Below are 72,089 nucleotides of genomic sequence, written 5' to 3'. Positions count from 1 at the left end.
AGATAACCTGTGTAACTTTGCTGGAATATAGTAAACATTCAACAGTTTAATAAATGTTATTCCCTCTTACTTAAACAAATGAACTATATTTGGCAAGCATGTAAGTCTGTACATTATCAGACTTTGAACAATCAAAAATAAATAAAACATCCACTTAAAAAGCCAAGTATTTTCCCTCCTATTTTTTTCCATTTTAATCTCTAAATTTCCACTAGCATTTTTCTGACACACATGCTAATATTTCCTCATTAACAACAAAACACAAAAACTACATAAAATAACTTTTCTTTTGTTTGTTATCTTCTGTAACTCCCAACCTCACTGAATTCCCTTCTCTTTGACAGTAAAACATCTAAAATAATTTGTATTCTATTCCAGCTGCTATCCTCTTCCATCAATTAGCTCAAGCCTTGAGTCATGACATTTCCCAGAGAGTCTACAAGAATTTCTCTCTGAAGTCATGGAAGAAACTTTAAAAGCAGTGGGTTTTTCGTTTCATTTTTCTTAATGCAAGTGTAGGATAGTTGAAGTCTCCAAATAGCGACCCTGCTTTCCTTCACTGCATGGGCTTCTATGACGCTACTCACTTTCCACCTTGTCTTGCTTCTCTGGCCGCACCTTTCCTTGGTCTTATTACTGCTTTCTCAGTGAAGCTATTCTCAAGGATTATCTTCACATTTTCTCTCTTTTCCTCCTACACTCTATCTTTCTCAGAGTTGTAACCATAATCTCTGTAATTTCTAAAACACTGTCTTCATTTGTATCTCTCATGAGACTTTTTTCTGTTTTTAAATAAATGTTTCCCCACTCCTTTGGTTGACTGTATTTATTTATTTATCTATTTATTTATTTTGAGATAGATTCTTGTTCTGTCACCAGGTTAGAGTGCAGTGGCGCAATCTCGGTTCACTGCAGCCTCTGCCTCCTGGGTTCAAGCAATCCTCCTGCCTCAGCCTCCTGAGTAGCTGGGATTACAGGCACCTGACACCACACCCAGCTAATTTTTGTAGTTTTAGTAGAGACGGAGTTTCACCATGTTGGCCAGGATGGACTTGATCTCCTGACCTCGTGATCTGGCCACCTCGGTCTCCCAGCATGCTGGGATTACAGGCATGAGCCACCTCGCCCGGCCTGGTTGACCCCTAAGAACCACTGCTTTCTGATTCTGACTAGATTATTCATCAGTCTCCAAAATCTCTGAACCTTTGGTTGCTTGTAATTTCTTTCTCCCATCTCTGGCCATGCAAGTAAGCCCACCTTTGGGGCACATAATTTGTGGTTCACTCGGTATACATTCCCATCATTTTACCAGTCTCATCAGATTCACTGTCATGAACCTTAAAAGGTAAAACTTCTTTCCGGAGTCTCTTATAGGAAGGGATGATCATATGACACATTTCTGAAAAATGACAGAAAACTGGAAATGTGCCGGGCATAGGAGGGCAAATTTGCTCTACTAATACATGTGTCAAACTTCCCATTTCCTTTTTCTCCCCTGCTGTCTAAATAATGTTGTAATGGCTGGAGCTTCAACATCCATCTGACAGTATGAAGAATAGAGAAAGGAAATTTAGCCCCAGCATCCTCAAGCTGGTGAACCAAAGCCAGGCACTATCTGGCTGTGAGCACTTTTTATAAGAGGAAAAATTTCAGCGAATCCCCCTATGTTTGGCTGAAATGTGTCACATGCAGATCAATGCGATCTCTAACGAGCATAGTACCCTTTAGTATCCAGCTTAAATTCTGATCATTTCCCTCCAGCCCAAAGTCATTGCTCCCTCTTAAGTTTCCTTCTTTTCGTGCAGGAAAAGATACACTGGCTTTGTCAACAGGGACCAGAATTAGGATTCTGCCACTTAGGTGCTAACCAGATTATGCAATTTATTCTCTGTTCTTCTGTACATGCTTTTAGAATGGAAAAGAAACATCTGGAAGGTTTAATGTTAAGGGATGAAGGAGAAAACAGAAAACTGCATGACATTTAAAGGAATCTTCCTAAGAAAGCCATGGAGTGAGCCATATAGACATGCTTTTCTTAGGTAACTCTGCCAGATACAAGCTGCTTCAGGGTAGGCAGCATTTCACATGTCAAGTGGGAGTAACAATAAAATTTTCTAATAATTTATATTAAGTTACTATTATTAATTGACAGTTGATTGTATGTCTAGCACTGTCCAAGTTAAACATATAGGGCCGGGAGTAGTGGTTCACGCCTGTAATCGGCACTTTGAGAGGCTGAGGTGGGTGGATCTCTTGAGGTCTGGAGTTCGAGACCAGACTGGCCAACAAGGTGAAATCCCATCTCTGCTAAAAATACAAAATTAGCCGGGCATGGTGGTGGGCACCTGTAATCCCAGCTACTCAGAAGGCTGAGGAAGGAGAATCACTTGAACCTGGGAGGTGAAGGTTACAGTGACCCATGATCATGCCAATGCACTCCAGCCTGGGTAACAAGAGTGAAAATCCATCTAAAAAATTAATTTAAAAAATTTTTAAAAAAGATATAGCTTAATTCTGACAGCAATTTCATGCATTAGGAACTACTATCTTATTGTGAAGAAAAAATAAATGAGGACTCAAGATATATAATTTGTCCAAGGGCACAAAGTCAGAGTGCACAGTCATAAAATTATGATCCCCACCACTCATTTCATATGATAAAACTTATTAGGTAAATGCAAAGTATTGGGAAAGCATCATGTTTCTTGTGGCATTTTCTGCCTCCTAACTCTGAATCGCCATCCTTGTCAATCAGGCACCATGTACCTTATCTTCTTTGTTTAACAATTTATCTCTTTGAAGGCCAATGACTTCAAATTACCCTATTTTGCATCCCCCAGGGCCTTGCACAAAAACATTCAGTAAATTTTCCTGACTAAATAAAATGCTACATTAAAAATCCAGAAAATTGTGGTATCCTAAAAATTATAAATTTTGAAATGTTGACCATGATTTATTTCTCATATTTTTTCATTAGCATATATATGTGTGTGTATATATATATATATAATTCATTAATAGATTTAAAATTTTCTTAGAAATTTAAAATTTCTTAAAAATTTCTTAGAAATTTAAAATTTTCTTAGAGACTCTGGTCACCAGTATATCCATATTTAAAAGATATTTGTTCATGTCAAATCAATTGAACTATTTTCTATATTTTCTCAATGTTTCCTCTTGCTATAAAATATTTTTCTGGTGGTGCTATACTATATAACTGTATCATTTGACCCTTCAGAGTACAATAGCAACATTCTAATAAAAAATAAATGTAATAGAATTAAATGAATTTATTATACAGATAAGTCACAGTGATGTGGGGATGACATAAATTGATTTTTTAAGAATTTTTTTGGTTAATATTTAAAATTCTTACGTGTTTTGTTAAAGCTACTAAGTTTAATATATGCAACACAATATGGAGTAAAATGATTTTAGCCTTAAAGAGTGTGTTTTTGGCTGGGTGCGTTGGCTCATGCCTGTAATCCCAGCACTTTGGGAGGCCAAGGTGGGTGAATCACCTGAGATCGGGAGTTCAAGACCAGCCTGACCAACATGGAGAAACCCCATCTCTACTAAAAATACAAAATAAGCCAGGTGTGGTGGTGCATGCCTGTAATCCCAGCTACTTTGGAGGCTGAGGCAGGAGAATCCCTTGAACCCAGGAGGTGGAGGTTGTGGTGAGCCGAGATTGTGCCATTGCACTCCAGCCTGGGTAACAAGAGTGAAACTCCACCTTAAAAAAAAAAAAAGAAAGAAAGCTTTTTTATGTATGACTATATGCTTTTGTTTAAAGATTATGTAAAATCTTTTGTATGATGGCAACATCTTCAAATTTGAAGAGTGGCTTTCTTGGAATTTAGCCTCAATCTATAAATATTTGGTATATATAAAATAATTTAAGTAAACATGTGTTTACCCAAACAGACCTAACCTTATTTCTACACTTAGAATTTGATAATCTGCTTAATTTTAATATACTTGTAATATTTCTTAATTTTGGTCACACTTTTGAACTTTGACTTCAGGTCCCTTGGCTCTCCAGTTTCTCTCTGTTTAGAGTCCTACAGAAATTCAGAATTTAAAAACATCCTTCATAATTGAGAACTAGTTGAAAGCTATCAGCTTGCACTGTGGACATTTTTCAAATCTCAATTATATAAACAAAAAAAGAGGGAGTTCTTCTACTACATCTTAGAGAAGCCTTATATAAAATCTCTCTCTTTTTCCTCTTTGTAATATATTCTGCCACAGTACATTTTGTTTTTAAATTTCTTATCAACCAAGATAAATATTATTGTATCTGAATGGTTCAGTAAGTACTTCACCTGATTATCTTTCTGCTCAAAAAGGACTGAGAGATTTATAGTATAAGATAATTCAGCTCCAATAGGTGCCTAAATTTTTTCCTGAGGCACAGGAAGGGAATTCAGTTCAATGCTTAAATGCCTTCATAAAGGATTAGATGATATTAAACAAACAAACAAAAAACAAGAAAGCAAACAGAAGATTCATTTGCCATGTAGACAGCATATACATGAAATATATGTGATAGGATATTAAAAGATATGTCCCCTGTCATTTCAATTTGAACTGAGGCACAGAAATGGGAACAATTGGTGATAAATATCTTGATAATTTATTCAGGACTTGCTGAGGGATTGACCCAAAGTTGGTTCTTCAGATTTTATCCTATCATCTACCTAAAGCTTATCTACAAATACAGAAACATGTATAAAGAGTATTTATTGGAAATAATCGTCAGAATGTTAAATATTTCTCCCTTACACCTCAAACTTCTTCAAATCAATTCGATCAACCACCTAGAGATCTGCATGTAGTGAATTTGGTATGTGACTCTGACATCGACACTTTTAAAAGTAAAGCTGAGGAGAAAGATGAAAATGGCAGAGAATTAGAGACAGGAAGCAAGAAGCACTAATAAGAACGGTAAGGAACAAGTGTGTTAGCTCTTTTCAGGGTCCAAGAGGACCCTGGTAAACAAAGAGACATGAATTATCTTGAAGGTTACACTGACGGGATGAGTGTATAGACTCCATCAGGAGTCTTTTTGTGGTGTAACACCAGAAGCAGGAAGTGAGAAGAGAATACAGAAGGTACATTGACCTTTTCACAAAATATTGCAGTGAGAGCTTCCCACGTGGGGGAGTTTCAGAACAACCCACAGAATAGTCCATTGGGAGACAGACATATTTGGGCATCTATCCCAGCTAAGACACCAATGCCAGATGTCAGATACACTAGTCACTTTTGACTTGGCTTTTATTTTTAGGGAAACTCCTCTCTGAATTTGAGTACAGGAGAAATATTAAAGGACAATTATTATTAAAGAGTTGGAAAGAAAAGACAAAAGAAAGTGACCATGTGCCCCTTCTTTATGTAGGTTTCTGAAACTGAATCATGATAAAGTTAGGGTAGGGAGAGAAGCATTGAACTGAATGAAAAACTCACATTTTCCTTTAAATAACAGTGAATATTTTAATGCCCCCAAATTAGACCTCAATATCTAAAATAAGCACACTTGCCACAAGGTCTGCCACAAATATTGTCCAAGCAGAAAAGGGAGATCTACTATTTTATGTTTCAAAGACAGTGGCATGAGGAAAAACTAAGTTTCATGATTTTACTTGTAGCAACTCCACTCATTCAATAAACACATATATGAAAACATGGCACACAATAAAATTAAAATACCCTAAATAATAGTTGTTTCTTTGTCTTGTCAATTAAATGTCTGCTGGAGCCATCTGGATGGTCCAGATTTGCTAGTAATCTTGAGTTAGTTTATTTACACTCTGAGGGATAAGGCTATGTTCAGTCAGATGGTGTGAAATTTCTACAGCTGGTGCAACTTTCTATGCACAGTCATGCCTGTAAAGATGTTTCATCTGAGAACATCTCAGGCAATGGCTGTCAGCCACTGTGTAGATTCCCTACCCAAAAAACCCTGTGACTAGTACACAAGGAGATCCCTTACACTGCACTTTCAGCTGTGCCCAACAGATTCCATTCCTATTTTCTTCTGTTTTCTCTCATGAGTAATCTCTATTAAATATTCTCCAAGGAAACTATTCTAAGCCAATTAAAGATGGTCAAAGAATTAAATTGCATATTCCTCGATATCATGAATAGTCTTCTAATATTTTTGATGCAACATTGTTATGGTCTCATGTGAAATTTATCAATAACTTAATCACAACAGTTGTCTGTAATAGCCCTAAGAATTTTTGTGTCCAATAATCACAGTGCATAACAACCACTTGGCATAGTATTACATTCATGAAGTTGAATAAATGGCCTAAGAAAAATACAAATTGGGTTGAGGGAGCACTTATAAATAATATCCAGTTCATTTTTGTTTTGACCCATGATATAGTTTGGCTGTGCTCCCACCCAAATATCATCTTGAATTGTAGTTCCCATAATCCCCATGTATGGTGGGAGGGACAAAATAGGAGGTAATTCAGTCATGGGGGTGGTTTCCCCCATGCTATTCTTGTGATAGTGAGTAAGTACTCAGGAGATCTGATGGTTTTATAAGGGGCGTCCCCCTTCACTTGGCTCTCAATTTTCACCTTCCTGGCACAATGTGAAGAAGAACATGTTCATCCCCAGGTCTGCCATGATTGTAAGTTTCCTAAGGCTTTCCCAGACATGCAGAACTGTAAGTCAATTAAACCTCTTTCCTTTATAAATTACCCAGTCTTGGGGATGTCTTTATTACTAGTGTGAGAACAGACTAATACAATGCACATAAATCAATTGTTTTTTACTTCAGTGAGATTCATATTCAACATTTTCCAAAGAAAACAAAAAGGAATTTTCTCAAGGGCTTAGAAAATTTACTATTTTTAAATCACTGAAATATATCACACCTATCATCTACTTCTATGTTTTCAACTATTTGACATATTTCAGAAAAAGAAAATGGTGGTAATAAAATTCTGGTGCTATAAGCAAAATTCAAGAGTGGCAAGGAAATTAGTCTCTAAGAATAAATTCAGGACACCCTTTTTCCTGGTGTCCTTTGACTCAAAGTCTGTACCCTTGTGGAAACCTGTTGTTTTGTCTATTTCTAGGCTACATATCCCTCTTATAGATGATGTGCAGGAATATGTAAGAAGTGTGGCACTGTTTTAAGGACCACCTGGAAACAGGGGTCAAGTCTTTACCAAAAACGTGGGATGTCAACATCTTGGTTAAAAAAAATTTCTTCTATCCACAAACTGGGGAAAAAACTTGAAAAATGAAAACTATGAGACCTTGTCATTTGAGCATTTTTACTTCTATGCTAGACAATGATTTAGCTAAAGCAAAAGTGCATAAACATCTGAAATGTATTGTTTCATCTTACAGACAGAGCTTTGAATGTACTTAAAAGGAAACAGAATCACAGGGCTGTTTGTTTCTGAAGATGTCTCTAAATTGGTTTTAATTACAATATAAGAAAATAGCTAAAATTTATCAAATGCTCACTGTGGTGGTTAATACTGAGTGTCAACTTGAATAGATTGAGGGATACAAAGTATTAATCCTGGGTGTGGCTGTGTGGGTGTTGACCAAAAGAGATTAACATTTGAGTCAGTGGCCTGGGGAAGGCAGATCCACCCTTAATCTGATGGGCACAATCTAATCAGCTTCCAGTGAATATAAAGCAATCAGAAAGACATGAAAAGATGAGATGGGTCTAGCCTCCCAGCCTACATCATCCTCCTGTGCTGGATGCTTCCTAATACTATGTGCCACGGATACTTCTCAACATTTATAAAGCAGGTTTAAGTGGTCATGTAATTGCCTGACTTTAGGTTTTCCTCTGCCTTCCTTTCTGAAATATTTACTTGATATATGGTATAATTTCCAAGACAATACTGCCACAGTTCTTAATTATATTAGGAGAAAGATATCCATAAAAATACCTAGATCTTAAGGCATATTCTAGTAAACATCTATTAAGCTATAGTAAGTGTAAAGCAGAGAAGAAAAAAGTCCTGTCTAAATGCATTAAGGGAGCTACATACAGACACTTGTATCTGGGTCTGAAAAGCTGAATAGGATGTGGATTGAGACCCATGTGTACAAAATGTTTTTAGACAGAAAGATCTGATGTAAAACTGACAAGAGACAAGAAAATGCCATGCAAATATAAGCAAAGGTGAATTCCCATGTGAGATATAATTGTACACAAGGAAATCACTATGTGTTTCTGAGAAATATTGAGAGTTAAGGTGAGAAAAGTACTCTAGAGTCGGGGCTTGGTGGGCCTTAATGTCACAGTGTGCAAGTAGGACTTTAGGTTGCTTTATTTAGGGCTACTGGAGGTAACTGAGATGTTCTTAGGAAAGGTGAGTATAGCAGTGACATGCCGAATGCATTATGCTAAAGATTGTCTCATAATGGATTTTATTATACCACACATAGGACAAAAGCTACCTGGCTCTGGAAATGTTAAGAAAGGATCAAATGCTCTGTTAATTAGTGCTTACACATTTGTTAATTTTTTTAATATGCCTTGCATGATTAGGAATAAAATTATTACTTCTGTTCTAAAATCTAGATTCTCTTCATTTTTAAATAAATAAAACCAATAGTATAAAATCCCATATATACTTGGAAAATATATCATCTTAAATTCATTCTTCTCTTCCATCTCTATGCCATATACAGTTAGTATTTTCATCAAGCATGTGTTTATATTCTCATAAACCAAAAAAGCTGTGTAGTACACTTGAATGTATTAAAATATTTTAAAGGTGACATATTTTAAGACATGTGCATAACTTTCTTGAACAATTTTAGTAACAATCTGTGTAGTTGTAGTATCCTATTAAATGACCAGTCTGTTAAAGTCTTTCTTTAAATGACACCTTGTATATGACATTTTTGTCCTATGATTTCTTAAAGACTATAGAATCTGAATGAATAATGAAAGACTATTTTTATAGATCTTTAAGAGTGAAAAACTATTTTTAAGTCTACTGACTTGCACATGTATAGGAGGCAAGAAAATATAGACAGGATTTCCCATTACCAAAGCATATAATGTGGGAAGATTTCCTATTTGTCAGATGTAAGATTCCTGTTGCTTCACTTATATCTAGAGTCCATCCAATAGCATTTACAAATGTTTAATAGCAGGAAGTACATAATTAAGGAGAATTGGCACAATGGAAATATAATTTTTTCTGGGAAGATAATATATCATGCTGAGTAAAAGTGAATGTTAATTTATCAATTGGATTGCAATCTGACAAACCAGTTGAGAGATGATTATTTGCTCTTAGGAGAAAGCCCAGAAGGTATTTGAACTTATCAGAAGGACCCAGAAGTAGGATGGATTCTTTGTGTAGGAAAACTGAAGATTGGAAAAAAAAAAATCAGCTATCTCAACTTTTGACTGAAGTCATCTGTTAAAAAAAAAAGAAAATGAACAAAAAAACAAAACAGTCTACAGCCTTGCCAAAGTAGCGAAACCCCATCTCTACTAAAAATACAAAAATTAGCCAGGCATGGTGGCGGGCACCTGTTATACCAGCTACTTGGGAGGCTGAGGAAGGAGAATTGCTTGAACCTGGGGGGTGGAGGTAGCAGTAAGCCGAGACCACACTACTGCACTGTAGCCTGGGTGAGAAAAGTGAAACTCCATCTCAAAAACAAAACAAAACAAGTCTAAAATATCTAAAACCTTAAACCTTAAACAAAGATAAACTTTACAATGAACAATATGTTCCTTTTGAAAAAAAAATGCTGCTATGGGAGATATAATGTCACAAACACTATTATTTTTTCTATAAAATTGGATAGTTTTATAAATTATTAAAAATTCTTAATTTTATAAAAATATATCTACAAAAAATTAAAATTACAAGTATAAGGTTATTATACATTACCCAAGTGTAACTGAAGCTTCTCAATGTTCCTGAAAGTAAGCTTGAACTTACCTTTTTTTCACTTTAAGTCTATTCTATACAAGTGTTAAGTATAATCATCTATTACATAATCATCTCTTACAATAGTTAAATTAAATGTCAAATGCACTGATAACCAAACAGCTGAAAACTTTTCTAATATTTTGAACGTCTATTGGCCTTGTACACAACTGCCTTTTGACAATTTTGGAGTTATCCACAGTGAAGGTTTAATAAAGAGTGTTGTGTACTATGAAAAAGATGATTTTGTGCAGAAGAAGAAATATTCCCACATTATAGAATGCATTAGGTAGCCATGTAACCAAAAACCAACTATACCCCCCAAAATGATTGAAATTTTACAGAAAAGAATGCATCGGGGACAGAAGCATTTTAGTCTTGTCTAGTCATTTTTTATAGTTATTTCTCTTAATACTGTATCACGTTCAAACTGATTATTTCTTCAGAAGTTATAATCATTGTAAGTTTTTACTATGGCTCTATCATGTATATATCCCCATCACACATATGTTTTCTGCTCCTCTAGGTAACTTTAATCCTTGTATAAACTTTGGGCATATAGAACATGTCTAATTGGGATTTTGGCTCCACAATTTCCTAGAATGGTTCCTCTATGGTTACTAAAATAAAGCTCCAGTGCTGACTTCCGTGAAGTCTTTCATATTAAAGTTGAAGCGATAATACAAAGTGGGGAGTAATATTGAATCTTTCATCTTCCTAGTAGATTAGATTGAAATTGAATAGAAATCCAAAAACATTGGATTTTTAGCTCTATAGATTTTGTTTTAACATAGTTTGCTCTGCATAACATAAACCTTTTCTTGAATGCACGCTCACCTCTCTTGGATGGCTTTATTATGTTTTATCTTTCTTCCAGACTTTGTCAATATATTTAGTTTTTGACAAAGCAAAACATCTCAAAGAGTCCTTTGCTAAAATCTGGAAAGCTGCCAGAATATGTAAGGGATGAAGTAACAAAAAAGTATATTATCATTCTCACAAAGTGGCTTTAAAAACACTCGTGTCATATATAAACTGACCTGGAATCCTAGTGTTCAAATAGAATATATGTTTTCAGCTTTTCATATTAGGGTTGTGAACTTCATATTTGTTTTTCTCATAATGGTACTTATAAATTATGTTCATATGATATTGAAATGCCTATATTAAAAATAAATTATGCTATATGGATTATTTTATTTTTAGGTTTCTTACCTCTTGAATAAAGTAATGTATGTTGAACTAGCAATCTTATAATTTAACTGCACTGTAACTCAGTTAACTGCATGACCCCACCACCACAACCAAATTAAGATAAACTAAATTATACTGCTTTAGGCTTACATGATTTAGAAATCTGGGGCAACAGATGCTCTCAGGGTGTCTTTGCAAATGTCCATCCCTTTACTCTTCACTTGACTCCATATTATTAGGCCTCCACTAATACCAATAAATTTTTAGAAATTCTATTTATCCCCTTTATTTTATTTGGAGGCCAATGAAGATAGATTGGCTTAAAAATCACAAATTGAGCCATCTCTGAGACGTTCAGAACTAACATAGGCATGTGGCTTTCTCTATTCATCTAATTAGGGGAGAGTGAACTCAAATAATCATTATATGCACTTATATGTGTTATATTTGAACCAGAATGAAATAACTTGAATAGATCCTTAACTTTTTACAATATATGTATTTAACATGTACAAATGATTTTTTAAATTAAAAGACTGTTTAAGTTCTTACTGTTAGAATCACCTGTGTTCTAATATATGAAAATTCATAATTTTAAGTTACTAAAAATGTTCATGATTAGTAGTAATCCTATGCTGGAGCACAACTAGAGCATTTTACTGTTGTTGTTGGTGGTGTTGATACTGTTTATAGCCCCAGATGTAATTTGCCTAGTTTAAAACTGTATATTTAACTGCCTTTCAAATGTATGCTATAATTAGCCTACTTCTATTCAAATAGGGTTTCCTCCTCTGTGGATCCCAAACAAGTTCCAGAAAGGAGTGTAGAGGAAATCTGGAGTTATACTCACCTATAAAAATGAACCCGTAAAATTACATGTCAGGGTCTAGGGAGTGGCACTTCATCAATGCCTTCAGCGCTTCCCAGGAGTTCTGAGTAATGACAAATGTGCTGCTTCGAGCGTCTGGGAGTGTGTGATCTGACTTCTTCAGTCATTGCTTGCAGACAAATCAATCTGCTAGTCGGATTCTTAATAGTTGAGTTTAACTGATTATATTTATTGTGAATTGCAAATACTTTTATAAACTGATTTTAGGTTTTCTTTTTACACTTTTCCTCCCCCTCTTTGTTTATTCTCTCCTCCTGTTTCTTGGTTCCTACATCACTATGCAATCACTATGCAGTGTTTAGGCTCACCTCTTGACAAAGACTTAGCAAAGTTTACCCTGCTACTAAATTGAAGACCCAGATTACAATTTTATCTTGAGTTTTAGTTTCATCTTTTTATCACAAAAATTAGTTAATACTTTGTCAAAGCGTAATTATATTTACCAATACCTTTTTATTAATTATTATTATTATTTTTTTTTTTTGAGACGGAGTCTCACTCTGTCACCCAGGCTGGAGTGCAGTGGTGAGATCTCGGCTCACCGCAACCCCTGCCTCCTAGGTTCCAGCGATTCTCCTGCCTCTTCCTCCCGAGTAGCTGGGACTACAGGCGCCCGCCACCACACCCGGCTAATTTTTGTATTTTTAGTAGAGACGGGATTTCACTGTGTTGGCCAGGTTGGTCTTGATTGCCTGACCTCGTGATCCGCCCGCCTCGGCCTCCCAAAGTGCTGGGATGACAGGTATGAGCCGCCACCGTGCCTGACCTTTTTTCATCAATTTTTATAGATACCTCTGTTTCTTGGTTACCATGCCATTCATGGCTTCAATATCCTCTTCGTTAAGTCAAAATATTGAACAGGTCTTTCAGAAAAGGTCTTTATTGGTTTAGTCCCCTAAAGCTGCTCTGAAAATATCTTTATTTTTGGTATAATTCTGAAATATGTTAGTAGAGAAGACATTTTATGTGAGTATTTTCCTTCAGTTCTATGTATATACTATATACTCTGAGATCATTTTACTGCTGAGAAATCCGTTGCAATCTATTTTCATCTGTTTATGGGTAATCTTTCTTTCCTCAGAGCCTTGAAAAGCTCTTAATTTTTGATTATCTGCATTTCACACCACTGTGCCCAAGTGGACACTAAATTTCATTTAACATTCAATGTGAGGACTTAGTTATTTCCTCAAATGTTAGAAAAGAAAACAAAACAAAACTCTCAGCTACTATTCCTTCAAATATTCTTTCTCTACTATTGGTTTTATTTTTGTATTCAGATAATTTTATTATTTTACTTACTATGGAATATTTCAATATATACTTTTTCTAATTGAATTTCTTCTGTCTACCTATTCTTGTTTTCTGTCATTTGCTTATATTCTATAAATTCCTTTCATAAAAGATGTTTATTCTTCATTTATCACTTTGGGACTATAAACATTTTAAAATAGTTTTCAGGTTGTTAAGATATTTTATTTAATTTTCTGATTATGTATGCATTTGGCTTTCATCATATTAGCTGTCTTCTTGTTATGAAATGATACTTTATAGACACATTTTAAATAATCCCCCCCTTTGTCACTCTTTTTCTAATTTATGACCACTTGTGTCCATGGTCCCTTAGTGTAGTAGTTACACAATGAATTCTACCTAGCTACCCAAGTTCAGAACGCAAAACCAGGTCTCATATTAGCAGTTTGGTGTCCCTGCATTAGCTAACACTGGGAAATATTGGGTAATATTAGGGAAATATTGAAAAATCCAAATACCCATCCATTTACCATAGCACTTAACTACAAGCTTGGGCCAGTATTTTCCCATCTTCTATTAGCTGCATCCCCAATTAATAGCTTTCTTATTTATGTCTCCAGTCACATGTGAAAGATCGCTATACCAATCCCTCGGTTCAAATCATAAACCTTACTTCATTCCTCCAACTAACGAAGAACAATTTAGAACTTTATGTGAGCCAAATTCCCAGTCACATAATGTTGACTGCTTCAAAACCCTGGGACCCAGTAGGCCAAGGGCTTTGGCAAGGCTCATCTTACTTTTTCTGTTTGTCTTCTGTGACATATCTTGCTTATCACTTTTTATAACTTATCTATCAATGCCATGGTTTTGGAATTTGGATAGGGGAAGTTGCTCAAGGTACGACCAAAAGTAGTATGATCTTTAAAAACAGACCCGGAATTAACTCTTTTTCATATTTAAGAAATGTTGATTCATAAGGTATTCATATTTTTCCAATTTATATAACATTGTAAGCATCTAATAGCATATTTTAGTTTCTTATATGCTTCATTATGTTGCAATAGAACATAATCCTTGATTATGTTGTATGGAAATTTCAACTGATTACACTTCTTTGCAACCTTTTCAGTATAGGTCACACACATTTATTTTTGCAATTGCTAATTGCAAGATCACTATCTGTGGTTCCCCAAAATCCCAGGAAATATCTTAGATTCTTTATTTACATATACAAACATACACATACATATGCAAACACCCTTTAGTGTTGACATCTTTTAAAATACATAATTTTCTCATCTGAAATGTTGTCATGCTTTTAACTTATTCAGATTATCTTATATTTATTTATTTTTTACATGGAGAACATCAAAATCACATAGATGGATGAATGGATGTATAGAGAAATTTGTTTCTTGAGTTACTTCAAAGTGATTAATGTAAATTATTTAGCTTTAAGCTTTTTAAATATTATGTCATTTAAGAAAATATACATAAAATATGTAATTTTGTATATATTTTGTATCAGCACTAATAATATGTATTATTAACTTCCTTAATTTTTTGATTTTGAGTTTCTAAGTCCCTAATGATATTAGCTGCCAAAATGATGATTTAATCTCCTTTCTAATTGCTTCAAATTTTAGTGCAGTTTTCTTGCTCTATTTTATTTGCTCCTTTCAGAAAGAAATACAATAAAAGTTGTGAGAGCAAAGGTTATTTCTGTCAAGCCTCTGAGCCCAAGCGAAGCCATCGCATCCCCTGTGACGTGCACATATACGCCCAGATGGCCTGAGGTAACTGAAGAATCACAAAAGAAGTGAATATGCCTTGCCCCACTTTAACTGATGACATTCCACCACAAAAGAAGTGTAAATGGCCGGTCCTTGCCTTAAGTGATGACATTACCTTGTGAAAGTCCGTTTCCTGGCTCATCCTGGCTCAAAAACCACCCCCACTGAGCACCTTGCAGCCCCCACTCCTGCCCGCCAGAGAACAAACCCCCTTTGACTGTAATTTTCCTTTACCTACCCAAATCTTATAAAACGGCCCCACCTTTATCTCCCTTCACTGACTCTCTTTCCGGACTCAGCCCGCCTGCACCCAGGTGGAATAAACAGCCATGTTGCTCACACAAAGCCTGTTTGGTGGTCTCTTCACACGGACGCGCATGAAAGTTTCCCTTTATCTTACTTGAAGAGAATGTCTGTACTGTCAATTTACTGTGAAATGTGACAGAGTATTTTTTGTTAGTTGATTTTTTCCTCCTGGTTAATTACTTCTGTTCAATATTTGCAGCTTTAAATTAAAAATGAATCATAAAAGATTTTAAATGATAGAAGCTCTAATACATGACTGTTATCAAAATCACAAATTTATGCTTATGATGAGATATAACTCCTGTGTCTTTATGTGCCAGATAGTATTCCAAAGTCTTGAAATATTTTGACATATTAAATCTCATAAAACTTCCTTGAAGTGAGTACAGGTATTACCCATGCATAATGAAAGACAACTGAGGCACAGGCAAGTAAATTCTCCAAGGTGATACAGTCCCCAAGTAATCAGCTGGGACATGTCCTCGTGATTAATTAGGGGTCATGCTTTCTAAACATTTATATATATAAATGAAATTTTGTGAAGTATGAGTTAAATTTATTATAAATGACTTAATTTAGAATGATTATTTTAATTTGAGTTGCTTTAATTTTTTCATAAAGGTACAATTAGGAAACTGGTGACTTATTCATTTGATTATAGAAGTACTATATCCAAGTTCAAATATAGAAAATGTTCAAATTCATTAAGTTACATTTATTTCAGAAAGAAGACATTTTCAAGACATGAAATAATGCTGATTTCCTCTCTCTTTAAACTACAATCGTTGTTTAAATTGCCCAAGGGCTCACTAGCCAGATTTACCTTTGGAATTTCAGATATTTAAGTTTCTGTACAATTTCACCATGATCTGGTCCACTGTCAATTCACAATAAGTGCTTTTTGGCACTGGACAAGTAAATCCCTTTAGGGAAATAAAGAGACAGCAAAAGCTAGAAATTAAGAGAAACAGTCTGATTATTCTTGAAATATTTCCAAGTAATTCATGCCAGAACTGCCTTACCAGCATACTTGTCTCTCAAACCATATGAAGCCATCCCCTTCAGCTTGCTGACATTTCCAATACTTTAATTGGGACACCAACTCCTTATTATATTTTGCTTCAGGGATCCAATAGTACCTATGGAACGTTTTAAATTGAATAGCCCTCAGGTCAGTTCCTCCACTGTACCCAAGTGATAATTGATGAATCTGCTTGTCTTAATTCTTTATTTTAAATTGCTCCTTTTCTTTTTTGCTCCTCATGTTTAATTTTAAATTATTTCCTGCCTCATTCCATTAGATAGTTGATATCAGATTGCTAGTTCTTAGGCATTATACTACTTAACTTTAGTTAAGTGCTATGTTAAAAAAAAAAAAGACAATAAGGTTCTTAATTCTACAAAGATGTAAAGAGGAATACCTCCTACATATAAATGTCTTAACAATCATCAAATGACCTTGTTAACTTAGATGATTGTCAAATAATCCATGAAAAATGCAATGATATCTTGTTAATGATTCTGAAAATATCTAAAAAGTGATTAAACTCTAATGAACTTAGTAAGATTTCCTAATACAAAACCAAAACCAAAAAAAAGACTCGTTTGAAACATTAATAAAGCAAAGGAATAAAACAGATGATAACAAAAACTCAAGGGAAATATCTTCATATACAAAAAAATTCTAATTTAGAAAAAATATCAGCATATTTTTGAATGTTTTCTTAATAACTGTAACTATTTTTTCTAAGAAATTCATTCTGAGCAAAGCCAAAATGAAGTTGATGTATGAGAAAAATGATCAGTTTAAAACATTTTATTATTTTCCAGGATTATATAGTTGATTACATACACACTAGAAGACACAAAAATATTCAAACCAGCACTGATCATAATATCAAGAAGGAACCATAAGCCATGGACAGGAGAATAGATAGACTGTTTCATTTTCCCACAGCGAAGTGTTAAACAATAACAATTACAGCTATCTGTAATAACATGATTAAATATGAGGAACAAAATATTGGGCAAAAAAATGACTCTAAAGTTTACATGCAGAATAATATTTTCTAATAAATTTCAAAATAAGCAAATGTAAACGTTATTTTTTTAGATACATGTGTATATCCAGGAAAATTATAAAAAAGCAATGGATCGATAAACACAAAATCAAGATGATGGCTATGGGGGATGGAGCACGCATGGAACGGTAAAACAGAAAGAGCACGCCAGCAGGCCGAAGTCATCTGTCAGGTTCCAGCTGAATTAAATTTAAGAAAGCATGCATTGTCCAAAGGTGAATACATGTTAAAAACAAGATTTGAATTAAATCAATTTTATGCATCTGAAATAAAAAAAGAAAAATAATTATTGCCAAATGTGAAGAGAAAAATTGCAAACCATGCTCTGAAATTGAAGTCACTGAGTTTCTATAGATAATAATGTTAACGCCAATGCAGTTACTTAAAAACAAAATTAGACTTTTAGAATTTCAGAGATGAAAGATGCCTAAGAAATCACCTACCCAATCTCTTCATTTTCATGGTAAGAAAATAAGGATGGATGTCAGAGGGGGGATAAATTATGTTATCCCATGTTTCCCAAGTTCACACAAGATAATGATTAATGAAAGAAAAGAACATGTGGGATCTGTGTTGAGATATTAGAACTTCATGCAACACTAGCTGTAATTTTTCTAAGAAATTCCAGCTTTCATGGAGTTGGGGTTTGCGTTGCTACAAACCTCAAAGTTCATGCCACATACATAGAAGGCAGGTCCACTTTTTCTACTTAAAAAAGAAACAGGATACGAGATTTAGAAACCATAACTGCATTCAAGGAATTCAGGTAACATGCGATTAATGACAATATTTACTGAAGAATCACTAAAATTGATAACAAAAAGTGTCCTAGAATATACTATGTAATCTATACATTATTACTGTCCTCAGTTTGAAATTTCACATGGAGGAAACAGATTGAGAGCATAGAACTCTATCCCTTTTCCTTACTCTTCCCAGCAAAGATAACCAGCATACAGTTTAAATTGAGGGATTCTTAATTAGGGAAAAATACTTTGATAAGTACACAGTAAGGTACAATTATGTGTGCAACTCTCTCTTTTAGGTGATGTGTAAAACAGAATAACTGAAATGAGAATTCTACCCTCAGTAAGGAGAATATACACTCTACTCCAATGAGGAAAATATATATGTGTATATTTTTATGTGTGTGGATGAAGATAAATAGCAAAGATTCATAGGAGAAATGGAAAAAGAACCATTTGTATTAGAACAGGAAGAGATTCTGGTGAGTTGAGACAGGCAAAATTTTAGAGAAAGCACATTCATGCTCACCTTTGAAAGAAACAGCAGTTGAGGCCGGGCGCTGTGGCTCACGCCTGTAATCCCAGCACTTTGGGAGGCTGAGGCGGGTGGATCACGAGGTTAGGAGATCGAGACCTTCCTGGCTAACACGGTGGAACCCTGTCTCTACTGAAAATACAAAAAATTAGCTGAACGTGGTGGCGGGCGCCTGTAGTCCCACTTATTCGGGAGGCTGAGGCAGGAGAACGGCATGAATCAGGGAGGTGGAGCATGCAGTGAGCCGAGATCGCGCCACCGCACTCCAGCCTGGGCGGCAGAGCAAGACTCCGTCTCAAAAAAAAGAAAAAGAAAAAGCAAAAGAAAAAAAAGAAACAGCAGCTGAATACCTATCAGTGATAGAGCGCTATAAAATGGGAAAAGTACAGCAGAAAGAGGCACAAATATGGGGAGCTGGATCATGCGTACGAGCAAGAACAGTGTAGTTTATTACAAGACCAACGACCGAAAGCATTCCCTATGTGCTATTGTGGCTTGAATCTCTGGGCATCAGATACTATTTCAGGTTTTTGAGGAAGCAATTGACACAGAAAGGACTTACTCCTTGAGATTAATGCAGTATGAACTGAAGAATGAATAGACATTTCATAATAGAACAAAAACACAACAAATATAAGCCACCTAGTATATCTGAGACAAAATTTCAGAATAAGATATATTCTCATCCGCTCCCCCCAAAAAAAATGAACTAATGACCCATTTCCAGCTCCATGATTCTATTTGAGTAGTTTAATATCCAGTGATATTAGCACAATTATTTCTTTCATATCAACAAGCACTAAGTTTAAAAATAAGCACTGAAGAGGACAATTATCAAACTTACAGAAAGTGCTACAAATTTCTATGAATGAAGTCAAAGATACTATAATCTTTTTAAAACTCATGCTGTTAACTCAAATTCATGTTATTACCATTGACTGTCTGGAAAATGGCTTTAAAAATATTTCCATAATTTTGAATGTAAAATATCCCAAATAATGGGAATTATATTAGGAATACAATGTAGTTTTTTTTAAATTAGGTAACAAAATATTTAACAGTAAATCAAATTCCATTTGCACATGGCCAGCTCTTTGTTGCTTTTTTAAAATTTTATTTATTTTTAATTTTTTAATTTTAATTTTATTGTTTTAGGGACAGAATCTCGCTCTGTCACTCAGGTTGATGTGCAGTGGCACACCCCACTCCCAGCTAATTTTTATGTTTTTGAAGATTATGAGATTTCACTCTGTTGCTCAGGCTGGCCTGGAATGCCTGGCTTCAAATGATCCTCCCACCTCAGCTCCCAAAGCCTTCTTTCTTTTTTATACATGGATATCCTTTATGACAAGGACAAATCCATCTTCAGCATTCCACAGTTGTTGAATGAAGGAAAAAATGAATGGGAAATAAGTTGATTAATAAGCTAATCAGAGATAATCATAAGTAATAAGTTGATAAATTTTCATTTCTACAAATGACGTTCATTGCATATGTTTGCTGAATAAAGCACTAATATTTTCTTCCTGTGACTTGGCACATTCTGCTCCCTCAATATTTTTTGTTTCCTGTCTCATCTTTTCCAGATTCAAATGCCTTTTCCTTCTTGAAAGATAACATCAGATAAATATAATCCTTTCTATATTAGTGGGAATTAATATTTTTTTCTTTTGCACTACAACAGCACTTTATCTGTAGTATTGCCTTGAACTGTGATTAGGGTTGTAAATGTTTTTCAGACTGCAAATTATTTAAGCACAATAAATCTCACGTTCACATTTGTTCCCTCTCTGTCACCTACCATAGTGAAGTTTTCCAGTGAAGGAGTAGTGTGTATGTGTGCCTGTGTATGTGAGAGCACAAATACATACACAGGAATAGATACCTATGTAAAAGTTAGCTCTTATTCATATAAATACATATGTATTGATTTTATTATATACACTAATCAAAACCACAGCAAAATGTATCCGATTTAGATCCTGATGTGCAGATTGGACTAGATGAATCTTAGATCCCTATCAGCTCCAAATTTCTATGATTATTAAGAAAAACTGCATATATCCATGGTTTCTCAATACTGACCAAACATGACAATCAATAATAAAATACTTTCAAAATAAAGACTTCCAGGTCACTTTCCTGGAGATGACAAGGTAGTAAGTCTGGAATAATTCTTGATTTTTTTAAACTAGAACTTGAAATGTACCCAACACTTAGACAGGATAATACTGGGGTAAAGGATACCCTAACTACACTGACTTGATCATCACACATTCTATGCATGTAATAACATTTCACATATACCCCACAAATATGGACAAATATAATGTAGCAAAAAATAAAATAAAAAAATTAAAACCTTGCAGAATCTATTGTACCTTGCAGCCAGGATTCATAACCACTGCCATATATGCACTGTAGACATATTTCATGACTGTGATAATTTGTGAGCTTCTCATTAATTTTACATTGAGTAACCCATAGTTCTTGCATATTCTAAGGGTAAATATAAATTTTCCCTCTGAATAATTTCTTATTTAAAAGATCCTTAAGGCTAGATAAGAGTAGTTTAAGTGCTATAAATATGCTTTCTGCTGAAAGAAAAAAGAAAGTGTACTCAATTACATTTTATACTTCTTCAGTATAAAATCTATCAAACTTTCATAGCTGGAGTGCCCTTGTGTGCTCTGATTCTGACTTGGATAATTTATGGGAATAATTTTATTTCATTTTTTTAAATCCAGATATATCTTCAAAACAGATTGAGGAAGTTCAAGAATATAAATATGTAGACACTTATTTCAAAAACGACGTATCTGTATCTGCTTATATATCTTTGACCAATATTTAATTTATGTTATGAATGTGTATTATGAGTTATATAATAACATTACAGCCTTTAGGATTTTCTCTTCAAATTATTAAAATGTTTTATAATGAATGTTCTTGCATATTATCACAAAATATCACATATATTTGAAATATTAGCTGGGTCCTCTTAAAGCAAGACCATTGTCTTTTTGACTAGAAAATGATTATATAATGCATAGATTATATAATCTATGTATACGTAGATCTCTATAAAATATGAATGCTCTTTTCTAAAGTTCACACATTGTTCTTAATCAATAGGAATATTTTTCATCACTGTGGTCACCGGATGGTGGTTCACTGTCAGATTTACTAAACTAGAGGTTAAATACATGCATTCCGAGACAATATTCCCAAGGCAGACTCTTCTTCATCTCTTCACTTTCTAATTTCCATCCCTTTCAGGTGGAAATTGCTTTCAAAAAATGATAATTGGTTGTGCTTTTCAGCACTGAAGTGTTTCCTTCAGGTTAAGACTGTCTTTTACATTAAGACATACAAAAACAATACCCTAACTTTTCCTCTCCTTCTATCTCATCATTTGTAAATGTTATTTCATGAATTTCTTTATATTATTTTCCAAGAATCCCAAAGCTTCTCTGCCTCTGCATATTACTTTTATTTAATGTTTTCATTTTACTTCTTTCCTCCTCTCACTCTAATTCTAGTTCTTGCTAAAGAAATGCTCTGCAGCATAGTGTATAAAACTCAGCATTATAGCTAAAAGTCTCCTCATAAATGACAGGAAAACAAAACACTTTGGACAATAATTCCTTCATCTGCAATGAGATCTGCAAAAAGGATAGAATAGCAACATTCTACAAGTATTCTTCCCGCATGATTGTTGTATGGATGTGTTTGATTTTTACCATAATTGGAATTTAAAAGTTATTCTTCATAAATGTATATGTATCACCATGCCCTTCAATTAGAACTTTCTTTCTCCTTCTGTCCACCCTTTTTTCTTCTGTTTTTCTACTTAGGATTTTGTGACCTTTACAATATTATATTATGGTGTCTGTATCTTAGGAACTTCATCTTGTTCTGACACCATTCTCCATCTGCAGAACAGGATGTCTCTATTTTCATTGTACTTTTGCCCACGAATGTAAGGAACGGTGCTATTAATCAATACAATGAGGAAAGAAGGAAGAAAAATAATTGGAGAAGAGGTCTTTGATTTTGGACATCTTGACTTTGAGATCTCTAATCTATGTAGACATTGTTAGTAACCCAACAGAAGTAAAATTAAGGAACATTACCACTACCACTAATAACAGATGTACTCTTCAAGAAGGAGAGTCATCTTTCTTTATTCCTTAGAATGCCAATGCCTGTTAATTATCAGATTTCTAATAGAAATTCTGGCCAAGTAGAAAGATCCCACAGCATGAACATGGGGTAAAGGTAGATTATATGAAATCATTGATGACGCCCAAGAGATAGTTTCTGTAATAAAACAGGGGTCAGGTTTTAAGCATAAGAACAAATAAAAGATGAGAAATTATGAATTCCAGAAATAAAAATGTGCAATAATTGTTGTTTAGCCCACAAGCAGACACAAAAGTTAAAGTTAATTCTTGTTCAGCAATTTTTTTTAAATGCATGTGAGAAATCTATTAGTTTCCAGATCCTTTGGAGAAAGCAAGCAAGCCACAGATTTCTAGTAATAATCAATATTTACTGCAGTCTATCCGTATATTAAAACTAATAAAAATGAATGCAGTATGTGCTTCTGAGTGCAGATAAAAACATATTATCCTAGAGCTATCAAAAAGATAAGAAAACCAGTGAGTTTAATGAATTTTACATCTTGATCATAGCTCTACCTGCTTAATTCATATTTTTTAACTTTTAAAATTTCTTAGTCTCCTTTAAGCCTGGCTATTTGGTTAAAAAAATAAAGTAAAACGATCTTAGGTATATTAATAAAGCATATATGATAACTATTCAGGAAAGAAAATGGCCAAGATACATTATATGTAATAGTTTAACATATTACATTTAGATATTGTCCAAATTTATGAGTGTGTTGAGTTCTAAAATTTAGTTTAAGATTTTGGCCGGGCGCTGTGGCTCACGCCTATATAATCCCAGCACTTTGGGAGGCCGAAGAGGGCAGATCGCGAGGTCAGGAGAACAAGACCATCCTGGCTAACATGGTGAAACCCCATCTCTACTAAAAGTACAAAAAATTAGCTGGGCGTGATGGCCCCTGTAGTCCCAGCACTTTGGGAGGCCGAAGAGGGCAGATCGCGAGGTCAGGAGAAGAAGACCATCCTGGCTAACATGGTGAAACCCCATCTCTACTAAAACTACAAAAAATTAGCCGGGCGTGATGGCCCCTGTAGTCCCAGCTACTCGAGAGGCCGAGGCAGGAGAATGGCGTGAACCAGGGAGACAGAGCTTGCAGTGAGCCGAGATCGCGCCATTGCACTCCAGTCCGGGAGACAGAGTGAGACTCGATCTCAAAAAAAAAAAAAAAAAAAGAAAGATTTTATATGGAGTTTTTAATCTATTTTCTGATAAATTTTTATTGTGATCATGCAGTAAATGCCACTTGCTTCATTCATTTATGTAAAAAATTTATATTCACTATATTTTCCAAGTGCTATGTTAGTGCTGAAGATACAACCATGTGCAAGATTGGCATGATACCTTGTATGCCATTTGCTAAGGTATTATTGGCATATTAATAAAATAATACATAGCTATTTTTAATATCTGATCATATATAAAATACCGTTATAATAAAATATGCTCAAAGTTACATTTTGAAATGCCATAAGGACATTCATTCAAATGCAAAATCTGACCAAAGATTGCGTGTTTAGGTGATAATTAGAACACTACCGGGTAACGGAAATTGAGACTCCCAGGGTTCTATGGGATTCTAGCTCTTCCAAAGTTAATGACAAGAATGAAAAATAGATTTTAACGTCTTAGTAAAATATGAGAATATAGTATATTCTTTTTGGTCTCCCTACATAACTCAGTGATCCCTATTCTATGAAAAATGGGCTTCCCTCTTCCGTGGATGGATGATGGCCCCCATGACTCCACGGTTACCGCCTTTTGCCATCATCAATTTGATTAGGGATGAAGAAGTAAATAAACTGGAAAGCAAATTCTAAGCAACTCTAGATAATCAGGTACTCTGTCAGGAAAACGGAAGTCTTTAAGACTGATAAATAAATGTATAATTCTGGGTTTATCTGTCCATCACTTCATCTTTAGCATTTTTCAGCCCTTTGCCACATATCTGTGGCCTGTGTAAATTATAGCTCCAACTTCTGTCTCTGGCAGTATTGTTCAATACTAATATTTAGTCCTAGCAGTTCATCTCTATCAGAAGTTCTTTATTGAGTTTCATCTCTTGTGCCATGATGGGCACCCAGTCTTCAGGGCTTCTGGTATTAGTTGGTTAAGGAAAGTAAATGCCACGAGCAGATCCAATATATTAAAACACTTAGGTGTTTGTCAATGTCAGATGAAAAATAATAATTTATAGCCTGTACCATCATGAGGGAGTTTCTAAGGCTTTTTCAATTTTTTAAGTAATGAAATCCTTCCAATATTTATTCTCCATTTGTAACCCATTTATAAACCATGCATTAGTACAACAATTATGATTTGGTAATTCTTTTAGTTTCTACTATTTCTCTCCTAATGAGAGTAGTGATCCCCAAATTCATCATGATTTCTTCTGAGTAGCTCCCTACTCCCTTTCATGACAATACTCTGATAGAGGACACCGTAAAGGTGTTCTCAAGAATCATTTCTAAATAACAATTTAATCTAGATTTCATTTTAAGTCCAAAATCCAAGCAGAAACCCCAATGTGCTACCAAAGTTCAACTGAAACAGGTTCTTCCCTTATTCCGCATGTTTTCCATTCAATAGGTATTTTCTCGCTCCACACAAATAAAACATCAAAAAGGAGCTACATGATTTTTTGCTGTTTCTGAAAGAGATGTCAGAGGACGACTGCATTTTATGACACACAGTAAAATGTCCTAAAAATCCTTTAAACTAACCTGTCTCACCAGAGTCCTGAAAGCAACTGGTCAGAAATCTTGTTGCTTATCTTGCCCACACTCTTTTCCCACACATGTCAGCCTATACTATGTTCATTTGGTTTGTTAGTTCCTCATTCAACCTCTGCTCCTCAGTCTTATGACCTCATTCCAGTTTCTAGTATTTCATATGCTTATCTGAGCTGCAGATACAGTTCTTTGTTTATTTCAGGATTTTGCCTTCTATTTTATCTAATTTTTGTATTTCATTTATTGGTCTTCTTTTATCTGTCTTCTGTATTGATCATTTTTTCTCTTAATGGATGAACTATTAGATTCCCTTCATTAAACTCTGTAATTAGCTCAAGATTTTCCCTTCTCCTGTTAATTTGGTTTTTGGCTCTGGCCAGTCTTACCAGCTAACTTGGGCATCTTTGCCCATATCTTCTAGTTGCTCTGACAGAGCATATGCTGGTTGCATTGCTCCCTTTTTGTACTGACTTCACCACAGAGTTTCAGTGAGAGAGACATGTGCATTGTACATTTTCTGCAGCCTGAAAACACAGAAGTGAGGGAAAGGGAATGAGGTCTCCTGCTGAAGTAGTCCCAGCCAAGACAGCTGACTTCTGCTCTCTCTCCTACTGTCTGTCTACACTAAGGACCATTTAGCCCATGGTGACTTCCTCTATGGAATTGGCACTTTGACTGAATGGAGTATATTTGCTGGTGCTTCCTGCTTTTACCCTGGGCAACTCTCTGTTGCAGAAATATACAGGGCTAATGTTGCTCAGAGATTTTCTTCGATGCTACTACAGCCTGCCTACTCAATCTCTTATTCTTTTCTCTTTGAATTATAGTGTCCCACTAATGTTTCTCAAAATGTTGACAATTCACATTCTTTCCTCAGTCCTGCCAAATAAGGTGGGCAGTAACTATTATTTTCTAATGTCCATCGTAAGCTTCTTTAACCTTGTGTCATTCTATCAGCATAATTCATACAAATCACAGATAATGCTTGTAAGCCTTGTTAACTGACAATTATTGCAACCTTTATTGTATGTTCTATTGTATCTTTTTGAGTAACTAAAATCATAACATCCAATTTTATTTCACTTAAATGAAGTTAAGAGTTGGTTATAATGACAGTTATGGCAATAATATGTAACTAACTACACAAAAATAATGCCTAGATTGAAATAAGAGTATGTTGTTCATAAATACCTTGAGATTAAGTCATTAAAAGAGATGATTATACAATATTACATGTCTGAAAGGAGAATGAGAATAATTCTATTCTGCCTGACAACAGACCTTGTATAAGTCAGTTAGCATTGCTGCACCACTCAGTTTTCCTACAGGTAATGCGTGTAAACGGACTACAGGACCTGCAATGAGAATTCCAGATTACAGTTCTGTAATATGAATTGTCTACTGCTTTTACTGTTTCATTGATTGTTATTCTAAAACTAGTTAAACATACACATTCTTGACTTCATATGAACTTCACATAGAAGTAGATATATTTCAGGAGAAAAATATACCTATGTTTTTATGCTCTATTTCAATGTAATATAATTAATCATTGTCTAATGCTATTTTTGGCTTTAAAAAGTTTATAAACAAGTAAAAATTTAAATCTCAAACCTCTCTTTACAGATGGTTTTGATTTGACATTAATTTTTACCTTTTTTCACAAATATCTTACAGTATAAAATTTATATTTACTATTACTGCTGCTGCTGCTGTGACTACTACCAGTATTACTGCTACGCACACCTACTTAATGTTTCGTATTTTTCAAAATTATTTTCATTTGGTACTTATGCTGTAGAATAGAATATAAGAATGGCTTTTCATTTGGTACCTCATACGCAGGCATTTGCTTTCTTTTTCTCCGACTTTGTAACAAATGCCAGGGGAAAAGACAGGCTCTTTGTTACCTATATAGAATTTGTGTAGGGCAGATAAAAACCAACCACTCTTGCATCAGGGGAGGATGCAGACTTTTTTTTGAGATTCTTATTTATAAAATCTGACAGTGTTGGGGAAAATAAGAATTGTTATAATGTTAGATTGGGTTTCATTTATTTTCAAAATAGATTTATTGTATTTTCATACTCAGCTTCTGATTTCTGCCTTGATCATTCAGTGAAGATTTTAATCTTCCCACAGGTAATAAGATTCACAGGTCAATTCTGAGTATAATCTCAATATGTTACCAGGTAATATGATGTTATGACAGATGTTTGGTCATTTTATTTTCACACTGAATAAAAATGGTGCTCACACTAGGAATGGGATGGGGAACGTTTGCATCAAAATTATTCATATAAGCAAAATTTTTTCCTTCAAATAATTTTCAGAACTGAAAAGACACTGTAGAGCAGAATTTTGAGCTTATGAATGAATATTACCATCTCCTACTATAACTAATAATTTTGTTACAGTTTTTTCTAATAATTAAATGAGACTCCTATAGTAGAGTGAGTTTATGTAACCACATATATGAGTTGAAAATGACACATAAACTACTGAACAATTCTTTAGGCATATATTAAGCATTCAATGAATAACAGACACTTTTTGTGGTCTGTTTTCTTCCATATGTCTTTCTAAAATTCATAATATTACCCAAGGTGCCACTAGAGCTGCCTCTCAAAGTGAAAAGTCCTGCTACATACGGTGTAATATGCTCATCAACTATTGTCATACATGTTTCTCTTTGAACATTGATCCCCTTAGATTGCCTTTTCTAGGCACCCACCTAAATTATAATCATATTTCTACACTTAGCCCATCCATTTCAGTGCATCTTTTCTATGAAGAGATGTCTCATCCTTCTTTCTTTGCAGTTCCTCTCAAACCACAACATTTATGCCTGTTCAAAATGCTTCTGGAAGTTCGTCAGAACACATTTTCCCACTAATTTATTTAATTTGTTTGATGAAGTGGTCTCCTGTACTTTGGACTTTTCAGGATATAACTACTTTCATTCTAATTCGAGGTCTTTCTTCTCATCTCAGTGATAGTCTCAAACCATCATTCCTCAGTTATACATTTTTCTATTTTTGAATGGTGTTTCTAATCTCTACAGGCAACAGCTCTCCTAAATAATAGCAAAGGGTCTGAACCACATACACTCTCCTATACAGCACTTATGTAATTTCTGCTGTCTCCTCCCTTTTTTTCTATTTCTAAACTGCTTTTACTTCCGTGTACATCTAGGGGTTGTATCTGTCTGATTATTCTTATCTTTGCTTTCTCATCCAGTTTTACCTCTCTAGGAACCTTTCCTTTTCTCTATAAAATGGACTTTTCTCCAAAACATTAAAAACACACAACCACTAGCAACACACACATATTCATTTTCCTTTAATGTACTGTCCTTTCATTAACTGTTTACCATTTGCTTCTTTGTAAAAACCCTCAAATAATTGAAAAAGAGCTACTATATTTAGATTCTATATTTCCCCTGCAGATACTTTGAATCAACTGCTTAAAGATAATATTCTAAATCAACTCAAAGTACTATTTTAGGCCACATTAAAATTCATCTTGCTCTGAAATTATTTATTATCAATTTTCAGTCAACATAATGTCTTCAATTCTGGCATATCTTAACACTCACTCTACATTTATAATGATCAGACTTGCTGCACATTCTATCCATCTTTTAGCCTCCAAATACTCTTTTTAAAAATAACCTAATAAATTTTAAAAAGTTCTGCCATGATTAAGTGGTTAAAAAAAAAAAGTATTTTCAGTTGGCTTGCTAGCCTAACAAAACAATTAAAATATTGACATTAATTAAGAAACTGATATATTTTGGTAAATAATATTTTTACTTTATTATGTTGAAATGTAAAACATTTGAGAAATAAAACTTGAATATCAAATTTAATCATTGCTATTACCATAAGAAAAAATGGTATTTTTTATAATTAAATATGATCTTTTCAATATACCTAGGACATTGCTTTAACATTTGGTATGTGGTTTTGGTTTTCTCAAAATTATGGCAAGCCATTTTCAGATTTCACATTCTATTTGTTGGAAAGTAGCAAAAACATGCACCTTGTGTTTCTTTTTATGAAACTTCAGAATTGGCTAAAGATAGTCAAACATTTAAATATCATGAGTTACTATATACTGATTCCTTGTGTAAAAAAGGGACTCACGATCATAGATCAGATGAAGAATGGTACAATATTAAGCTATTCAAAGCTACAGAAAAAAACTTACTTGCTGGACTTCCTTTTTTTTATAATATGCATGTTTAATTAACTGATTGAGTAGCCACAAATGCAGATTAGAAAGTAGTTTCATGAAATTAAAAAAAAATCAAAATTAGTAACGATTTTATTTAAAAATACTAAATTGTACTACTCATTTTTTCTTAGTTTTGATATAGTCTTTTTCTGTAGAGAGAAAGAAATTTTCCATTCACAGCAGCTCATAAAACTTCTTGTCTTTGTAATCAAGTTAAAACTAGGGGAAATGACTTGCCTTCATCAGCAGGATACCATTTTATTAAATTCAATCAAATGTTCTATTTACACACTTCAATCCTCAATAAAATCCAATTTTATTATTTGAAACCTATAATCTTCGGTGAAATTGAATAAGTGTATTTCACCAAAGCTGAAGTGCTCTGTTATATTAATCAGCTAGACAAGATTCTATAAAAAGGTGGAGAAGGGTGGAGTGAAGGCAGCTTGGGAACGGTCTGTATTTTGCTAAACTGTGTTAGTCCTCTATTATAAGTTAATCAATGTAAACACATATCTCAAAGCTTTGATTAAGTATCACTGAAATGCAAATGCTTTCATCTAGTTTTTATGTTTTATTTTGAACGTATATTCATATACGTTCAAAACATATATTAGAGAATACTAATATTTTAATGTATTTAAAGTACAGAACCCATTTATTTAGCCTATAGAAGAACAGGCATCATCTACTTAGGAATTCTAAGGAAAAAAAAATAACATAAAATATAATTAATAAAAGAAAGCACACCCAAGTTACAGTGCTTCAGAATATAATTAAGTAAATTATGCCATGAGAAGAATAAGCAAGTCTCAATAAATTTAACCCACGAGGGCATCAATCCAGAGCGGCAACCATCCCCTGTATAGTTCTCCTTCATGCCCCTGTGGACTTTCTCTGAGAAAGCCTACTAGGAGATTGGGAGTGTTTCTCCTTTGCCAGTAGAGCAGAGCAAATAGCACTGGACTATGAGTCAGAGGCCTTGTTTATAGTTAAGGATTCAGAGCTAACTGTCTGTGTAACTTTGGGAAAGTGATTTATAGCGTTTGAGCCTCAGCAAGTATGCTACTAGTTCTCATGACTCATCTGTGGCAGATAGAACTAACTGATTATGACATGCTTCACATATTCCTTTTCTTGCACAGTGGTCCAGGAAGCAAGTTCCAATCAGCTTTAGACAGCATTGTGTTTTTCAACTTAAATTTTTCAAAGATTGCCATCCTAAGACTGGATAATTTCTAAAGTTGTTACTATTTCTAGCATCCCATAACTCTAAATGCCCCAATATGATTAACTGATTCCTGGTATTAATACCGTATTGGCTCCAAAGCTCTCATCTCTCTAGCTAATCCTCATGCTATTTATGCATGGGTTTTGGTGCTTCTTAGTTCAATGTTCCTTAATCTGCTTGAGTTCTCTAGATTCTGATTAATAAAACTGAAGTTTTTTAAAGGTGTATATACATATATACAGACACAAAGTCATGTGTCACATAATGACATTTCGGTCAATGATGGACCACAAACATGATGATGGTCCCCTCAAATTACAATGAAGCTGCAAAATTCTACTGCCTAATGACATGGTAGCCATTATAATATCATAACTCAATGCATTACTCAAGTGTTTGTGGTGATTCTGGTTTAAACAAACCTACTACACCGCCAGTCATGGAAAAGTATAGTGAATACAACAATGTTCAGTTCAGAATACGTCATGATAGTCAACAGCTATGTTGCTGGTTTATGTATTTTATATGTTATAATTTTTATCATTATTGTAGAGTGTATTTCTACTTACTTAAAAAAAAGTTAACTGTAAAACAGACTCAGGAAGGTCCTTCAGGAGGTATTCCACTGTTGTTATCATCAAAGATGACAGCTCTATGCTTGTTATGGCCCCTGAAGGCCTTCCAGTTGGGCAAGATGTGGAGGTGAAGTGATATGGACACTCCTGACCCTGTGTAGGCAAAGGCTAGTGTCTGTATTTGTGTCTTAGTTTTACCAAAGAAGTTTAAAATGTAAAAAAAAAAAATTACATAGAATAAAGTCTATACAACAAAGATACAAAAAGGAAAATATTTTTATACAGCTTTACAAAATGTTGTGTTTGTGTTTTAAACTAAGTGTTTCACAAAAGAGTCACAAAGTTCTAAACATTAAAAAATTAATATAGTAAAAAAGTTACAGTAAGTTAAGGGTAATTTATTATTAAACAGAAATACATTTTTATTTATAAATTTAGTGTAGCCTAAGTGTACTATATTCTATAAAATCTACATTAGTGTACCATAATGTCCTAGGCCTTTACATTCACTCACACTCACTCACCAACTCACCCAGAGCAACTTCTGGTCCTGTGAGATCTATTCATGGTGAGCGACCTATACAAGTGTACAATTTTTGATCTTTTATACCGTATTTTTACCAAACCTTTTCTTTGTTTAGATGTGTTACATATACAGATACTTACCATTGTGTTACAATTGCCTACAGGTTTCTGTACAATAACGTGTTTTACAGATTTGTAGCCTCAGAGCAATAGGTTATGCCATAGAGCCAAGGTGTGTAGTAGGCAGTATCAGCTCGGTTTGTGTAAGTACACACTATCGTGTTGGTACAATGATGAAATCACCTAATGACACATTTCTCAGAATATATTCCAACAGCTAAGCCACGCATGACTCAGGTATATGTAGCATATACCCTACGTATGTATACATAAATGTAGATATGTGTGTGTATGCATATGTGTGTGTTTTTGTGTGTGTATCTGGAGTTTGAAATAAAGCTGAATACTTATAAGTTTAATTATAATATTAAAAATACAGGAGTCATTTATTTCAATTGGCAGTAAATGATAGCTCGGTGATATTTACAAATAATACATAATTTAAGGAAGAAGAATTATGTAGGATGTCTTTGGCTTTGAGAAATGCTTCTTGGAGTAATTACTCTGTGCCGTAGAATGGTGGACATGTTATTCTAACCCAATCAATCCCCTTGAATGTTTATTCATCGCTTAACTACCTTTAGAGCATAAAGTAAGTAAATGTGACATAAGTGACAAAACATTCCATTAAATAAGTTTTCTTATTTGGTTTGGCAAAGTGCATTACAACTGGCAGTGTGTATTTTGTTGGATTTCAATTCAAGAGTTTTGTCAAGAAGCAATATGACATGTCAGACAGACCAATGAACTTAGAATTAAAAGACAAAGATTCAAATCTTGTCACTGATCAAATGCAAGGATAGATTTAGAAGTAATTTTTTAAACATAAAAATTATATAGATGCTTGTAGTTAAAAATACACACATAATTATAATAACATGTGGTGGCATTTTATATTAAAGATAACAAAAATATGGTTCTCACATAGTATTCAGTCATAGAAAAAAGTGAATCATATTATTAAAATTGTTATTATATATAATAGATGCTCTCAGGTTGTGTGTTTTGTGTGTGCATGTGTAGTAAGTTAAAGAATTAGAACATAAAATCATAAGTGTTCTTTTATTTGTAAGTGAGTAAAACCACAAAATGATCAGAAGAGATATAGGTGATGAATGTGAAGGGGAAAAATAAAATATGGTGTATTACCTCTAAAATATTTTAATTTCAGTTTAGTTATATAATAGCTTTCTATTATTAGGATTTTTTAAGTTGCAATTTGATATTTTCAAATCTATTTTTTAATATACAGATTTTGAAATATATTCAATGAATTGGTGAATCACTTTATTATCACAGTAGATATCCAAAGAGCCACTAACAATTTAAGTTGTTAATATTTATATTCAGACTATTGAAAACTTGGACCATTATGCTCTCATAGACTTTTCATATTATAACAAAATATATACATTTATTTGTTCATAAAGCTTTCACATGCCTATAATTTGCTGCATTCCTATTGCAAAAAAGTAAAATAGATATTAATTATTTAAGAAAAACTCTATAGTCAAATACTATCCTAACCCCATCCCCCAATATATACCTCAAGATAGAGAAAAAAAAATCATATTGACACAAATATGGAGAGAAATTTTATCATTTCTCTTGCTAGCAATTCACGTTTACATTATAAAATGCCAAAATACTATGGCCCAGTTATGGGAAAATGTTATCAAAAATAACTAACTACAGTCCTCAAGGCACAAAGCATATGAATAATTATATTAACATGACTTTATCCACATACATTTGGTTATATAATCCAAAGTGCTTTCTCTGTTCCCAAAGTGCTTAAATCAACATTGTTTTTAAAATTAATAATCATAGATAATAGATAACAGATAATATATCATGTAGAGAGAACTTAAGTGACTTAGCCAATGCCACAGACCCATCAGTGACCCATGTTGGACTAAAAACCATCTTCTCTCTCTCCTTCCATTTCTTCTTCATTTAATAATCATTTATGTATTTGGCACTTGTACCAGGTGCTGAGAAGTTCATAGATAAATGAGAAGCTCTAGAAAATTACTAGATCTGTTGCCTTCTCCTCTTTGGTGAATGGAATAAAGCATCTGAAATGTAGGATTTAAGGCCCTGGTTAATCAACAAATTGAGCAGTGTCAAACAAAAGAAACATGATTTTAATAAGTATGAAGATGAAAATGGAAATAATAAACCACACCAGATATGAAGGTTGACAAAGTGGTATGCATATTAAGATTCTTGCCATTTAAGTGTGTATGGAAAGGAATCCATCTGTGAGATACACAAGTGAGATAGATGTGTTTCTTTGATAAGATAATGGGTGAGTTTTAAAATAAACCTAAATTAGTTAAGTTCGACATACTACCTACTATATGGAAAATTTCTTATTTTAGTTAAGGAAATGGTCAAGCATAACAATACACACACAAACACACACACACACACTCATATTCTATATACTGGTTTTCAAATAGCCATTTTCTTTTCTATTCTGTTTTCTTTAATTTAGAATACTGCCTTTGTTAACAAAGAAGAATCTTAAAATGCAATAACACACCTTACTGAACAAATTTATTTAAAATGATATAATCTGCTATTTGTCTTATTTTATATTGTGAGTTTCCACTGAGTGCTAATAAGTGCTTGCCATTGAAGAAGTTTGCATTTAACATCTGTCACCAGCATCCAGCAACTGCACCTACAGGAAACTGTCAAGAGAGATTGTTATTCTCCTTTGTAACACCCTGAATCTGTCTCACATCATTTACATACAGATAGTTACAGGCATTCATCATTTCATTATGCTGATGACTTCACTATTCTGATGTATAATGTCTCTTTAATGAGCCTCAAAAAATACAATATTCCTTGATTTATGACTGCTTAACTGAAAAATTATACAAACTGGCAAAAAACTACTCATAATGTATTTTCATTTTTCCTTTACATTACACTTATATTTAACAGTGACTCATGAGTTAAGATCATGCTTCTTTGACAAAAGAAATGATCAGAATATGACTTCTTAGGTTTTAGTACCACTGCGGTTTATATGCATATTTAAAGCTGCGTAGTAAAACAGTGCTGACACTAAATATTAACCAGTTGAAATCGATCACTGTTTTCCCCATGAAAGGCTGTGTGTTGGACAATCACTATCAATATCACTCTAAGTTTGATAAGGCTTCTTTGCCTTTAGTGAAGGTCATCACCCCATATTCACTTTTCTCTGTTTTGAAAGTAAACATTAAGTACATTGACACCAAAGAGAACTCTATCCCGCAACAAAGAAGTAGTCAAGAAAGAGAAAAATATAGGAGTCAATCTGAAATAAAGACAGAAGCTTAAAAAGAGCTAGCAGTTGCTGTGACTGTCACTACTTGCTTAATTCTAGGCCCCTCTTGGTATGCCAGACCCAAGAAGGTGTCACCAGCTTTGTTTTCTATTCTCTTAAATGCTATGCCATTGAAGGTGATGAAAAATGTTCTATTTATTACTTAAAAGTCATTTCCCAAAAGAAGCTGGTTGTTCCTCCAAACAGGTAAGAGTTCCAAAGAGGTATAAATTGTTCACGTGCTGCCAGCTTTTAAAAGTAGGAAGCTTTCGAATGTAGTGGAAAATCACATTAGAATGAACACTATATACAATTAAGGATAAGGACTAACGTTGATTCACAGAAGAGCTCATGAATCAGCGTGAGTAAGGCATACCGAAATAGAACAAAATTTGGGAACCTGCATCCTTAGATTTGCTATTACCCTCTCTTAAGTTTAACTTCCATTCAACACAGCTGAGATTATTTGTAACTCTATATTTTTAAAAGAACAGTAAATCAGGCTAAATTAGCCTGGAATCATCAAAAAAAAAAAAAAAAAAAAGAGTGGTTCAGGTTAAATAAAAGAAAGCACAGGACTGTTTTCATTTAGAAACTTGTGATACAATTGTATATAGAACTCTTAATAAAACATATAAGTTATATACACTACCAGTCTGTAAAAAAATATCCGTTTATAAAATATACACAGGAAAATTAGCCCTATTACTGAACACTACTTTTTCATTTCCTAGCTTTATTAATACCTTTCAGGCTCATCATAAATTACTTTTGGTTATATCTAAATTTGTGACTAACCCACAGAGAGAAAGGATAATAACCAAAATTGAGAAATATGAAGTAATTTGATTCCAATTCTTCAGGTTAAATAAAAGAAAACTAAAAACTATTTAAATCAACTTAGCATCAAACAAAAAACTTCCTTCAGTGACTAGTTGTGTATTTAACAAAAATATTTCTATACATACACATTTCAAATAGTAAGATTCATAATATGCATGCCATGTTATCAACTATCATATCTAGTGTGCTTTATACTTTGTTTTAACATACATATTTATTAAAATCATACTTTTTTGTTTAAGGCTGCTTAGGAAGCAGATGTGATAGTTTTATTTCTCTTTGTAAGTTAGATCAGTGTTAGAAAGGTTTTCTATTATTATTTAAAGGTCTATATTAGGTTGTCACATCTTATATTAAGCAAAGAATCCACTCATGGTTTATATTTAGGTAAAATAAGATTTCCACTTCACCTAAAGTATATAAGATGTACCATAGAATAGATAACAAAAAATATTCCAAACATCTTTGTGCCAACGAGATGTTTACAGTTATAAGATTAAAAAAAAGTCTTACTGCCAAACACCTTGGAACTGACCAGCTGTTTGTTTATAATTTTAGGCCAGAAAGGGTCTTGATTTTCCACTTTTAACTAAGTTTTATTTTAAGAAAATGGATAAGTGCTAAAGTCATTGAGACGATAAGGCATCATCTCCCTGAGTATCATATTTACAAAATTGCCTAGAGAAATATCAATCATTTCCTCTTTATTCCAGTCTTCAATTATGTGTTTATCTCTAGGCCTCTTTATTGACAAAGCCAACTGATTTACACCAAATAAAAATAATAGCAAACCTTATAATGAGTTCTCACTGTAATTTATTTTTACGTACATTTTATAATAACACCTAATACTCATAATAACCCTCTAAGATTGGTACTATTGTTATTCACATTTTAGAGATGGAGAAACTGAAGTTCTGAGAAATTAAGTCACACAGCCATTAAGGGGTGCAGCTGGCTCTGAAGCCAATGTCTGCCTGAATCTCATCTTTTGATTGGGGTGAGAATTGTGCCTCCAATTTTATTCTCTCTTCCATATATCTTCAACCTCACTCTCATTCCTGGCACTTTTTAAGCTTCTTACCTCTCCCATTAAAAACAAAAACAAAAAAATCCCAGCCTCGTTTGTTGGAGTGTCCTTTCCCCAATGTGTGTTCTTGGAGTTTTTGTCAAAAATCACTTGGCTGTAAGTACTTATGTTTATTTTTGGATTCTCTATCTGTTCCATTGGTGCTTGTGTCTACTTTTATGCCAGTAACATGCTGCTTTGGTTGCTATAACTTTGTAGTATATTTTGATGTGGTGACACCTCCAGGTTTTTTTTTTTTTTTTTTTTTTTTTTGCCTAAGATTGCTTTTTCTATTCAGAATCCCTTATAGTTCCATATGAATTTTAGAATTTTTTTTTCTATTTTAGTAAAGTATGTCATTGGTATTTTGATAGGGATTGCATTGAATGTGTACATAACTTTGGGTAGTATGGACATTGTAACAACATTAATTTTTCCAATCTATGACAATGGGATGACTTTCCATTTATTTCTGTCTTCTTCAGTTTCTTTCATCAGTGTTTTATAGTTTCATTGTAGAGCTCTTTCATCTCCTTGGTTAAATTTATTCTTAGGTATTTTATTTTTTGTAGTTTTTATAAGTGAGATTGTTTTCTTGATTTCTTTTTTAGATGTTTCACTATTGGCATATGAAAACACTACTAATTTTTGTATGTTTATTTTTTAACTTGCCACTTTACTGAATTCATTTATTAATTTTAACTTATTTTGGTGGAGTCATATGTATGAGCATGTCATCTGAGGACAGAGACAATTTTACTTTCTCCTTGCAAATTTGGATGATGTTGGACAAGCTGGATATTCACATGCAGAGGAATGATTCTAGACTCTTATCAATAACATTATAAAAAATCGACTCAAAATGAATTAAAGACTTCAATGTAAAACCTGAAACTATAAAACTACTGGAAGAAAACATAAAGGAAATGTGCTATGGCATTGGTCTGGGAAAAATTTTTCAAACAAGTACTCAAAAGTCCAGCAAAATCAAAAACAGACAAATGGGATTTCTTCAATCTAAAAAGCTTCTGCCCAACAAGAGAAACAATCAACAACATGAAGAGAAAATCTATAGAATGGGAGAAAATATGTGCAAACTATAGATCTGACAAGAGGTTAATGTCTGGACTATATAAGAAACCTTAACAACTCAATAGAAAATAATCCAATTAAAAATGATTGAAAATGTTTTAAATGGTCAAAAGGTGTGACTAGACATCTCTCAAAAGAAGACATAGAATGATTGATATACAGGTAAATAAAGAAATGCTAAACATCACTAATCATTACGGAGATGAAAATCAAAACTACAAGAAAACATCACCTCACCACACTAGAATGGCTACTCTCAAAAAGGCAAAAGGTAACAAATGCTGGCAAGGATGTGGAGAAAGGGGAACTTACAGACACAGTTGGTGAGAATGCAAATTAGCACAGACAAAAAAATTACAGAGGTTTCTCAAAAAATTAAAAATAGAACTACCATATGATCCAGCAGTCACACAACTGGGTATATACCCAAAAGAAATGAAATCAGTATTTAGAAGAGATATCGATCTACAGCCCCATGTTTATGGCAGCACTGTTCACATGAACTAAGATATGAAATCAAGCCAAGTGTCCATCAACAGATGAAAGAATAAAGAAAATGTGGCAAATTTTTACAATAGAATACTATTCACCAAAAATCGAATTAAAGCATGTCATTAGCAGACACGTAGATGAACCTGGAGGATATTACGTTAAGTGAAATGAGCCAGGCACAGAAAGACAAATAGCACATGCCACTGCTAATATGCGGAATCTAGAAAAGCTGATCTCATATATGTGGAGAGCAGAAAAATGGTAATTAGAGACTGGGGAAGGGAAGGAAGGGAGGTATAAGGAGAGACTGGTTAATGCGTACACAGTCACAGTAATTTAAGAGGAATAATTTCTAGGATGCTATTACACACAAGCGTGTTATAGCTAACGATATTCTATGGCATACTTCAAAACGGCTAGAAGAGAGGATTTTGAATGCTCTCACCACAAAGCAACAATGAATTTTTGAGATGATAGAATACTAAATGCCCTGATTTGATCATTATGTAATGTCCATATGTATTGAAATATCTCACTGTACCCGATAAATATGTACATCATGTGTCAATCAAAAATAAATTAAGTAATTAAACCATTTTTTAAATACAGCTTAAAAAAGTCAACAAAGAAAAAGAAAGCCTTCCTTAGTTGTGTTGTTTCTTCTAGCTACTGTCAAATTTCATGCCTTTCCTTATCTAATCTGTTTCTGCTCTATCACTCTTCAATCCAGCACCATCTGGCTTCAGCTCCACCACACTACAAATCCTGCCCTTGCTAAATAGAGTAAACCTGTGACTTTATTAGGGATCCATTTCAAGCATGAGTTCAGTTGTGATCTTAACTAATCTATCTGTGCAATGGGCTTATCATGATCATCAGTTCTTTCTTGTTAATACTCTGAAATTGTACCTCACTGGCTCTTGTTCTGCTCCAGTCTTTTCTTGGACAACACGCTTTGGGGCACCCTTCTCATTAATCTATGCTCCCTGTGCTTTCATTTCTCTTGCAATTATTGATGCACATATATAACTGTTTGCAAATTACCTTTACTTGGTAGTTCAATAGACTCCAGTCCCCCAAAGCAAAACATCTTTTTCATGAACCTGCTCCTCTTCCTATATTTATTTAGCTCCATTTGGGGCATCATTCATTAAATCACAATAGAAAATGATATAGGAAATTTTCTTGTTTATCTCTCCCTAGTTCTATTTCACTAACACCCTATGTAAGACAATGTGTGAAGTTCTTCTGATTGTTGCCTCAATATATTCATCTTTTTGTCTCTATCTAATCCTTCCCTCTATCCTCAGCCTCTTTTTTATTGCTCACTTGATATTTATTTTCTGAAACACCAACCTGATTTAGTCCACAGCACTCATGCCCCTACTCATGCCTCTTGTGCCTTTCAATTCCAGCCCTTAACCTGCACAACACACCCCAGGTCTACTCCATGTAGGTACCACTCCCTCTGCAACTTACTGCATGAATCCAGGGCTTCTTTTCAGTTCTCTCCTGACATTCTATGCATATCTATAGCCTTCAGGTTTTTTAAAATAGAAGTAAAACACAGTGGTTAAATGCATTGCCTCTGTAAGCAGCTTTACCTTTTACCAGCAGACAGGTTACTTAACTCCTCTTAGCCTTACTTAACCTCTGTTCTCACATCCACAAAATGGAAGACCACCACAGTGCATAAGGAATAGAGTAGTTATGAGTAGAAAGTAAACTGTTTTGAGCAAGCCCGCATTATATAAACCACTTTACAATATTAATGTTATTGTTTTGAGTATTTTCCCCCTGGACTTCCAGTAGACACTAAGTTGCTTGGGGGTGGGGTGCATTTTAGTATCAATAACACTGCAAACAAGGCACAGGGCAAGGGTCTCTCTAAATTTAAATTCCCTGAGAAGGCTATGTGACCCCAAGTTTTAAATAAATGACCAATTTTATTGGATTTTACTCCCTAATTTAAACTCAAGAAGAAGTAGGCATGTAAGATGATAATCAATGGGGAATCTGGCTTGAGACCAAAACCCTATGTATGATTTTTCAGACATCACCACAGGCAATTACAGACCACCTGGTAAGCTTCAGAGGCAAGAGCTGCCCTCCCCACAATAGACTGGGTGCACAGCCAGTGCACTGCAGTCTCTGCAGGGAGTTGCAGTCAAAGACTCGAGTCCCCTGGCCAGCCATACTCTTATGAATATCTATACTCCTAGATCATATACCTTCATTCAGATCTTCTTTATCTGGAATTTTCAGCAGAGGCCTTCCTCTGCTAAGACCTCCTTATTAGGGGAGCAGGGAAACATGATGACAATTTTCTCCATGCTGAGTCAGTGCTCAGTACTTTTCCACTCCTAGTCCTATCTTACCCCCTACCACTAGCTGCTGGTCCATAAAAAAACAGGATTTTTTTTTCAGGACTCCCAAGGCATAAGTTGACCATCACGTCTGTGTTGATTCAACCGACGCTCAACTGGCGCCACAGTCCAAACTCCTCCATGAGGTCTCTTTCTCCAGTTTAGTTTCCTGCTTACATCATTGCAGTGAGTGATTAATTGACTATTACTTTATTTGGGGTTATTGTGTTAACTGAATACTCAGACAGCTGGCAGCTCAGCTCTCTCCAGCTCTACTAAGCTCCTAACAACCAAGGAAGACATGAAAGATGGAAGGAGATTGCAAAGGAAAAATATTTGGGAAAACAATATTTTGTTGCCCTCACATTACAGGATGGTATAACCTTTGGAGTGGCTCAATGATCTAGAACCAACACATTTCTTGAAGATATCTTAAAAATCCTCTAATCCAATTTATTCATTTAGAAGTGAATATATTGTAAACCTGGAAGACTAAGTAATCTGAGGGCACAGCTGGGTGCTGAGACAAGGCCATTTGACTTGTAGACCAAAAACGTAATTTTCATAGTGTTATATGTTATGTCGAGTTGAGTCTAAAAACATACCAAGTTCCAGAGTATTCTGTTTCTTCATTCCCTTTTTGGAATTAGTGTCTATGATGTCACATAATCATGTATCATGGTGAATTAAATTAGGACAATCTGAGAGCAGATGTGAAAAATCTATGTATTTGGGTCACACACAAGTCAAGTATCAATGTCTTCAAGTTGCTACATGAACTTGTTTCAGAGTGAAGGCTAAAGATTTTTAAGTGTATATCTTATATTTGAAATTAGGTAGATTCAGATGGTGAAAAGTACACATATTGGCCAATAGGATTTAGTATATATATAACTGATTTAAAACAAAATACTAAATCCTATTGGCCAACATGATGTGTACTTGTGTGTGTGTGTGTGTGTGTGTGTGTGTGTATATACACAAAATATATATATATACAAAATATATATATACTATATATATACACAATATATATATACTATATATATATATATATATACACACTGCAGTTTTATTTCAATCATACAAACAAAGTTAGCATGCAGGAAATTTAAGTGAAACAAATTTAAAGAAAATGGTTACGGTAAAAATAGCAGATAAATGAAAATTCTAAAAAGGAAGTGCACCTAAAAGCATGAGAATTCAACATTCATTAGTGTTTCATCTTCAGTTTTGATTGACACTTGATGCTTGCAACTTTTTAAACAAACTTTTAAATCGTGATGACTATTCTGAAAAGGTTTCAGTACCAACACTAAGATTTGTACATTCAGTTTGTTTGCAATTGACTTGTTAGCCATTTACATAGTGTATAGTACAGATTTGGCACAGGTTAGATCACAGTGTTGAGGAAAGCAGTACCTTCTTGAAATTAGAAAGGATCTCCTAAACTGTACTCAGCTTAAGACATCCAATGTACAAGAGCACAAAAACCATTATAATAATGCGGTTCCAAGGAACATAGTTTTGATAAGGAAAATAACTTAAGCTTCTGTTACCCATTTTAATTACTGAAATCTCTAACAATGACACAACTGTTATGTATACATGACAGCAAATGTATATAATAATTCATTTAGATTTCTTGGAAAGAACACATTTAGCAATCTGGGATGATGGAAAATATAGCATAATTCAACATTGGTTCTTTTTGTCATTTTACACAGACATCACGTTAATGTTAGACCAAGGCACAAAACGTTTCGTGCATAAACCCAGTCTCTTTTAAGATTTAGCATTTTATTTTAGGCTCTTATCTTAGTATGGACCACTTGTACCCAGTACTCTACCTAATAAAGACTATTTAACTTACTATTTTTGTTTTTGTTGTTTTCTTTTTGACATGAAGTCTTGTTCTGTTGCCCAGGCTGGAGTGCAGTGGCATGATCTCAGCTCACTGCAACCTCTGCCTCCTGGGTTCGAGCAATTCTCTTGCCTCAGCCTTCTGAGTAGTTGGGATTACAGGCATGCACCATCACCCCCAACTAATTTTTGCATTTTTTAGTAGAGTGAGGGTTTTGGAATGTTGGCCAGGCTGGCCTCGAACTCCTGACCTCAAATGATCCGCCCACCTCTGCCTCCCAAGGATTACAGGCATGAGCCACTGCTCCTGACTTAAATCAGTTTTAATTGAAGACTTCTAAGAATGAGGGTGCACATATTAGGGAGAAGACCACATGTTCTCCAACTGCTTGTATTCCTCAATGAGAAGCAGTGATAATGTACACTTTTCCAAAACAATGGTGATCAGTGTCAGAAGTGCTTGTGGGCACGTGAGGTAAGGTAGTGCATGATTGTTCTGATTTTACAACAAAGAAAACTGTATGAAGCTGAGAAGTGATTTGAGTCTTCCAAAACCTAGTATAGCACTTTCTACCACAGTGTATTCAGTGGTTACTCTATGAGCCTAATTTCAGAGTCTAAAATAATGTTGAAATAAAGGACAGGAAATCAAGAAATTCATCTTTGAGAACAGATAGCCTCTGAGACTCGTCTTTGTGTCTTAAACTTTTCATTGTTACTTTTCCATTTCTACTGCATGATATTTGTCAGTTTCCCCTAGCTCTATACATCAAATGCTCATACTTTAATTTTTTTTAAAAAAAGAAAGACAAATACTGCTGGCATGAAGCTAAAACTCATGCCTTAATAACCAAAACACATTTTGCAGATCTGCCAACTAAGTCTCCTCTCTAATTGCGTGCCTTCTATAAAAAGAGCCAAATTAAAAAAAAAAACTCAGTGTAAATATCCTTAGTTATGAATAAGACCATTAACCTCCTTTAGACTTTAGACAGCATGGAATATCTCAGTAAGAATTACAAAGGAAGTCTTAGCTATTTTTTATCCTTCGTTGGGTTGTTTATTTAAATGTTTTTTTTTCTAAGTTTGTAAATTATGTAAATTTTCTTTTTAAAAAGTATTATTATCATCATGCATATGGAACACTACAATGTCTTTTAACATTAGACCCAAAAATAACAGTTACTGATCTAAAAATTATGATTTATCTCCTAACAGGCCATTCATTTATTCACTAAGTTTAGTTATTTAAAATGGTTAATCCTAAGGTTAAGATTTTTTTCTTTAGCAAAACCACCTAAAGTATTCTACAAATTATCTGCCAAGCAGAGCAAGTTGGAATTTACAAAAATCTAATGTCAAAAATATGTTAAATACTTGTACGCAAATGGAGAAAGAAAAAAAAAAACCTGCTTTGATTGAGCAAACACCACAATGAAGTATCTTATACATTAACACCACTAGAGGGCTTGATACATTTTGCTTCATAAAAGCATTTCTTGTGTAATGTTATTTTTTGGTATAAATAAAGTTCTATATGCTCATCATTCTAATCATGGTTATTTTTTAAAAAGACACACACTTACACGTGTACACAGATATAAAAATGTTCGCTTAAGTGATTATATCAAAGGGAACTTGTATAAAGTGAACACTGTTTTAAGCAAGTTAAATAAACTGGATGGTTTCAAATATCACATAGTCTTACATTTCATTGAAAAGTATTTCTGCAAATCTGCATTTAACAACATGGTTCTGATAAACGGCCTAAGCCATGTTAGAAGAAAATTATGTTTTAAGTAACACGAAAATTCCCTTCTGTTGCAAATTACCAATGATATTAATTAAAAATCATTTCACTTCATTTAAAATCATCTTTGTGGTATAGGAATATTTACCTTTATGGAAATTTCTCTATGAATCGAACCTAGATAAATTATATTTAAAAAGACATTAAATATTATCATCTCTCAATTTCTTTTTAAGTAGGGCAAGTAACACACTTAGTAGGTTTGGTTTTTGTCTTGATTGCTAACTTGGCTTTAAGTCAATTTCCTTATTCAGCTATATCACAAATACGTGTTTTTGTGGGACTACGAAAGAGTAAAAATTATGACTTGGTTAAAGCAAGCACATCTTACAACTTTTTCAGAAAACGTTATTTGTCCATTCAAAATATAAATTAGATCCACCACCTGTTTTGGATGTAGGTAAAATGTTACTACAAATACAATTTTCAAAATCTGAAGTGGAAAGGGTAAGTTATGGTTACATTCTAGGAAGTAAAATAACTCTAGTTTTACAAATGCAAAACAAAATTTTAATTGTTTCCTTCAAAGAGACTTTTCCAAATTATATGTTCAGTTTTGGGGGGAAAAGGTAAAAGGATATTTTAAAAAGAGCTTTCATTATGTAAGTAATTTCTTTGGTTAACAAGTCCAAGTTAATAAGATAGTAAATAAGTTCATAAGTCAAAATATAAGACATATTTGACATTTGAATCTTTGTACATATATTCATATTTGAACGTGTATTGTGGTGACAGACAACATATGTAGCCATCTATACAGCACAGGTATAACCAAGCTGAATGCCTTACTGGTGGATTCTGGTTGACTATCAGCTAAGATGTCTACATATGATTTCAAAATCGAAAGAAACTCTGGTTGTCTGGAGGCTTTTCTATTAAATACCTTCTCTGTCTGAATTTTCCCCTGAGGTTGTATGTTTCCTTGTCATTCACAGGATCAAAGACATTGTAACCTAAGAGATATAATAGGCCATCGTTAGTCTAACAGTGAAATGGCTATCAAATTCAACCTCTTCACCAAGGGTAATAGCACTTACCCCTGAATTGCATTACAGTGCTGCGGAATGTTAAATTGGAAGCCTATTTCTTCATTTATACGATCAGATGAAGCCCTCAGGCCAGTTTATATGTTTTTTTTTCTCTTTGTGAATGCAATCGTTTTGTATGATACAATTATAGATGCATGATTAAAGAGTACTTGATAACTTCAGTAGATACAGATTGAACATTCTATTAATTGAAGTTGGTGCTATAATTTTGGTGTTTCTATAGATTCTAAACTGTCATCAAAATTAAAATAGCCTGGCTTGTAAAAGCTTCTCATTCTGTTATTTTTCGAATCCTGTAACTCGTAATGCATTTCTTATTCATAGTAAGATTATGATTCTTCTCAACATAGCTTTACAATTATTTTACTTCCTCATCAGAAAGCTGTCACACTCTCAAGTATATTCTAGCAAAGATCACTTTGATATCATAAATAATTATCATTTTGTCCTTCACTTTTGTTTATATCAAATATTTACTCAATATAAAGGATTCTATAACCAGAGTAATTTTCCCCTTCCGTGTTGCTATGCCTGCCACTTAGTATTTTAGTTTTTAGTGTTCTGCCCATTACTGCTACTACACTACATCTACTATTCTTAAATTCTGTGAAAGTGTACAACATATGATGTTATGCAGCAACAAAAAAATAAACATTCTAAGTTCATTACAAAACACTTACAGTGACACATGTCTATTAGCTGTCCTAATGCTACATCCAGAATAAAGATCACATAAGAGGAATATCCAGAGGTTATTTTTAATCTCCTTTCTCTAGCTTACATGATCACTTCATTCAAGTCTGAAAAATAAAAATTGTATGCAACTTACTATCAAATAAATGTGTCCTGTTCTATGTAATTTGTAAAACAACAAGAAAATGCTTGGCATTTCACAGAATATGATAAGTTTCTGAATACTGAGAGAATAAATGATTAAGAATTTTAAAAATTAAATGTATATATGTAGCAAAGAACCATCAGGCCAACAAAAATTATATTAAAATATGCACTAAGCAGGTGAAATATCACCCCTTTTACTCCCCAAATAAGGTGGGAAATGAATCTCCACACACTCAGAGTCATCTTAATCACATTTATTCTTGTAAGTATATTTAGGATAATAAGAATGATAGGAAATATATATATTTTTTATTTCCACCAGTTAAGTGACTTTTATGAACCAACCCTGAATATTTGGATGAGTGAATAAATTAATTTTTAGTATACATGCAGCCATAGAAAAGTCCATTTATCCTTCTATATCCAGTAAGCTATATATATCCATATTATGTTTTAAAAAGACAGCATTTATCTAAATATAGTGAGAGATTCATTAAATAAAATTATTAAAAGAAATCATTAATTTTTCAATAAGCTGATCCTGGAGAAGACAAACATCTGAAGGTATCTTTAAATTCGACGACCTCCCATCTGCAACGGGAAAGGAATGCGCCTTCTTTTTGTCTCTAGTTTAGCTATCGTTTGAACTCAAACCAATGACATCAATGGAAAATACTTCCAGTGGAGTTGGCCTTTATGGTTCCTGATCCGTATTACACTTTTTTAATAAGAATCTGTTTAATATCTTCTAACAAAATCTACAAAGTTTTAAGATATGGTTGCTTTATTAAAAAACAAAAACAAAACTTTTGAGTAAAAATGCTATAACCCCCTTGCTCCCACCTCCCAAAGCCAGAATTTAGTGGATTCATTTCATGTGAGCCCTGAAGATTGTCACAGAGAATAATAGTAGCTGAAGTTACCCAATGTAACCTTTGTAATCTCACTCACTGTGAGAGGAGGATGAAGAAAGTATAAATAACTTGATAAAAAACCCACCTCAACGAAACAACATCTCTACCTCTCAGTGCAATTACTAAATGTCAGTCAGCAGTAGCATTGAAGGCATATAACCCACTTCCTTTCTGATTGGTTAGTATGTCCATTCTGATTTTTAATATTACCCTTGCCTCTGGCCCATGACTTTTTATTTCCTTCTTGATCATATAATTGTCAGTTCTTGCTGTTCAAGAATTTCAAAAGATAATTATATATTGATAATAATTGTACATAAAACTTTCAAAGAGTTGATCACAGTTTCAATTTCATATTTTCTTCAATTATAACTTCAATTTTCCTTTTTGTTTGTTCACTATTTTTTCTCTTCAACATCCAATAATATATGCAAGTTCTTTTTTGCCTCCCTTTTAAATCTCTCATATCCTTTCTAATGACTTCTATATTTGATCCTTTGATATTTTCCACAGCTGTTACTCTATGTAGGTTTTTGAACAAGTAATTGTTAAGAGGGTTAATGGAAGGGAATGATTGTTGTTTGCCAGTAGGCATACATTGCCAATCTTTGCTCCCTATTTGATTCATTCAAGAAATTATTTTTAAATGACTTGACTTGATTGGCCAATATTTAGCCTGGTTTGCTATTTAATTTTAGTATTTTTTATTTATGAAGTAATATAGATGGCTATAGCTTACTGGAACCCAGGGATATTTTTCTGTGTTAAATTTTCTAAAGTTAATATGCATACTATATTAAGAAATCTGTAATTTTGGGGGAAATAGATTTTTTTCATAGATTTTCAAAACTCAAAATCTGTATACCATAATCCAGGAAATCCACAACTAAGAAGGAGGTCAGCACATATATGCAAGCTGTTGATATTTAGGCATAGTATATTAGCTCTTGTAACGTTTTCAATGGTATTTAAAATCTCAGAATAGTCAACTAAAACAGCTATGTGTTGGCTTCATTACATTTTGGTAAGCATGTCTGGGAACCAAGCCAACACTAAAAACACAAATAATGGTCAGAAAGGAGCGCAGCATTCTGACTTCCAGTTTGAGATTCAACACGCAGATTCAACACGCAGAGATTCTTGTCCATTTCCCCTTAGCAGCCTACTCACTCCTCATCAGAAGTCACTGCTCCCTTAAAGGTGTTTACCATTGGGGAGGGAGGGATAGCATTAGGAGATATACCTAATGTTAAATGACGAGTTAATGGGTGCAGCACACCAACATGGCACATATATACATATGTAACAAACCTGCACGTTGTGCACATGTGCCCTAAAACTTAAAGTATAATAAAAAAAAAAAAGAAAAGTGTTTACCTGCCTCTCACACACTTAAATCCACAACAGAAGCGCCTAAATATTTGGCTAAAACAGAAAATAATTTGCATGATCATGATAACAATAACAACAAAATAATAAATAAGATCTGTGAATGGTGACTCTATGTCAGGTTGACATTTTATGTGGATTTTTTTTCATTTGTATATGAAATAAGTACTGTGATTATCATCTTCACATTGCATATCAGTAAAATGATGCCAGGAAAAGCTAAGTAATTTTCTCAGGGTCATGCACCTAGCTAGCAACGAGTCAAACCTGTTTCACTACAAGGTTGATCCCATGTTTTTTCTATTAAATCATGTCATTTTGTGACTAAAATATTTGTGATAGAAAATAAAGTTTTTAAATTAACCAAGTAATTAATGTCACAATATATAATACATTACTGGCAATACTTCAGTTTGAAAACAATATAATGTAAACGTGATTTTTTTAAATGATAAGAAAAAATGCTGAACATTATAAGAACTGAATCTTCTGAAGTATCATAGTCACATTAAATTAAATAATAAGGATATGAATGTCAACATGGTAAAATGCTGAATTTCAGAGTTAAGTCACTGTAGAATATATATGGGAAATAAAAAGAAAATATTTAGGTGTCTTTCAGAAACATAAATATAGTTCAAATATATCCTGTGTTTTTTAAGTTTCCACAAATATAAATAATCACATATACCTGATTTTCCAACATTAAGGAAGATTTTAAAAAAACATAAAAGATGTAAACGTGTCTATACATTGAGCCATTTAAGTTAATACAATATTTAAGTAATAAGATTCAATCCAATCCTGTGTCATTTACATTAAAATAAATGAAATACTGAGTCTCCAATCACAAAACTGCTAACCCATATCAAATAAGTTCATATTTTTGACAGAAAATGTTTGAAGGCTAACAGATTTATTCTTTCAAAATAAAGCAGACATGAAAAGAAAGTAGGGAGGCTGGTGTAGACAGAATTTTAAATAAATTAAATTACAACTTCATCCTATATGCATCGCTTTCACATTAGTGGTTCACATTAAAAAATCTATGTAGAATATACTTTAAATGACAATGACAATTTTAATGAGGAAGGGTTCTTTTTTTAGCTTTTTGCTATAGTTTCTTGTTTGTTTGTACATTTGCTTTATAATTCCATGCTAGTTCCTTCATGACTAAAGAAACTCTTGGCCTTCACAAAACCCAGTATGTGAGTTGATGTAGAGATTTGCTGAAGAACTTCAGGAGAAACATACAAAATATATATCTCTCTGATTTGCAGGGTCAAATCAAGCTAATAGGCTAAGAAATTGAAAGAATGCACAAATTATAACCTCAAGAAGTATGTCATTTCCTCATTAAAAAGTCTTTAAAGTTAATTGTAATTCATGTGAATTTTTCTTTTTTAAAGATCTTCCATGCTGAATGGTAGTTTTAATATCTAAGATTACATCTAATCTTTTTTAGGTCGCAACTGATAAAACCTTTGTAAATAGGGGAAAAAAAAACTTGACATTTACTGTTTAACAATCCAAACAAGGACAAAGAATTTGTCTTCAAAGTATCATCCTGGAAGGGCACAGCACTTACAAGATGAAGAACGGCGGGGGGAAAGGTCAAATGCATATTGGTCCAAAATGATAAAGTTGCCAAAATGTGGAACTGGTGGGAGGTGAATTATCCTTAAAGAAAACAATTCCTTTAGTTAGAATAGTAATTGTTTTTAAAAGTTACCTAAACATTACTGGCTCATCATTATTTTAAATTGCACAGATAACACCAATATTATATTCTGAATTTCACTAGCTCTTTTTTAAAGGTATGGATCACTGTTGCAAATCTTCCTAACCAATTACTAGAAATATTAATTTTCTTCCATTTTATAATGTAACCATTTTATGTTGTAAACAATTTGCTTTGACTAATTCATGTTTCTGAAATGATGGGAAAGTAATAATAATTAAAATGACATTTATGATTAGAACATTTATATTTCTAACCCTTTAAAATACAAAAAAAAGAACTTTGTCAGGCAATTTTTTATACAAAGATATAAAAGGCAGAAGATATACATTTAAAGATTTTGCAGTCCCGTTGAGGAAGAGACGGGGAGACCCACACACAAAAGAAAAGGCTGTTTTTTCTTAAACCAAGTCAAACTGGGCCTTGCACCCTACAAAACAGTCATAAAACACTTGGCAAGGTTGAAGTCTTTTCTGCACTGTTCAAGCAGTTGTCCATTCCGAGTCCTCACTGGATGCAAATATTGGTAGCATCTGACCCATTGAATCAGTGGCTTCTGAATCTACCCCAAAATGGTTTATTGACTTGCCACCTCTTTCCCACCTCGCTTGTCAGTCTCTTTGGCTGGTTCTTCCTCATTTCCAGATCTAAGGCCTTAAATTAGAGTGCCGAAGAGCTCAGTCTTCAACTTACTCTGTCCCCTTTTTACCCTCATGCTTGTATCTACATTGTCCAATATGCTAAAGCTCACCACATGTGGTTATCTAAATGTAAATTTAAAGAATTAGAATTGAGTTACATTAAAATATATGGCCATTCAGGCCAAAATCTTGTTTACTCTTGTCTTTTATCTTCTATATCAAAATAATCAGCAATCCATATGGATTTCACATTCAAAATATTTCTATCAAGAAGGTACAGTGTTTTTTTTTAGTCTGGGTGCAGTGGCTCATGCCTGTAATCCCAGCACTTTGGGAGACTCATGAGGGCGGATTGCCTGAGCTCAGGAGTTCAAGACTAGCCTGGGCAACATGGCGAAACCCCGTCTCTACAAAAATACAAAAATTAGCTGGGCATGGCAGTGAGCACCTGTGGTCCTGGCTACTCGGGAGGCTGAGGTGGGAGACTTGCTTGGGCCCGGGAGGCGGAGGTTGCAGTGAGCCAAGATCATACCACTGTACTCCAGCCTGGATGACAGAGGGAAACCCTGTCTCAAAAAAACAAACAACAGCAAAAGAACGTCCAGTGTTTTTCAAAAGAAGACAATGTAAAAGCAAGTCGGGAAGGAAAAGAAAATCTGAGACTATAGACAGAAATCAAAATCTGGAAGGAAATTTGTCAATATCTATCAAAGTTACATTTGCACGTACCTTTTGACTCAGCAATCCCACTTCTAGGAAATCTATTCCAAAGACACAATAGCAAAAATAGGAAAAAATACAAGCACAAGGCTATTCATTGCAGCACTATTTGTAATGGCAGAGTGGAAAGAACCTAAATGTCCATCAACAGGGGACTTGTTAGTAATCTAGTACCTCCACAGAATGAAGAATTGTGAGGCTACAAAATGGAATGATGTGTATCTCTATGTATTACTATGGAGCAATCTCTGGGATATATTGTAAATGAAAAAAAGCACAGTAAAGAAAAATGTGTATGAAATGAAAACAGTTATCTATATGTCTTTGTATCATATTATTCATAGTATATAAAATATATATGTAATTTAGACATAGATATAGATACATTTCCAGAACCTTTTCACTTCTAATCACTCCCAAAACTATCATCCAGGCATAAGCCACCATTTTCTTGGGCCTGGATCACTATAATAGTTTTTTAAAGATAGTAGAGGCTGCTTCCATTCTTGTCTCTAAGTCCATTCTTAAGACACAGTGACCCTTAAGAGTAGGTTGGATCAAGACAAGCTTCTGCAAAATCCATCCAATGGCTTCCAATCCTCTTCCTATAGCTTTGTAGACCTCACTTTATCTGCTCTATCCTCCCCCTCTCATGAACTCTGTTTTCTTAGTGTACTTGAACCACAGCAACCATGTTTCTGCCTCAGGGCCTTCACACTCGCTTCTTGCTTTCTACAGTCTTTCCTATGCCCATCATCATGTCTTTGTCACTCACTTTCCTTTAGTCTTTGGTCAAATATTCTTCCATCTCCGAGACTTCATCACACTATAGAAATACGATCTTTCTCCCTCACATGTATCACCTTGATTTATAGTTGGGATAAAGGAATTCCCTCCTGTCTTATCCTAATGTATACTTTGATTACTTTCCAGACATATTCTCTTATATATCGTAAATAATCATACTAATATTCTTCCCTTAAAAATGCAACCACTCTATTTCATAATGTGCCTTTTTATATTACTAAATATAGCAAGGCCATAATTCCAAGTTAATAAATTTTGAATAATATAATTCATTTGAATAATATTATGATTGTGTTTTGCATGTATATTCCATCAAATAATAATCGTAAGTAAGTTTTTATCTGATTTAGGAGTATTAAAAACAGCACTGCAATGAACATCCTGGTGTGTGTGTCCAATATTGTACTAATTTCAAATCCAAATACTAGAATTGATTTGATAAATGATATGCATATTTTTGATTTGGATCAAATATTATAAAATTAAACCTTTTTAGACAGGAAACACAACTTTATTTTTTAAATCATTACTTATGATGATTTTTTAAATTTAATGTTCTTGAGATTGAATATTTTAGCCGATACAGTCCTTTTTTTTTGAGTTTATTACTCAATACCCTATTCCTCTACTCATTTTTCTAATGAGCTGTTGAATATTTTTCATTGCATTGCATAAGCTGTTTGTATATTTATGTCTATTAACACGTTTTTCTGCTGTCACACATATGCAAAGATACAGACATATATCTATGTATACGCATTTACATAAATATCATGTCTAGGCACATGTAATTTCATTGTCTTTCAAATGTATTTATGAAATGTACTACTTTGCCATTCAGAAGTTTCAATCTTAATTAGTCAAATCCATTGTTTTAATTTTAAGCTCATAATTTCTGAATTTTGCTATAAGCACTGTTTTTTACTGGATATTTACCTAAATTTTTTTCTTTGCATATGTTTGCACTCCGGTTTATGAATAATATAAACATAGCACGCACTTAACACTCAAGTTCTCTGGAATTAAGTTGCTATTTGGAGATTCCACATTGCGCACTTCATTTCCCATACCCTTCTCCCCAATGAATAGACAACTGATTTTAAAGATATATTGAATATTAACTACAGCCAGTTTCTTCGCTTTCTGGGTTTTTTTTTTCCTTTTTCTTTTTTTTTGTTACTAATTTGCCTCTCTATTCCCATAAGACTTTTCCTTACTATTCCTAAATGTTTACTTTTCCAGACCAGCAGTTCTTAGTAGTATGTGGATACTGAGACTAATATAATCACTTGCTGAGTTGAGAGAAGCTTCTGGAAATTACACATGCTCCTTAGAGTTTCTGATATCGTTTTTAGGAATAACTTTTTGAAGTAACTTTGAAGTTACTGATCTCCAGAGGTCTATTACCTCTTTTCTGAGTAAATTACAAAGTTTAACAACATGATGCAGATTTAAGATCCATTAATAAAGAAGGGTTTAATGTTTTTCTGTAATTTTGAAAATATAATCTCCATTCATAAGGGTATTCCATATTTATTGCTCATAGATGAAGTTTTCTCCCTTGCTTAAAAGTCATGTTACCTGGTGATTAATCAAGTTTTTATCTCTCTCTCTCTTTTTTTTTTTTCTTTTGAGACAGGGTCTTGCTCTATCACCCAGGCTGGAGTGTGGTGGTACAATCACGGCTCACTGCAGCCTTGACCTCTGGGCTCAAGTGATTCTCCCACTCAGCCTCCAAAAGCACTGGTACCACAGGTGTGAGCCAGGGTGCCTAGACTTTGTCACCTCATTAATTTTTAATCTTACCTTTATTGATTTTGTCTTTGAATTCCATTGAACTAATTTATTGCCTTACTTTTATCAGATTCATGTATTCTTGTTGTTGATGATGATACCAGGGTTAAATATGTAATGTACCAACTTTCTAAATATAGTCACCTAAATACTGGGGGTACTAGAATAGTCAGGTAGGTAAAAATAACAAATATGCATCTTATATTTGGAATGTGTAAAAATTATTTCATTATATAAATATAGAAAATGAAGCTCAACAAAATCTTTAGTTGTTGGGAGGGACAAGCAAAGACACCACGATTTTCAACCAGGCTTTTTCACTGTAAAGCAACATTCCATAAAGTGGTGCATGCATAATTGCTTGTGTTTATCAAAGTATGACATAGACCTTATGTCTGGAGAAGCACTCATTTAAAGCAAAGCATTTCTTCTCTGTATATTTAGATCTTTTCCATAACCATGTATCTGTGTGTAAACATATATTTATACATACATATGAAGCATGCCAGAAATTGCAAGAATAAAAGTTTATGTCTCCGCAAAAATTCTTATGTTGAAGCCTAATCACTAGTGTGGTAGGATTAGAAGGTGGGGCCTTTGGGAGGTGATTACATTGTGAAGGTGCAGGCCTCACGACTTGGATTAGTGCCCTTATAAAAGAGGCCCCAAAGGCCTTGCTCCTTCCATCATGTGAGCACACAGTCAGAAGATGCCATTTAAGAATCAGGAAACGTGCCCTCACCAGGAACTGAATCAACTGGTACTTTGATCTTGGACTTCTCAGCCTCCAGAACTATGAGAAATAAATTTCTATTGTTTAGAATCTACCCAGGCTATGGTATTAGAGCAGCTGCATGGACAAAGGCAAATTATAAATCATTAAAGAGTTTCAAATAAATACGTTCGATTATATCAATATTAGATTTTTATAGTAAGTGTTGCTAACTATAAGACAGAGACGTTTCATTTAATATAATTAACACAAATCCTATAACATAAAAAATAGCCTTGCTTTGTCCTTATAAACTCAAGTAACACATATATTACACCGTTACTATCGTGAACAAGTTCAAAACAGGCAATGAGAATTAAAAGTGAGAATAAATGCTATATGTACAGAACACAGTACATACAGTGTAACCATTTAGTATGTTTCTCAACTTACATTTTCCGTTTCTATGAAGCTATGAAGCATTAACACGTATACAGAATATGTGTGAATATATTGAGTATAGTACAATTAAACTAATGTAAAATTCTATCAAGAGAATTCTTATTTTACCCTTCTTCATTCTGCTGTGTCTTATAATGGCACATCTTTATGTCTGAATGTTATATAATATAATGCTCTATTTTTTAAAATGTGGATATCTGATGTATTTTTGTTTCTTTTGATAACTGCTATCTATTTCATCATTTTTTTCATTCATGAATGCAAAATGTCCTAGTTACACATAAATGTCAACAGTTAAACTATGAGGTATGTAATTTTACAATAGTCTTTAAGGAGGAAAATTAATTTTTAAAAAAGTTCCATTTCCATGTTATGGCATACCATTAAAATAAATCTAAATACCTTTAATTACTGTAGTGGTAGAAAATTATTTTAAAATCATCTCAACAATATGTAACTGCTATAAAAATAATCGTGTACAAACTCTAATTTATTAAATATTAAGTTGAATAAAATTGTATTGACATAAAATTAAAAACACATTAAAATACATATAAATAAAACAAGGAATAAAAAGGAAATGGAAACAAGAAAGTTAAGTCGCTAAGATGGTGGAGAATGTGGGAATTTTTTTCTGTCATTTTTATTATTTCCTATAATATTTGATTGTTATTTGTATAATGACAAAAATTTTGAAAATTATATTTAGAACTGGATTCTCAAAACAGGTTGGCATTGAGTTTTTATTTCTGTGAACTTGTTGACAAAACTTCCAAAGTCACTGTTTGTAGCAACCCACCCCCCTATACACACACAGTCACAGAGAGGCCCAAAGTATCACCATGAAGTATAACCAGAAGAAACAATTGAAAGTAATAGCTATTATCTTTACACAAACTCACAGATGTGTACAGACGCACACAAAAGAATTTGAAAACCACAACAAGATCAAATTGTTACATCAAATACTCATTATCTCTTTTTTATAGGCCAGATGTATTTTAAGCTGGTACATACCTAATTAAATCTACAAGAAAGGCTTAATTAAAACTATTTGAGGTCGGGCGCGGTGGCTCACGCCTGTAATCCCAGCACTTTGGGAGGCCGAGGCGGGCGGATCACAAGGTCAGGAGATCAAGACCATCCTGGCTAACACGGTGAAACTCCGTCTCTACTAAAAAATACAAAAAAATTAGCTGGGCGTCGTGGCGGGCGCCTGTAGTCCCAGCTACTCGGGATGCTGAGGCAGGAGAATGGCGTGAGCCCGGGAGGCGGAGCTTGCAGTGAGCCGAGATGGCGCCATTGCACTCCAGCCTGGGCGACAGAGCGAGACTCTGCCTCAAAAAAAAAAAAAAAAAAAAAACTATTTGAATTCATTCCATTCTGCTAGTGTTGCATCTGTTGGTAAGATCAAAGCAAGAGTGGCAATTTTGTTTCTACTGACAGAAGATGTGTGCGTGTGTGTGTGTGTGTGTGTATACATACATATTTCACAATGCAAGTACTGAATTGATGTATATATTTCAATTTAAGTGTTCACCTAAAGTAAACACGGTTCTGTGTTTCTGGAAATTATTATGTGTGTATCATGTGTGAGCCTTGGAATTTCTAACAAATATTTAAATATTTTATATATCATAAATAATACTAAACAAGACAAAAGTAATATGGACAATCTAGGCCTTTTCCTTAAAACATGGCTCTTTCTTTTCTATTATTCCTAAAAATTTTCATATCCTAATAAATCTGTGTTTGATTTATTTTATTAATAATGCCATTTTTCTCTTACTGGTTCATTCTATGCTAATTCAAATTTCAATAATATAATTCTAAATGGAATCTGTTTCACAAAATCAGATTCCATTCTCTACTTAAAACTCTGCTCATGACAACCTTTCTCTGGGGAGAAAAACTCTGGTAGTAATAATTCATTTTATAATGATTTCTTTATTTTCATGATTTTTATTTCTTCAAAGTAATATGCAAACTTCCTACATCCCACATTCTTCATACTTAGAAACAGGATGTTACTATATAGTGAAATGTTTTAGAATATATTTCATGTTGTTTGCAATCTTGACTACAAAGGGAAAAGTGATCATACAATTACTTGCTATCAAATAGTACCTTCATTATTACCTATCTATTTATAACAACCTCAGTAAAACTATAATAGCTTTAGGTAAGCAGCATTCATTCTGGATGAAAAGTTGTCAGCTGCAATATGGTGGGTTTCATTTGGAACATGATGGGTTGTAAATACACACATAACCACAATTTTTCAAATCTAAGACCAATATTTCTTTTCATTTTAACATGTCTTAAATTAGTATACATACTACAATGGATTTCCAAAGAAACTTGCTGGCCATTTCTGTCTTTCTCCTAGGAAAGCTGATGTTAGATCAATGGTATCTTTTACACATATTGACATCTTAGAACTGAGAAAATAGAGTATAAGCTATGGATCTCAAAATGGCTGATGCTAAGAATAGCATAACAGTATATTAACTCTACTACCACTAATTATTTTATTTTCTTGAATGTGTCCATATTAAGGATAGTTCAAACATTTATAATATGGGTTATTTCACTAGGAATTGTTATTTTTTTTAAGGCATACCTCTTATCAACTGTAGTTAGTGGAAGGTTATCAAAACAATTACCTCCAAAGCAAATGTTATCTTAATGCAAAGTATCCACATAATGAATCAACAAACTCTGCATAACAAAACTGCTTTAGGTATGGGAAACTTAAACAGATTCCAGGATTATATATATTACTTATTTTTAATTGCTTACACTAAAAGCTATTAACATTTCTAGTTTCACTTTCAAATTGGAACTGGTGTTAAAGCACAAATATTAGCTTATTTACATGTGAAATATGAATTATACTAGCAAATGCACCACACTCATCAAATCTGTTACACAAAGAAAAATACTATATTAGCGCTCTGTCCCTCAGGTGGTAGAATTAATTTAAAAGAATAACCAAAGGAATGAAAATCTTAAGAGTGATTGAAAAATATGCAAGAAAATGTACATAGCTGAGTTAATACATGATACTACCTACCACTTTTTAAATAGTAAACTATCCGAAACTTCACTGAAAGAGCTATAATTTTATTAATAAAATATTCATCACTAAAACTGTTGCTCATTTAGAGAATGTTTTCGCTATTTATCCTCATAGCTTATTTAAAATACATTAACATGGCTTACCGATAATTTTAATGGACCAGCTGTGTTGGCTCACAATTTATTTTTAAACTTAATATATCCAAAGTAGTTTTTGTTTTTATCCTATGCTGCTTGTTTCTTTACCTCTGAATGAGCATTAGAAGCATGTGGACAGGAAGTCTGCTCAATGAGCCAGTTTTTCTATATGATATCAGGCATTTACAAACTTGAAAAATCAACACTAAAAGTAAAAAATAAAAAATATCTGCATAAAATTAATCACAGAGTTTTAGTACACTATCTGGAAGATGTCGAGACCACATATCCAACAAACATATCTATTACTTTTTAATTTTCATTACAAAGCAATTGTTACCATCAGGTCCACAGTGACATGATGGTACTGTGTAAGGAAGCAGCCTGGTCGGCTCTGCCTTCCTGTAATTCCTGTGGACATGCATACTGCAAAACTCTGCTCTTCACTAGCACCTCTTTGGTCCTCTTATCACTGTTGCATTACAAATAAATGTTGCTTAAGGTCACAATCACAACCTCTTACGAATTCAGGAAACATTTCTACTTCTCTTTCTTCCATGGATGGGATTCAATGGTGGCTTTAGTTGTGAATATATTTTATCATACATTTTTACGGTAGCAATCAAAACACATTATGTTGGAAATGGAAATAAAAACAAGATTTCCAGTCTCTACATACGATGGGCTAAATTATGTTTTCCTTTTTCCATAATTCTAGCATTTTCTGGAAGATTTAAGGGGAAATATTTTTTAAACAAGGAACTATTTAAAACTATGTTTTAAACATTTTTAAGTGTCTGCATGTCATAATTTTCAGTGGAGCTCACACAATCTATCCAATGACTATACAGTGGAATTAAATGATATAATTTGAATCTCTCTACTTGAGCAGGGTAAAATGGAAGTCATAGTAAAGTTAGAAAGAAATTATCCCTTCAGTAAAGAATATTGGCATTGCTACTAGAAAAAGTACTATAACACAAAAGATAAATAAAACACAGGCAAGGCAGTGGTGGCAGGGAGAAACCAGGTATATTAATACAAAGACCAAAATAAATTATATGTGCATAAAGTTTAAAACAAATAATGGGGTAAATCCTATGGATTGCTAGGATTATTTTTACAATCAATGTTTACTGAAGAGATACCCAATTCAAGCAATGTTGTAAGTGATTAGTTACTTACAATGGGATACAATGCACAGTTCTGTTCTCTAGGCATATAATCTCTTGAGAAGGTTAAGGAAAATCTATCTATCTATCTATCGATCTATCACCTATCTATCTATCATCTGTCTATCTGTCTAATCTATCTCCACACATAACTGCAATATGAAGCACTTGTTTACAAAGTAAGTTTTAAAATATATTGTTAACTCTGGGTGTAAACAAAAAAATCAGCTATAAAATTATTCACAATTACACCAGGTCTACATAATTCTCTTACATAAAACAAGTCTTCTTCAACATTGTCAGCCATCATTATCTTTTTTAGTACTTCTGAAATCCTACAACCCTTCTTGCTCTGTTTAAAGCCCTGATCAAATAATGCCCTTCTATAACTGGGCTACTCACTTCAATATATTGTCTATTAAGCAGCAACAACAAAACTCTCCAAAATGTATACATATATACCTTTGAATTCTGTAATTTGAAGTCTAAAGTTAATGCCTTTCTGTGGTGTTTTTTATACATCTTCTTGCAAAACAAAGCCCTGATGTGTATCTTAAATTTACTTGCAAGTATAATGTTATAAAACTCAGTATTCCCTGCTTTTCATTTTCTTCAAATCCTTATCATTCAGTAAATCACACATGATAGACAAAATTTCAACACCAACCAAACAATAATATCCACAATTTTACCCATTAATACTAGCACAAATACAATATAATCTGGACTTCACTGGATTGAAAGCATAATAAAACGAAGATAAAATATGATCACTCCTGAGATATGAGGAAATGAACCATGGAAATGATCATGTGGGGAAATCCAGTTGCATGCTTAGGCATGTGTGAAATTTGTCAGCAAGTATGTACCATGGTCAGCATTCAGTAAATTTTCAGATAATAAGGTACATGGCATGTGTGAAAGGACAATCCATTAACAGGACCTTTAAAACACAAATATAACTACTTGTTGTTCTCTACTAGCACAAGAAGTGAGTGGTGGTTCTGGCAACGGTCTGTGAAAGGGTCACCGAGGAAAGGAAAGGGCTGCTGAGAACGGTCTGCAGTGCTTTTGTTTTCTTGCTTCCATGGATGACATGTTGAGTGGGGTGGCAACAGTATGAAAGCATTTTGAGTGTGATAGACTCTTGATCAGTCTCCTCCTTTTAGCCTATCAGGAGTAACTTTACAGATATACATAAATCAGAGTACAACAGGGAGCCCTTGTTCGCCAAGCATGTTGAGTGCTCCCGGGGTGACGTGCTGTGGAGGACTTGCTCCAACTCAGACTGCTTCCGTCTGATAGAGAGATTTATTTCCTGACAGCTGACAGAGTGCCCTGCAATAGCTGACAATCCCTGGTGTGGCTGGATCAGTAGCTCCAGGAAGAAGTTCTCTGAACTCTCTAAGCTGCGAGTCTTGCTTTTACATAAAAAATGACTATTTTAGTACTTTGAAAGATCTAAGTGGCTTATTCTTTTATCTTTTAGAAATTCAAACCACTCCTCTTTAACTTCAAGCAGAAAATTTCCCTCATAGCTGTGTTCCTTATGTCTTTTTAACTTGCTGTTTTCTTTTCTGCCAGAATCTGTTTCACTGAAATAAAGCTAATGTCAAGCTAGGCATTCCCATTCAGGATTGTAATTCTAAGGTGATCTTCCAGTATAGTGTGAAGGAGCTGATCAAAATCTGGACTAGACAATTTTGCCAATGAATTCTTACTCCATAGCTTATTTGGAGAGATGCAAACTTGTTCAAAAGAAATATCCAGCTTAATCCCTTAATTACCAACTATTAACAAATAAGCTAAAAGACTGATGTAATACCTAAAAACATTTCATAAAATTTAATAATTTTTTAAAAAATCTCTAAATTTTTCTTTTTATCTGAATGAACCTAATTGTACTGCATAACACAGAGAAATTTTGGATGTTGTATCTTTAGTGAATTAGAAACAGTTGTGGTCATATTTCTTTATTGAGGAAGCTTTTATGTAAATGAATTGCAGATTTTATTGTTATTTTTAAATTTTTACTTCTCTAGAAATACAGTGACAGTAAAAGCAAAAGCTAATGTCATCTCTTCTAGTGATTTTAAACTGTGATATATTTATTGTTATAATGATTACATTAAAATACATCCTCATTGCATGAAAATTACATTTTTAAAGATGTTTGTATTCCACACTAGAAAAAAAAAAAGTAACACAGGGATATGTTAGTGCCTTAAAAGGGTCATAACATTTTAGATTTCAAACATTATTTTGAGACTTTTCTGTTTCATCTTCCATAAACAGTGAGAATGCTGGGTGCAGGTATCAGTGATTGCCCAGTGCTACACCAGATTTTAGTGTTCAAACTGAGATGTAAATTCTAGTCTACTGACCTGTGCTTTTTTTTCTGTTTTAAATATTTCATTTACAAAAGAGACATATTTGCTAAGCTTAAACCTGGACTATTGTCTCTTTCAAACATCTAATTACTACTGTTAAGTAAATGGAGTCGCTGTATTGCAGCTCACTTTGAGGAAAATCATAAGCAAAGGATACTTCCTACTCCAGACATCTGCCGCTAACTCTGGTCAAATTAGTGGAGCCAGTTTTGTTTGATCTCTCCCATATTGATTACATGCTGTTTGGTCTTCTTTAGTGTTCTTTTTTTTTTTTTTTTACCATAATTGGCTTTTGTTCAACTTTTTTATTACTGATGACAGAGTATAATAGTCAAGATAATGATATGTTGTATTGCTAGAATTTTTATAGCCATGCAAAGACAACCACTGTTAGATAAGACATGCACATATTTAATACAAAATACTGATGAAAATAATAAACTACTGCTATTGCTACTCCCACTCCATATCTTCTTTGGGGTGTCATGTGAGCCAATTCATAGGAAACACTTTGGAGATAGCTCTTCGGACAATAATACATTCACTCTAATTTGCCACTGACATTTATTTTGTCTTATGACACAACAGTCACATCATCATGACAAAAATCTCAACTAGTGTCTATTTTGCATCCTGATAGCTAGGATGCTTTTGTATTGGAATAACAAAAGAAAAGAAAATGGTGACACTGAATAGAACATGAAAAAGGACCTATCAGATATCCTGATTAGAACTAGTAGAGTTAAAAATCTGAAAATGAGTGCATATATATATATATATATATATCCCATTTGATATTCTGTATTTCCTCAGTATTTCTTAATCAAATACGGTCTTGATTCTCTTTGAGAATGTTGTATAAAGGCTTGTGTCTGCATACACGTGTGTGTGTGTGTTCACACATTTTCTTTCCAAGATATGTATTCCCACACTGGGACTTTTACATGTTTGCAGTTATAATTTACATAAAATTTCCCTTTTCATTTGCTATTTCACTTCACACAGAATGAAAATGAAATAAATCTAGACCTAAATAATTAGAAAGTTATTTATTCACATGATCAAAATTCATAATATTAGTATTGTTGTTTTTTCTTTTTTCATTTTCATATAGTTATTTCTTTCTTCCAAAAAAGAAGGAAATTCTAAATTTTGCAAATAAAAGCACTAAATAAATCCTACACATTTTATTTCTGCACAAAAGTAGATTGCTTTGATATCTTGAAAAGAAGCTGAAGACTTTGTCTTGATAACATATATTCCCTCTCTGGTAGTCATATGTATTACATGTTTTATTACAAATGTAAGATAGCTATATAATTGATTTTACACAATCTTGGTCTCCAAAGATAACCATTATTAATATTTTGATACATTATGATAAATTTGACCCTAAACCCTGAAAAGCATGGATGATGTATATTTACACAGTTATAGTTGGTGTTTTTAAATAAAACTGGAATCATACTCTTTAATAGTGCTGTACCATCATTTGTGTCTTTTAACAATATCATTTGATCGGTTTTGGCTTTTCATTTTAATATGTACAATTTAGAAAACACTGACTATAAATCCCATGTTACTAAAAAAAAAAAATCAAAAAACAAAACTGGGGTTCACATCGGTCACGTTGCTAAAGGACCTTAGTCTCATATAAGAAGCCACTAGGTATCCAAGTTGGAAACCAAACACCATTATTTCTTTTGTCACTAGTTCAAGGAATCATACTCAGCAAGTTCTTCCTTATTGTTGTTATCTGTGTCCGTAAGAATTGTGAATTTATATTTCGCATTTAAAGTCATTTAAGAATTTATATGCAGTATTATTTACAGAATTTCAAGGTGTCTTCAGAGTCTTTCTGTAGATAAACAGACAAGTATTTACTGATTTTAATCCTGGCTTACATGACGGTTAATGTTGCTAACAATGGGAAGTTTGAACTGACATCTTTATCTCATCTCTTCTTGCACAATGACAGTTTGGTCAGAGGAGTGTATATTTGTCTTCCATAAAATGATGACCCAAATGGCTTTAAATAAAGATGATTTACCTTCTTATTTAAACAAATATATCTTGCATCATGTAGGTAAAATTTATTCTCTTTTTAATAGCCTGAGAACTATACTGCAGTTTTTTTTTTGTTCTTGTTTTTGTTTTTTTCTGAAAAAGCAATTTTATTTTCAAATTTTAAGCAGGTGATCCAAGACTGTTTTCTTGAAAGGCTTATGTAGTTGATTATATCTTTAATTCTTAGCAAAACCCTTAAAATGATCCTAATATTAAGTACATTGACAAATTTTAGGTAAGCAAAAAAAGTCTTTAAGAATTTTTTATCAGAATCTCGAATGGAAATGCAGCTCCTGTAAAAATCATTATTCAGAGTTGAAGCTTCCTACTTTATCAAATAACCAAAACCAGATATTATGTCAAGCCTGTAACGGTTTCCAATGCACACAACAATTTGAGATTTTTCTTTCAAATGATGTTTCCATCAGTAAAGTAACATTTCTATTTAAAAATAAAATCAATGATCCCTGAAGTTTTCAAAATGGGCTCCCAAAATATTATTCTTCATTGATTGTGTCAGTATGAACAACTGATAGATGTTAGTAGTTCTTTCATTTACTTGTTGAATGGAAATTGTGTAGCTTTTATTTCTCTTTGATATTCAAAATAGTAGATGAAATGTCATTGATCTGGGATGAATGTAATAGTTTGAAGGAGGCATTTATTTTTCAAATTTTCTTTGTCTCACCCCCAGGGATTGAGGAACTGAATTTTTTCCAGGACACAAAGAAACCAAGGTATCTCAAACTGTTTGTGACCTTTTTCAAAAGCCTACTACAATAAGCAACCCTGCATAATACTTAATGATACACATTTTGTTTTGGAAAATCCACACATCAAAACAATAAGGTTCTAGACATTTTAGACCAGGTCTTTTCTATAAGAAATTCATACCTTCCAGACTGGGCACAGTGGCTCACACCTGTAATCCCAGCACTCTGGGAGGCTGAGGCAGGTGGATCATTTGAGGTCAGGAGTTCGGGACCAGCTTGGCCAACATGGCAAAACCCAGTCTCTACTAAAAATACAAAACTTAGTCAGGCATGGTGGTGCGTGCCTAGTAATCCCAGCTAATTGTGAGGCTGAGGTAGGAGAATCACTTGAACATGGGAGGTAGAAATTGCAGTGGGCCGAGATTATACCACTGCTCTCCAGCCTGCGCAACAGAGCAAGATTCCAGAAAAAAAAAAAAAAGTCATGCATTTTAATGCACTTTTTCATTAAACTGTTTTGATTTGAGAGAATTAAAGATTTCCATGAAGTCATAAGAAATAATACCGGAGATTTTATGTAACTTTACCTAGATTTTCCCAACAGTAACATTTCACAAAACTATGATGCATATCACAACCAGGGTATTGACTTTGAAACAGTAAAGATAAAGAATATTTTCATTATCACATAGATCCCTCATGTTGTCTTTTATTGTTAAACTCCTTCCCTGCCTCACCTCCCGTTCCTGATTCCTGAAGACCATTAATGTGTTCTCTATTTCCATAATTTTGTCATTTCAAGAATATTATACAATGGAATCACAGGGTATGTACATTTTGGGGACTTTTTTTCATCCAGGTGCAATGCCCTGGAGATTAAATAAAGCTGTTGTGTGTTTCAGTAGTTTATTATTCTGTAATATAAAAGATTCCAGAACATAAAGGTACCAGTTTATTTAACCCTTCATCTGCTGAAGGCTTTCTTGGACATTTTCAATTTGGGGTTATTACAAATAAAGCTGCTCTGAATATTCATGTATGGGTTTTTGTGTGAACCGTTTACATTTCTATGGGGTAATGCATTTTTATAATGCATGGATATCCTTCAGTTTTGTTGGATTCATATTTCCTCTGATATTACTATTTCCATGAAAAGAACATGCAGCTTCTCATCAATGATGAAGTAATACCACAGGTTTATCACCATGGTTTGTTAGGCACAACAAGGAACACTGATTTTCTATGATTAAAACTGAAAGGTAATACACTGAAAAGTTTTAAGGTGGCTCCCGTAATCAGCAGGCAGGAGAACTGGGTTTTCAACTAGGGTGGAAATGAGAAATGCTAGGTAACAACCAGGATCATAGCAAAAACCTAACAAGAAATATGACAAAGACACTACAACCACAATCACAATGACAGTGGACTTTACATCTTACATAGCTGCCCAAAACTCTGCAAACCACTGAACAGCAATTGTTATAAATTAGATAATTCTCTCAACAGTTCTGCTATTGCCAGAATGAATCCTTCATTATCAGTAGTACACAGGTATATATATCTTAGATATCCTACAGAATGTCCATAAAAATCTGGAAGCCCAGCATAAATAATGTATTGTATTTATTATGTATTTATGATGCTTTTGCTGATTCACAATTGAATTGATGACTTTACACTTAAAGTTCCTTTATTGAAGAAGTATATTCAGATTAAAGAGAAATATATTGGGCATATGATATTAAAATGTAACTTACATATTGTGTAAAAGTAAGTTCATTCTGTTTTGAATGCACTTTTGAATGCACTGTATTCCTCTCTATCAATCAATACACATTATGAATAAACTGGCACAGCTATTGATATTTGTGTGTTTAGTCGCATTTTTTATTGACTGCTTTATTGCAAAGAGTGTAGCAAGACATCAACCAGGCCATCGTAACATTTTGAAAGTTCCAAAAACTTTTGCATCTACCTGTCCTTTAGATTCCCTTTCCTCTTATCTCCTCCATGACCTTTTCCAACAATTATGTGTGCTGCCTTTATATTTTTAAAATGATGATCCATCTGTTCTCATTGTCTCCACTTCCAGACCTCCCAGTAATTTCTAAACTGCTAAAGTCTGGTTTTTGACCCTTCTATGACCCTTCCATTCACTGCAACCCTTCTACTACCTCTAAATTGACAAATTACTCTCATTTTTCTTTATACCTCTGCATTGTCTAACTGGTTAATCACTCACTTCTTAAACAACTCATTTGGCCTGTTAAACACCACTCTCTCTCTCTGGTCTTCTTAACAGTCCTCAAACTAATTATTCTCAAGCATATTTTCAGTTTTCTATTATTCTTTTATTTCTTAAATGTAGGTGTTCCTATGGGTTTCATTTTAATTTTCCTCTCTTTTCTTCTATACAATGTTCTTAGATAATCTCATTCATTGCTGGTGATCTACTCTGACCTACTAATAATCTATAGATTAGTAGTAGGTCATAAATCTATATATCTGTTCAAATTTCTTCTATAGTGCCAACGAAAGTAACAAAAAGTAACAAAACCTATAGCCTCTGCCAAAAAAAATACCTCTAGGCAATGTCTCATATGCTTTTCATAGATTACCACATCCCATTCTCACGGGGACAGTATATGCTATTGTAACTCTGTCAATGTGATAGATGAAGACACTAAGGCTTAAAGACATTATTAACGAATTACCCAAAGTTACACAAATTTGAAGTGGTCAGGTTGGGAGTTGAAGCAGGCGGTTGTCTCCAGGAGCACAACTAAACTGTATGTTAGGTTCCAAACATGGATTTCAAATGGTTTAGTGAGTATATAAATGTTTCTCAGATACTTACAATTAAAAATCACACAGGAAATGTATTTCCCTTGAAATTTGTTTTTTCTATTCAATTCCTTAATGGTGCATATCCCTCTCAATCCTCATAAGCAGAACCCCAGGTTTTATTTTAAATTCCTTCCTCTGGCTCACTCCCACATCTAAACAATCAGTAATTCCAACTGAATTCTGACTGCTGAATGTGTATTCAGCCTCTCTATGGCTCTCCTTCTGTAATACATTTTCTTGTTTCAGGATCCTTATCACCCTTCTCTGGGATATTACAAGGCTCCCGAAAGAGATCTGCCTTGCTCCAATCTTTCTTATCCTGTGGTCAGTGTAGAACTTTGCTGAAATACTTATCTAATTATGTGGTTATTCGCAGCATTAAATCAAATTTCTTCGCATTACACGTATCTCTGCCTTACCCCTGCCCTTTCCTCCACTCTCTTTCAAACTCTATATTCTATATATTTTGATGTCGTTTAACTTTTTAGCAAGAATCATTTTTCTCAGCCTCATTTGTATTTTTACACTCAGTAGTCCTTCTGGATTCAGTTCATCATCATCTCCTCTGGAAAGCCTTTTCTGACCACAGAAGCTGTGATTTACCTTAGCCCCCTACTGTGCTCCTTTTTCCATTTGAGATTTCTTTTATCTTACAAAGCAGCATGAGCTTTGAAGCCCAATACAGTTGCTTCAGATACCCATTTTCTATTTGTGAGATCTTGAAGAATTTACTTAAACTATTTGTATTACAGCTTTCATATCTATAAAATGATTGCACTTTACATCTACATCAAAGTGCTGATGTGAAAATACTGGTAATATAAATAGTACTTTTACATAGTATAAGTATGCCAAAAATGCTCGCTAGTATAAAATTATCTCTCTAGTTTGTTAGAAACTAGACAGTTAATTTTTTATCTCTCCCACTACAATGACTGTAGCTATTTATTACTCTGTTGGATTCTCCCCCCATCATCTAGTGAGTATTTGATCATTTTTGATGCACAAATGATGTTTTAATATAAATGATTTCAAGTTATGATTATTCATAAACTTGCATAAATCTTTCTATTATTATCCAAAACATTAACACGTTCTATTATATGTCTTTATTCTTAAAATGCTAAAATCCGAAATAAAATGGTTTTTAGAAATAATTGGTACACAGAAGCCAGCCATACCAAGGTTTGCTGGCAACAGAAAGAAGAGCAAGTACCAATACCATGGGGTAGGACAACTCAGCAGGATCAAGGAACGTGAAGAAGATCAAAAATGCAGGAGAAGACAGAATCATAGGGACAGAGTGTGCACAGGTCAGCAAAGGCCTAAAGGTAATAGGCTGGGAGAGGGCTCCAAGTTTAATTAAGGAGCAATGGGATGTCTTGGAGGACCAGGGGTAGACATCCACTGTGTAATTCCTCCGTGGAGAATGTGCTGTAATGGAGGGGGTCAGAAGCAGAAAGACAAGCCAAGATGCTATTGCAGTGATTGGGGGAAGATGTATTGTATGGATAAAACAAGACTGACAAGAGTGCACAGCTTCTCATCACTGTACCACTCAGCTGGGACAAATTTTTTCAGAGCATCAAAATTTCTTTTCATTACATTATTTGTTAACCAATATTTAATCAATGTCTGCACTCTGTGTGTTGGGCATTATTTGGCATGCTAGAGACACAAGCAGCAAAAATAGGCCAAAAACAAATGGACCTTACGGAACTTTCATTCTAGTAGGGACTGGGAAAATAGGTAAACAAAAAAAAAAACTAAATAAATGAATGAAATAATATATTTGACAGTGATACATTCTTTAAAAAAAGGCCAGAAAATGCCATGATAAGTGAAATACTGGAATTTCAATAGGCTGAACAAAGGAGACCTCAGTGTATCAGACTTGGTTAGATGTAGACACCACGTCGGGAAGACATCTTGAGGAAGAACATGTCAGATCTGCAAATGGAAAGAAATACTACAAGATATTCTAATTCGGGTTTCTGTTGGTGGTTTTGGAGAGTAATGATTTGAGTTTCTCCGATGACTCCCAAACTTGTTGCCCAAATTTGCCATGCTCCCATGGCTGAAAACAGAGCAGTGAAACTGGAAAGCCCAGGCTCATACTTCCAGACACGCTGAATGAATGCTTCCTCTCATGCACCGACCCTCAGGTGCATTCCACTACTCCACCCTGTCTATCACACTGACTTCAAGAAGAAGCTGCAAGGACTACAGTATCAGTAGTACAACATAGTTTTGACTCCCCTTGACATGCCATGATGTGAACTTCTGTACTCAGCTTACAGAGAGACAGGACCCGGTATGTGAATCCTTAGAGATGGTAGGAAAGAAAACAGTTTGAGAGGTCAACATGGTCACATATTTGAAGGCAGTCAAAACCAAGAGAAAATAACCCCCTGAAATATACCCAGTAAACAAGTCCATTCTCTTTGGGCATTTGTCCCCTGTCCCTGTTTCCCCTGTGAGTTGTGGCTATTGCTCTACCAGATGCTTGTTGTGTTTGAGAGAATTGTGGTTTCACCAAAGCACCAGGGCTATTAAACCAGTTGCCATAACCTCCAGCCTTGTTCTTACATGGTTCCTGCACAAGTCAGATCCCTACAGACACTGCTATTTCCATGAGGTGCTTGATGCTGCCATTACCCTACAGATATTCCACTCCACACTGCAGTCTGCATTACTAAGTTACAGAACATGGCAGCCACCTGCCAGTGGTCATCACTATGTCTCTGGCTATAGTTAGTCCCTGATCTCTTCTGCTCTTGGTGTCTTGATGCTACCATTCATGATTTGAGTCATGAATGCCTTTAGATAAGTTACTTACACAGCAGCTTTTAGATAAGTGCTTGAGGACGACCTGCTCTGTCCTCTTTCTTTATTTAGAGGCATCCCAAACACCGTAATATTTTATCAAGTTTATAAGAGAATCATTTCAGTGGTTACTTACCGTTCTCTTATTCTCTGTGAATTTCAGGTCCAATGGTAGTTTCGCCAGGAAATAAATACAATTTTTAGTAACTATACTGCATTCAGGATTCTGCCTCCCTCTGAAAACTAAGACTTCCTCTCTGAGCCAAGATGTTTATGCCTGGGACTTTATTCCTGAAGGATGATTTATCCAGTGATAAATAAATCAGTATTCATGCAACACAGTTTTCTTCCTGGTCCGTCCTACTTGTTGATTAGACATTTCCAGACGTAGCACAGTCTAATACAGACTCAAACTGAAATCTCTGTTGCAAATACGTGAAGAGAAACAAAATATAAGTAGATTTTTATATTATGGACCAAATAAAATAATATATGTGAAAGTTCTTATTGATAAATATTAGGAATAACCCAGTGAGCATCCACTGGTCTCTCCATTTTATTTTTACCTTCT

At 33.8% G+C, this 72,089-nt stretch overlaps 1 long non-coding RNA gene across 1 annotated transcript; it reads right to left on the bottom strand.

Moving 5' to 3' along the window:
- Nucleotides 1–17,120: 17,120 nt before the first annotated feature.
- LOC134761279 (uncharacterized) lies at nucleotides 17,121–47,662 on the bottom strand. The gene is made up of 3 exons (XR_010139712.1): nucleotides 46,945–47,662; nucleotides 46,099–46,168; nucleotides 17,121–18,877 (listed from the first exon to the last, which is right to left on the bottom strand). It is a non-coding gene; the product is annotated as an uncharacterized LOC134761279 (long non-coding RNA).
- Between the last annotated feature and the right edge of the window lie 24,427 nt (nucleotides 47,663–72,089).

This window comes from Pongo abelii, chromosome 3 (assembly GCF_028885655.2).
Source record: "Pongo abelii isolate AG06213 chromosome 3, NHGRI_mPonAbe1-v2.0_pri, whole genome shotgun sequence".
Lineage (NCBI taxonomy): Eukaryota > Metazoa > Chordata > Mammalia > Primates > Hominidae > Pongo > Pongo abelii.
This window is presented reverse-complemented; position numbering and strand designations above follow the sequence as displayed.